This window comes from Orcinus orca, chromosome 11 (assembly GCF_937001465.1).
Source record: "Orcinus orca chromosome 11, mOrcOrc1.1, whole genome shotgun sequence".
Taxonomy (NCBI): domain Eukaryota; kingdom Metazoa; phylum Chordata; class Mammalia; order Artiodactyla; family Delphinidae; genus Orcinus; species Orcinus orca.
In genome coordinates, this window is record NC_064569.1 from 55,042,619 (window position 1) to 55,105,476 (window position 62,858).

Below are 62,858 nucleotides of genomic sequence, written 5' to 3' on the forward strand. Positions count from 1 at the left end.
TTTGATAGTTTGACACAGGAAATAACTATCAAGCAAATGATTTTTTTTTTTTTTTAGTTATAGGAGAAGCATTTTTGATGTCCCACTCAACCTAAAAGTTGTTTTCTTCCTGTCATGGTTAGGGCAGTATGACATGTTGAAGAGAGAGGAAAAAAATTCCTGGGTATTCGCAGGCAGCTGTAGAAATCAGAATTTTCCTTGGAGAATGGTTTCTTACACTCCCGTAATGCTTGAATCGGTTCAATAGCAAATAGGAATGGGAATAGCTAGAGCTATATAAATACAGTTTTTATAAGATACCCTCCCTAAAGTTCCGATGCAGAGTACTCTTAGACTCCATTGTCTATACACGATTTACCAGCCCTGATAACAGAAAGTCACTACACTAGGGTGGATCAATGGGGAAATGGGGTAGGACTGGGCATAAAACATTATGAAACCAAAATGAGCTTCAGCAAATAGTGTTGGACTAAGACAGAGATTTCTCAGTCTAAGATTTCTTAGATTTCTTAATCTAATAATTGAGATTTTTTTCTTAATTATTTTTAGTTGTAGTTTTCACTGGTAACAGTCAAAATGAATATAGGACAGAAGCAGCTTTATTGAGATCTAACTTACATATCATAAAATTCACCTGTTAACAAGTATATATTTCAGTGATTTTGGTAAATTCATGCCGTTGTACAACTGTCACACAATCTAGTTTTAGGACATTTCTATCACCTTCAAAATTTCTGACATTCCCATTTGTAGTTAATCCCCACTCCCATGCCCAGCCCAGGCAATTACTGTTCTGTTTTTCTGTCTCTATAGATTTACCATTTCCAGAAATTTCATATAAATAGGAATATGCAAGATATAACCTTTTGTGTCTTTCTTCCTTCACTTTGCATGATGTTTGTGAGATTCACCTATGTTGTGCATATATTAATGATTTCTTTTTATTGCTGAATAGTATTATATAATACTACATTTTAACCAGTTTAAATAACTAGTTTAACCAGTTTAAATAACCAGTTTTAATAACCAGTTTAAATAACCAGTTTTGAATAATAATTTTATGAACATTTTTAGACAAGTCTTTGTGTGAACATATGTTATTTATTTCTCTTGGGTATATACCCAGGAAAGGAATGGTTGGGTCATATGCTAAATTTATGTTTTACTGTTTTAAGACATTGCCAAAGTATTTGCCAAAGTGAACGCATTGTTTTACATTCTCACCAGTAGTAGGTATGCATTCCAGTTTCCCCACACCTCCTATACTTGATAAAGTCAATCTTTTGGATCACAGTCATTTCAAAGAGTTTATAGTGGTATCTCACTGTGATTTTTAATCAGCATTTCCCAAAACAAGAATGTCAAGGATCTTTTTGTGTGTTTATTAGCCATTCAGATAGCTTCTTGGTGAAATGTCTTTCAAATCTTCTGCCCATTTTTCAGTTAGTTGGTTTGTCTTATTATTTGTCTTATTATTATTATTGAATTGTAAGTGTTCTTTTCTTCTGGATACAAGTTCTTCATCAGATATATGATTTACAAATATTTTCTCAAAATATTTGGCTTGTCTATTCATTCTTTTAATGGCACCTTTTTTTAATGTATTTATGTTCTTTTTTTTATTCATTTATTTTTGGCTGTGTTGGGTCTTTGCTGCTGCATGCGGGCTTTCTCTAGTTGTGGCGAGCGGGGGCTACTCTTTGTTGCGGTGCACAGGCTTCTCATTGCGGTGGCTTCTCTTGTGGAGCACGGGCTGTAGGCACGTGGGCTTCAGTAGTTGCGGCATGTGGGCTCAGTAGTTGTGGCTCATGGGCTCTAGAGCACAGGCTCAGTAGTTGTGGCACATGGGCTTAGTTGCTCCACGGCATGTGGGATCTTCCCGGACCAGGGCTCAAACCCGTGTCCCCTGCATTGGCAGGCGGATTCTTAACCACTGTGCCACCAGGGAAGTCCTAATGACACCTTTTAAATAGCAAAAGTTTTTAATTTTGATGAAGCCCAATTTATCAATTCTTTTCTTTGTGGACTGTGCTTTTGATGTTGCAACCATATTTTTTCTTTTAGTGTTTTTATTTTCTTTGTCCTACTTCTTTTCTTGATATTTGATATTTGTTGCATCTGTATTTATGCCTGAGTTCAGCCAAATAGGTATTTCATAACAAAGTGTTTATCTCATTGCGTTCCTCTTTCTTTCATAAAATTACATGTTAAAAGAGCTCCACTGGGTATTTTTAAAGTAAGGTGAATCTGTTTGACAATTTCAATGAATATTATGATGCCTCAAAAGCCAGATAATAATAGTGATTTTATCCAGGGCTAACTGTGTGCCAGGCACTGTTTTAAGCTCTTTGCTGGTATTAACTCATTTAATCCTAATGCTCTCATGTAGTAAGTACTATTATTATCACCACTCTAGAGAGAAGCAAACAGACACACAGAATACTTAAGCAAGTTGCCCAGGAAGTGGCCGTGCTGGCATTCAAGCTCAGGCAATCCAGCTCCAAAGCCAGCAATCTTAACCACCATGCTGCACTTCTTCTAAGCAATTCCCCCTCCAGAATGACTCCCCATATAAGATCTAAGGAATATGTGGTAGGTGTCTAATACAGTGTCAGCCCAGCCCCTCCTATCTGGAAACTGTCTCATCACCCCACAGGGAGGGTTCCTCTTTCTGTTGTGTGAACTTCTTACTGCACCAATCTCTGCCCCTTCCCCCATGCAACCATTGCTGGTCAAGCCAACTGTGAACAATCAGCTCAGCTGAACATATCATATTCTCACTCTCACTTGAGGCTTAAGATATACTGGAATCAGGAGCCAGGTCAAGTCACTGAGTGCTCTAGGCTAGGACTTCTACCAACTGCCACTGCAGCCCCAGGCCTTTCCCTGGCTCCTCCCTTCCTGAGACCTGGCTGTCCCATAATTCCACGGTTCTCTGAGACACTTCCCTAATTCTTCTAATCATTCCCTTTCTGCTGAAGGTAGCTCAGGTTGGTATCTCCTACTTGCAGCCAACAGATCATCACCACCCCAGGCAGCCGTGACTGAGGCCCACTCCCAGGGTCCCATCGCTATGTGGGTTTCAGGACCCCTACCCAGACCTGCTGGCCTCATGGAGCACTGGTGACACTTGCTTGTCAGGTATGTCTTTCCTGAGATAGTCTTTCTAGGCTTTCCAGGAGACAACGAGTTTATCTGATAAACTAAACTGTGCTAATGAGAGACAGAGAGAGAGAGCTGGAAGAATCTCTGCCTGCTTCTGACTCCCAGGTAGCATGTGTATACTGAAACAGGGGCTTTCTGAAGATAATGGCACTTTTGTTTTCCAAACTGAGTGGCTTTAATAGTGGCCACTGCAGGTCAGAAAAGAGGAGAAGGAATATTTCTGGGCAGTAGGGGCTTTATTGTGCCCTCTGTTTCACCTCCTCTGAGGAGCAGCTTCTCCCTCTTAGCAGAGGGTGGGTTGGTGAGCAAAGAGCCACCATTACAATCGTCCAGGGACAGCAGCAGTCTCCAGAAGGTGATTTCAGAACCTGAGCAGCTCCAAAAGTGACACTAGCGCCAGTGACAGTAACAAGTGGCAAGAAGTTCTGGTTTGGGGAGTGTGGTTTGAGAGAAAGAACACAGCCTGGAGTCAAATCAACCTACTTTCAAATTCCAGTTCACTGCTCACACAGGTAACTTCTGAGCCTGTTTCCTCGTCTTTAAAATGCAGTGATGATAGCGGCAATGTTGAAGGGTTGAGGATTCGTTTACAAAAAGCCTGGCACACTGTCTCCTCTGTATTATTCAGGTTTACCCTTTTCCAAAAGCAGTAACTCCACGGCTTTTTCCACTGTTTCTCCTTCACACACACACACACACACACACACACACACACACACACACACACAATTATTCACAAAGGGATCATAATGCTGAGTGTAAAATTGAGACATTTCACAATTATGGTTCTGTAATTATTCAAGTTAGCAGATGTATATATACTCAGTGGCCAACTTCCTAGGGAGCCATGATCTAGGCTGGGGGAAATTTTCCTGTGGTTGCAACTTGGAGAGTATCTCTTGGATTACACAACAAATGTTACCAGACAACTGAAAAACTATCTCAAGTTTCAGGATACTCAAAAATCAATATTATTTTCCTTGCTACTTATTTTCAGAGAGCTGAGAGAAAGTGGCTGAAAATTTCATTTCCCAAACATAAAGGGGTACTTTTATCGTTACTCCAATACCTTTGTTTTTTCCACTAAACTTGGCAAACTCATTAGAACTTCATGCTATTCATCAGTATCTCTGGATCAGCTATCCTTGTAGCTGATCTAGATACTGAAATCACCCTCCTGGAGTCACATAATTAAGAGATCTAAATCTGGAGTAAATTTCTAAAACACATAAGAAAATCTACCCATCTAATCTTTAAAAGTGAGTTAAATGTAAATAAATGATCATAAAATTATAGTGGCTAACATTGATTGAGTGCTGAATATGTGCAAGGCAATGTACAAAGGATATTAGATAGACTGTTTTATTTAATCCTCACAAGGCTTTTGTTTATTTGTTTTTTGGGGCGCAGACAGATTTGGTTAGGAATTGTTGCTCTCCCTGTCATACATTTAGGTATGTACTCTTCTTATTCCAATTTTTTAGATGAAGCAACTCAAACTCAGGATGTGGAAATAGTGTGGATTCTCACAGCTAATAAGTGATGGAGTCAGAACTTGAACCCAGGCTTTCTCACCCAGAGCCCAGGTTCTTAACCAATTTTTTAAGTTTTGGTAAAATATAGGTAACCTAAAATCTACCAATTTAACCATCTTTACGTGTACAGTTTTGTGGCATAAGTACATTTACGTTATTCTGCAACCATCACCACCATCCATCTCCAGAATATTTTCATCTTCCCAAACTGAAACTCTGTACCCATTATATACTAACTCCCCATTCCCGCCCGCCCCTGACAACCACCATTCTACTTTCTGTCTATGAATTTGACTACTCTAGGGACCTCATATAAGTGGAATCATGCAAATTTGTCTTGTGGTGGCTGGTTTATTTCACTTAGCATAATAATGTCTTCAAGGTTCACCTATGTTGTAGTACTGATCAGAATTTCCTTCCTTTTTAAGGCTGAATAATATTCCATTGTATGTATACACCACATTTTGTTTCTCCATTTATCCATCAGTGGACACTTGGGTTGCTTCTACCTTTTGCCTACTGTGAGCAATGCTGCTCTGAACAAAGTAATCTACTCTCCCTGACATTTCAGTTTTGGGGGGAATATATCCATTAACCAAGACATTTAAAATACTTTCCTTCTCTTTGCTATTGGTCAGTTACTCTTTGCTTTTTGTTTGTTGTTTGTGGATGTCTCCATTTATGAATCAGTTATAAACATGTAATTAGCTAGGGAGACTCTTGTGTTATCTTAAGCTAGTAGCATGAAGAACAGCAGGAGGAGGCTGGGCTAACTCACAGCTGGGGTAGATGTAGGCACATGCAGGCAGACTGGTGAAACAGAACTTTTCAGGCCTATATATCTTAAAAATAATTTCTCTCGCTTGGCTAACATGGTCTTTTGACAAGCTTTTTTAGGCATTAAGGACATGACAAGCCACTGAAGAATTTAGATAGAGACAGTTAGGAGAGGAAAGGGATCCTAGTGAAAAGAAGCTGTGGTTCTGAGGCCTACAGCGAAGCAGGAAGGAAATGTATAAGCACATTAGTGATGTTAAAGTCCGTCTTAAAAAGACAAAAGCATGTAATTTAAAAAGAAAAAAGAAATGGACAAAATCAGATAGAGCAGGAGGGCACTCAGAGACAAATGCCCTTAGAAGGCTGCTTCTGCCACTGTTCAACTTCCATCAGACTTTTACCAATTTTTATCAGAATCCCACTGAGTAATTATTTTCTCAAATATATTCACCTTACAACAAAATAATCTACTCCCCCTTATATAGACTCGGGTAGGACTCTTTTTTTTTTTTTTTAATTTTTATCTTGGTAAAGCATCTACCAGAATTGTCTTTTGGTAGTTTTTCCCCTATTTAAACCATCCTTCATTACTTCATTACTTTATTACTACAGCAGCATGACTGGATGAAGAGACAATGAGTCCCTGGGAAAAAGAGTCCAGGGCTTCAAGTCTGGCCTGGCCCTGTCTCAGACTGACACCGTAGCCCCATATTTTTTACTTAGCCTCTCTCAATCTGTTTCTTAACCTGAAGACGGGGATAAAAAACTCAAAGGATTTTTTAAAGGATCGAGTGAGATAAGTTCTTAGTATGTAGTATATGCACTTCTTATCTGGATTTTGATATGAATGAATAGTTTTCAATCCATCTTCCATATTTTCTTCACATAATGTAAATATGTGAAAGGGAGGTCCTTACTTTCTCAATCTAGCATTTGTAGATAAAGATGTATAATATCAAGGCTATAGGATTTTTGCCACAGATATCCACCAAAAGTGATATCATTTATAGAGAAGCTGAAAGATAAGGAAAGGCACAGCACAAAAGTAGAATACAAATGGTCATCCACTCAGCAAATGGAGGAGGGGCTATTAGAGATTGAAAGAGATTTAAGAGGCATAACAATTAAATATCATGTCTGGACTTTTTTGGATGGCAAACTGAACAAACCAGCAGTAAGGAGCCATCTTTGATATAATCAGGAAATTTTAAATTTAGACTGGTATTATATTTTGTTAAGGAAACTTTTAAAATTTTGTTAGGTATGATAACGGCATTGTGGTTATATTTTTTAAATGTTCGTATCTGTGGGAAATGCATACTAAATTAGTTACAGGATTTTCCTTAAACTATTCCAACTAGAAAAAAAAAGGGAGGGGACAAATGAAACAAGAGTAGCAAAAATTAGGATAATGTTGAAACTGAGAGATGTGTACATAGGGGCTCCTCTATGTGTAACTGAAATTTTCCATTTTAAAAAGCTTTTTTAAAAAATTAAGACCACTTTTAGACAATGGATGGGAAGAAGGGCAAAAGTACATAAACCAATCAGACAATGAATATGGAGAAAAGTGGTCATATTTTAGTGATTTGGGAAGTACAGTTGACCCTCGAACAACATGGGTTTGAGCTGCACGGAGCCACTTATTATGAGGATATTTTTCCAATAGTAAATACTACAGTTCTACACTATCTGAGGTTGGGTGAATCTGCTGATGAGGAACTGGGGATCTGGAGGACCCTCTTCATAAGGAGGTCCAACTACAAATTATACTCAGATTTTCGAATGGGTGGAGGGTCAGTGGCCCTAACCCCCCATATTGTTCAAGGGTCAACTGTAGAATCAACAGGATTTGGTGAAGAATTTGATATGTGGAAAAGGCAGAGGGAAGTGATAGTTCTCTGTTTTAGGGAGCTGGTACCATTTATTGAATAGAGGATTCCTGGAGGAAGAGCATATTTGGAGAGGTCAACCAAGGAAAGCTTTCCAGGAGGCAATTGGCCCTATGCAACTGGAGGTTGGCAAAGAAGTCTGAACTGCAGATATAGATCTAAGAGCCACTGGCATTTAAATGGCATATAAAGCCATGGGAAAGACTAGAAATGCCTAGAAGAAAGTATCCAAGAAGAAAAGGACCCAGAATCAAGCTCTGGGGACTCCGACCCTTAAAAGTCAGGAGGAAGAAGGGATAGCATAAAGAGGGGGAGATGAAAGAGCTAGAGAGAAAGGAACAAAACCCCAAGAATAAGGTGCCATGAAAACTAAGGGAACAGTGTTATAAATGCTGATTAGTAGCAGTTGAAATAGTACTTTTGGAACTGTGTTTTTAGTGTCAATGGATTAAACAGGTTTTTTTTCAACTTCCTTAATAATTAGATAATATTTTAAGGTACCCACACCATAAACTTTATAGCATTGTTTCCATTGCATAAGTATTTTTGAGTTACAAACTACTGACATAAAGAAACTTTAGAACACAACCAATCCTTCACTGAGAACTGTCATAAGCAAAGCAAAAGGAAAGTTTAACAAGCATTTGTTGAACTCTTACCATGTTTGTAAAAAGTTTTATTGTGCCAGAGGATGTAGTAGGAACCAATATTTATAGAGAATCTTTTCATGATGACGTACCTAACATTTACAGAGTGCTTACTTTGTGGTGGGCACTATTCTATTTGTATTGTTAACTCTTTTAATCCTCACAATAATACCATAATGTAGGTTCTACTGTATTCATTTTACAAATGAGAAAACAGGCACCAGAAGTAAATTCCCTAAGATGAATGGAGCCTCCATTTGAATTTGCAATCTGACTCCAGAGCCAATCCACTTAACTGTTACCCTGTATTACTTCCGTTTTTATACCTGGTCCCTTATTATTATTATTTTTTTGCAGTACGCGGGCCTCTCACTGTTGTGGCCTCTCCCGTTGCGGAGCACAGGCTCCGGACACGCAGGCTCAGTGGCCATGGCTCACGGGCCCAGCCACTCCGCGACACGTGGGATCTTCCCGGACCGGGGCACGAACCCATGTCCCCTGCATCGGCAGGCGGACTCTCAACCACTGCGCCACCAGGGAAGCCCCTGGTCCCTTATTTTTAAAAAAATTAAAACCCTACACTTTAGATACTTTTATGTACATTTTTAAAGATTACTAATAAACTCTGAAAGGTTAAATAATGGCCAGAGGTCACAAATCCACTATGATCAGCTTGGAGAATCACACCAAGATTAGCAAGACTCCCCACACTACATTTTATTTATAATATGTGATGCCAGGCAGTATGGTAAATACAAAGAAGTGTAAGATATGCTTTTGGTTCTCAAGGATCTCAGGATAGAGAGAAGACAAAAGCAATTTAAGTAAGGCAATGTCTGATAAGTACCAAATGAGTGGTACAAACAATAATTATTAGGGAGATTTAGAGAAGCAAGAAACCACTAGATCTAGAACAATGACTAAGATTTAGATAAATACAAAAGAGACAGGAAAGATTTTCTGGCTGAAAGAACAGCATTAACAGAGGAATAACAGCACAGCATCGTGCCAAAGGAAGGCAGGCAAACTAAGATATAAATTTCAACTCTGCCCACATATTTATATCTAGCCTTGGTCACTTAGCCTTCCTAAGCTTTAGGCTTCTCATCTGTATAATGGATCATTCAAACCAACCTCCTGAAATTTGGTCATCATTATTGAGGTATGTGATTCATACACAAGACTTGGGAGTGACTGGGAGTAGAAGCCAGGACTATCATAATGATAAGTTCTAAGGGGATGCCTAACTCTTGAGCATCTTTGGCATGATTTTATTAGCTGTTTGATTTGGAGACAGCCCAGATTCTGAAAGTATTTATATGCGGTTTTTGAAGATTTTCTTAATTTAAATTTCTTTTGAAAATTCATGACAGGGGGAATTTCATGAAGCTGGTTCTTCCAGTGGTTTTCTACTTCAACATTCATTTACATGATGGCTCTGGGAATGTCATTTTCATTTGTATGGTTTTTCTCAGCTACAGCTTAAGAAAGGGGGAAATTTTAAGTATAATCTATTCCTTACACCATAGACATTATCAGTGACAAAATTACAGAACTGTTAGAGTTAATGTGGTGTAGGCAGGTTTGGCGGTCAAGACTACAACTGCTGAAAGAGAGTACAGACAGAATTTGAAATATGTCTTGAGACAAATAAGCAGTTATTATAGCTATTACACAGAGTAGAAAACATGCCAAACTGCCTCATTTTTCTTATATATAAGTACATGGTTTCCCCAAAACAGAAATCTTAGAGAAACACAAACTACCCTAGGAGAGTATGAGTCCTGAGTTGTTCTCCTATAATAGCAATGATCTAATATGCTCTTACCTGGTCTCTCACGTGATTAAGTGCTAGAATTTCTAAAATAACTGCATAGCATTTGAAACAATCTTGGACCAAGGAAACAGAACAAAACTAACTTGGGATTTAAGTCATTGTTTTTCCTCTTTTGTATCAACAAGCAGCCCTCTTATCCTTCTCAACCTCCAACCCCAGCTATGCAAGGTGTTGCAAAGAAATAGAACTACATTTATATAATCATATACTATACACACACACACACACACACACATACACTTACACGACAGAGGGAAAAACCAGTAACAATGTGCCTTGAAGGATCAAATTTCAATATTGTTCATTTGTGAATGAAATAACAATAATATTTAGGGTTAATGACTCTCAATGCTACTGATAACCATGCTTAATTGGAAGTTAAACAGCATGACTCTTGTTAATGCAAATAATCATTAACCATTAATTAGGAAAATTGTAAGTGTGAAGGTTTTTTTAAATCTAATTTTGCAGTTGCAATAAGACCTTTACTTATGTGGACTTTTTAAATGAAACTAATGAGATATAAATGGTATTTGAAGTAAAACTTCTAAAGAGGCAAATACATGGAAAATCAGAAATACCATATCAGGTTAAATACAGCAAGAGTTATGGGTGAGCACACTATTAATTCACTTCCCCTAAAGAGGGAAAAACTAATTTTGAGCTTCTTCTAGTCTCAGGGGCTAAGACATGGCTATTTTCTCTACTTTCTCTTACAACAGTTCTGTAAGGCAGAGGTTATATATCCCCACGTTGCAGATGAGAAAACTATGCCTCGACACGATTAAGGAATTTGTGCAAGACTATGCAGCTAATAAGCAGTGGAGCTGAACTCTGACTCTCGTGTTGTCCACTGTTCCACAGTACCTTAGGAACAGAAAATTCAACAATGCCTATTATATGAAAACCACCATACCAAACATGAGAAATATTTATCCTTATCTTATGGACTTTATCTCCTAGTACCAGTAGGACCTGCTACATAATTTGAGGGACCTAGGGCAAAATGAAAATGCAGACCTCTTGTTGAAAAATCATTAAAAATTTCAAGATGGTGCCATCAGAGCATGAAAAGGATCATGGGGACTTTCTAAGCACAGGGCCCTGTCACATGCCCCCGAAGCTGGCCCTGAGTACAAAAGGGCAAACAATGACAGCCTGTTTTTGTTACAGACATGAGCTAGGATAGTTTTCACATGTTTAATGATTTTTTTTTAAAAGAAGATTTGTGAAACATGAAAATTACATGAAATTCAAATTAGTGTCCATAAATAAAGTTTTATTAGAATACAGCCACACTCATTCTTTATGTATCCTATGGTTGTTTTTGCACAACAAAGGATTGAGTAGTTGGACCAAAGACCATCTGGCCCACAAAGCCTTAAATATTTACTATCTGGCTTTACAGAAAAAGTTTGCAAGCCCTTGTTCTAGTAGGAGGGTAGAAAACAAGTGACAAAAAAAGAGAGCAATAGTGTTATGGGGATTCAATAGAGGAGAGCCCACATTAAATTGGAAATATCAGAAAAGGTGCTCTTTCTTGGAGAAAGTAAATGGACCTTGAATAACGGGCAGAGGTGGGAAGGGGCATTCCAGACAGAGGAAATCACCTCTGCACACCAGAGAAGTGGGAAAGCACTATGTCTGGGCAAGATGAGAAGTCTACCTGACCGTAAGGCATTTTTTAAGTGAAAGGGAAAAATAAGATACAAGGATTTTTAACTTCAGTAGGGCAGGGGAGTAAATGAATGCTCTTTGGCAAAGAGAGTGACTTGGTCAGTATGCTTTAAGATAATTCATCTGGCAACAATGTGTAGAATGGATCACAGCAGAAACAGACAGGAGGCCACAGGCAAGGTAGGAAAGTTCACCTGAAGTCCAGGAGTTGAGAAGTAATGCCAACCCAAACAAGTGTGGTCTCAGTAGAAATGAATTGCTATCTAATAGATGTGCCAATTGACTGACGGTTTCAGGAAAGGCAGAAAAAGGAGTATCAGGATTGAAGACTGGGTCATTTAAAAGATGGCGATACAGTTAACAAAAGGAGAAGAAACTGGTTTGGTGACAAAGGTGATGAGTTCAGTTTGCACACATGACCTGTTCAAGTTGCCAGTGGAATATCCTGGTGAAGTTTTCAAGGTGATAGGAACGAGGAGCTCAAACCCATAAGTGAGTTCAGTGCTTAAGAGATGTACAGTCTGGCATTCTCTGCATAGAGATAATAGCTTAATACAAGTGAAACGATTTCCAGTGTAACAGAAGAAAACAAATGTATTTTTAATCTAACTATTTTACATATTCTCTCAAATTCTAAATAATCCTAGCTCCAATCTTCTGAAACTGACTCTTTCTGGGGAAAAAAGAAAATCAATTGCACAAAGGTCAAAGAGTTAAAAAGAGAGAGAGAGAGAAAAGAAAAAACAGTATACCCAGGTAACATTTTCTCCCATGAACTCAGTTTCAGGCTTTCAGACTTCTCAAAGTTTCATGCAATAATTGAAAAGTTAGTAAAGTCAATTTATTTGAAATTCATTCATTCAGAATTTACAATATTTCCTACAGACTGCTCTGACACGTGCCTTTGAAATTCCCATCAAAAAACGGTTTTTCTAAGGAAACAGAAATTACCAAAATATTCAACATATTCAGTTAACCTAAATCTTGAAACACCTAGAAAGCACTTATACAGAAAACTTAGGATAATTATAGTTCATTCTTATCTATTCCTTTAGTTTTCAATTACTAGTATTCTTAAAAGGAGTGAAATTAATCATATTTTTTGCTCATCTTCCAAATTTATAAAAGTTCATAAAAATTTATTTCAAGAATGCCTGATACGGCTTCCCTGGTGGCACAGTGGTTGAGAGTCCACCTGCCGATGCAGGGGACATGGGTTCGTGCCCCGGTCCGGGAAGATCCCACATGCCGCGGAGAGGCTGGGCCCGTGAGCCATGGCCGCTGAGCCTGCGCGTCCGGAGCCTGTGCTCCTCAACGGGAGAGGCCATAACAGTGAGAGGCCCGCGTGCCGCAAAAAAAAAAAAAAGAATGCCTTATAACACAGGGCCCAGTTAAACTCTGAACTAAGCAAAAATTAGCCTTTAATACCCCCCAACCCCTACTTTTCCCTGCATATTTGCCCATCTTTGAATATTTTTGCTCTCTCTTTGAATATTTTTGCCCATCAAAACCCAGTTTTCATAAAAAAGCTACTATCTTGTATAAAGGGTAGTCGTATTTTAGTCTTTTCTCTAATAATGGTAAATTCCACTGTTAAGTTCCCACCCTTTTTGAAACAAGCCATTTGGAACAGAAAGTCCTTTCTGTTGCCCAGTAGTTACATCATAGACCACCTATGGGTAACCCTTTAAAGTACTCTAGTCACGCATTTAAATGTGCGATTTATTTTACTCATATAAATAGTTGATTTAGGTACAAAGTTGTTTGGAATCTTGGATTAGTTAACTGAGTTTGACAGGATAATTTGCAAAGAGTTGTCCTGGGTGAAGACGCTTGACAATTCACGAGAAACCACAAGAATGAAAAAGACTGTGCCCTATTCAAGGCACCCTCACGGGAGCTCTAGATGTGGAAATTGAGCGCTGTTACTTCTCCAGCCACTTTCCCCAGCACAAAGGAGTACGGGAGCACCAAATGTTTGGTGGCGTTGGTGACTGAATTACAGTTTGCATGAAAGGCACCTTTTGAATTCGTACGGTTTTTAAGCTCTTCGCACCGTTGTAACCCGCTAGGATTTGGGAAGCCGAGGGAAGGCCGAAGAGGCAGTAACAGGGAGAGAAAAACACCGCGGGTGAAACGCCACGAAGAGCGCCGCGCGCTCCCGGTTTGCGCTGCGGGGACGCGGAAGGCCCCGCCCCTCGGCTCCCCTCGCCCCTCCCCTAGGCCCCGCCCCTTCCCGGCCGCGCACCCGCGCGCCCCGCCCGCGGGCGGAAGCGAGAGCGAGGTTGAACGCTTGACGTCAAGGCGACACCGCCAAACCTCGCCCAGAGTCAGGCGTGTAAGCCAGCCGGAGCGGCGGCGGCGGCGGCGGTAGCGGCAGGACCGCCGTGGCGCCGGTAGCAGCGACCCGGAGGGAGCGCGAAGCGACGCTGGCTGCGGGGACCCGGTGACAGCGTGAGAGGTTCGCAGAGTGCGTGCGTGGCCGCTGAGGGGAGCGGCGGCGGTGGCCGCGCGGGGCGGGGGCCGGGCGCCGGCAGAGGGGAGCGGGTGGGGTGCGGCGCGGGCCGGGCGGGGCGCGCGCGCGGCGGTCAGGGGGCCGGGGCGGCGGCGACGGCGGCCTCAGAGCGCGGCAGGTGGTGCGAGGGCTCGGGCCCGGCCGGCGAGTGCGCTGCCTCCCTGGCCGGCGGGCATGAGCCGCCGCCGCCGCGGGGGAACAGCGCGCTTTGCGGAAGGGGTCAAATGTCTGAAATATGGCGGAGGAAGTGAGAGCCCGAGGACCCCCCCCACCCCCACCCGCCTGCTCCCTCCTGCCCGCGGCCGCCGCAGCCTCTCCCGCTGCCCGCGGTCCCCCGCCGGCTCCCCGTAAGACTCGTCCCCCCTGCCCCGGAGCCCCCTCGGCGGCCGCCTCTTTTCCTCCCGGGTGTGAGTGGAAGTTAGAACGGAAACCAGAAAGTTATCCTTTGAGGAGACCCAGCTTCCCCCAGTCCCGAGCTGGGGCGAGGAGCGTTCGGGGGAAACCACTCCCCGGCGTCCTGCGGGCTCGAGCCTGACAGGGAAAAAGTTTGCCTGAAACGGGGCTGGTTTGCTCCATTTGTTGCGGGAAGTGGCAGGAGGAAGGCAGCGGAGGGAGCCCCACCTAGTCTGGCAGCGGCCACCGCGTAGAGAAAAACTGTTAAAGGGGCCTTTCCCTTCGTCAGCAAGAGGAAATCTCTCTCTCTTACAGAGAGAGAGAAAATCCAGGAAGTTTGTCTTCTCTTTTTCGCCATCTCGATGTGTGTAATCCTAACGTTGACTGTCAGCGCCGTGAATCTTATTTAAAACTACCCCCAGTGAATCGGGCCATCCGAATATTTCTTGTGGAAAAAAGAAAAAAACCTGATGGCTTTTGGAGAAAAGATCATCCTTGCTGAGTTTAAGCAGACGATTTTCTTCCCCTTCTCCTGATCCCCCACCCCCTTTTATTAGTTCAGAACAACATTTTTGCCCTGCAGCTCTTGTGTGAACATAAGCAGTTCTGTGTTACAGTAACGGGAAATCACATTTTTAACGGGGTAGAAAGTTGACGCTAAATGAAAATTGTGATTTTAATATTTTAAAATTAATTCAACCTGATTGGATTTTTGTTTTGCTAGTAGCACAGCATCTAATATATAAATATCTAAAATATAATTTATCATGCTTATAAAACTTAAAGCTTCCAACTCGTAAATTCATTTTTTAACCCTCTTTTTTGTAATTAGAATGCTATTTGGACTTGTTCAACAAAACCTTAGCTTAGCAAGAAGTAACATAAAAAGGGTAGACGTTCATTTAACTTAAGGCTGGTATTACTCCTAAAAGCTGACCCTTGAATTGTGTTTGAGTCATATGGAGTCATGGGACTTTTTAAGGGCCGGAAAGGGCTATTTAGATCATCCAGTCGCACCCTCTGATTTTACGGAGGAGGAAACTGAGGCCTGGAAAAGATAAGATAACTAGTCAGTGGTCCTGCTGACTTGTAGGACAGTAACGTACCATAATAGAGAACCTGGAGGGAAATATATGACATTTTTATAGTGAATTACATTTTACAGAGAATGGTCGTCCCATCATACCCCAAAAAAGGTGAGTACGTTAGTCAAACAGTGTAGAATCATTTGGGTAGTTTCATTACCAGGTTTTAAGAGAGGAAGTTGATATCAGAATGGTGAATTAACTTTAAGGACACAGAGCCCTGAATGATAGTCTTATTTGAGCCCATCCATGCTTTTGATCTCTGCACTACGGGAAAGTAGTTTCACTTGCATTTTCTTTTTGTCATTCATAATAAATTGTGAAGCTCCCTTATCTGAAGAAGCCGGAAAGTAAGTCTTTGAAACACGTGTATCCAGTTTGGTTTTAATGTGCCAAGTATGGGAATACAACTGAAGAACCCAATAATAAACTGGCTTAATTTTAAACTTTGGTATGGGTTCATGAAAATGATTGCTCTTTCTGCCCCTTCCCACCCTCCCCCACCCTATGAAAGTCATCTCTCTTCCTTTCTATGACAAGCGTCACTTCCTACCTCCTGTTATCATTATATGTGTTTTTTCTTATCCCACTAAATTATAGACTCCATGGACAGGATGTGTTCTTTGCACAGAGACAATACCAGTTTGTTTAATATAAACACCATGAGGGTAGGGACTTGGTCCATTTTATTTTCTACTGTATCTTAGTTACTAGAACCTTGCCTGTGCACATAGTAAGTGTTTAGCACTTAGATTTAGGGATTAACTGTAATAAACATTTAAAGAGATGATATTTGAAGAGAACTTTGTCTTCCTTCAAAAAGAAACATTTCCACATTGGTTTTGGAACCATTTTAAGTTTACAAATTGATTTCGATTTTATCCTCAAAACAGTCCTTTACTGTGGAATTTCAGTATTTTCTCTTAGCTGTGTAAAGGGAAAGTGAGCCCCCATGGTAAGGAACCACCATGTAAGGAGGGTCTAGCGAGTTGTGATAGGGAATTCATCATAAAAAACTTTGATCCATGTACAGTAGGATCTTACAGGTGTATCTTCCAATATAATTCAAGATTGGTAGAAGACCTATGCAGAGATTGATAACATAGTAACTAATTATACATGTTGTTTTAAATATAAAGTCTAAGATTTGAATGAGAAACTGTCCATGTTCAGTTTTCTTTGACTTCTGTTGTAGGTATTTGATCAATATTTATTAAGGCAGTGAAATTAAATAGGGAAACTGGATCTCATACAAATAGGATTTGACTGATTTTGCAAAGGTGTCGTTTATTTTTCTTCCAAAAGTGTAAGTAGGGAGTTTTATTATTGAATATCAAGGTCTTACTGGTATGCATGCGTCGTCATTTTCCCAAAGGCTCAAAATAATGTGTTTCTGTGTTATGTATTGGTAAAGAAGGGGTGGGTATTGATCTGTAGTGTTTAGATTTGACTGGCAGCAGGAATAGTTTAGTATTTATGAACTGAATATTCAAAAGCTGTCTTTTGTATTATGGCAGTAATGTCACATGTTCAGTCTATAGAAAATCTTGATGAAGATTGATCTTAAACTCTGTAAGACCATATAGGGTTGTGACTAAATTTATGCCTTGATTTTTCTTCCCCCTCCTATAATTTTTGAGACCCTTAGAGTCAGAGATTAGGCTGAAGTTTTTACAGTTACCCTTTTCAAATTGGATTTCTTTTAGAAAAAGTTAAGAAACATATTTTGGCTGATGCAATGATTCATTGTTAACACTGGATAGATTTTTCAGCAAGCAGGAGGTCTGTACTGTGGCTTACCCTTGTGCTGAAAGCCTGATGTTTTTCAGTGTTAAGATATTTTGCAATAGTACTTAAAGGTACTAATTACCATTTGAGAACTTAAGTCTTTTCATTTATTAGTCCTTTGGAAATGTTATGAACACGATGGAAGCATTAGGTGCAAGGAATAGGATGAATTTATCTATTTGCAGTAAAGACTGGCTTGCTGTATAATCTCTTGTACTTTGTTTGAACCTAGTTGATCACTGGATTCTAAGACCAATCCCTTTAGTCATAGAATTTGTATTTTAGAGAAGAAAGACTATCAGGAACTTTTGTGCTGCCTTCAAAAAATTAAAATCACTTCTTAAAATACACCACTAACAAAAAGAAATACCACTTCTCCATACTTCCTAACACTGGTGTGTTTATTCCCAATGTTAGTCAAATTAAGGCTACAACAGCAACTGATTATTATTTCAGTAGCGATTTATGAAGAATTTTTCTTTGCATCAATAGTGGATCAAAATTTGTAAACAGTTTCCAAGGAACCTTAAAACTTATAAAAGAAAGAAATGAATATTTGGGGAATTCCCTGGTGGTCCAGTGGTTAGGACTCCACACTTTCACCACAGAGGGCCGAGGGTTCAATCCCTGGTCAGAGAACTAAGATCCCACAAGCCGCGCGGCGGCCAAAAAATAAAAAATAAAAAATTACAACATAGATTGCAGAATTTCCATTTGGTTTTTACTATACAGAACAATATTCTGGAGTATTACCACACTTAAAATTATATATGAGGTGCTCAGGTACTAGAAATGTGTTCACTTTTAAATTAATCTTAGTCTAACTATACAGAATAATTATCTAACGTTCTGATTTTGAATTTTATATTGGGCTGGTTCCTAACGCTTAACTCTTGTAGTTATGCTGTTTTGTAATTTTGTAGTTGTATGTGTGTGCGTATGTATGTATTTTTATTTATTTCAGTGAGACATTTTAAATTTAAGCTGGATTCTGATCCCATGAGATAACTTGCTAGGTAATCTTTTCCAGTGGTGGGGATAGAATGTTTTTAACTGTTGTACAGGCAGACTAAAGATGTTAAAGGAAGAGAGCATCCATTAAAAGTAGTTATACGTAATTTTGAACACTTTCAGTTATTGACTTCTTGGAATCATCACTTTTGCTACATCATGGAGCTTCTTGCTGAGTTTTTCAGTAGTTGCCTTGAATATTTATTTCAGTAAATATGTACTTTTAATTAAATAGTTTTCTCTCCTCTATTTAAAACTTAGCATTTTGTTAAGTAACTTTATTTTGAAAATATACAGTGAACTAATTGCCCCATTGGTGGATCACCTTTACCTGTTGCTTTCCTCCTCTTTGCCTTGTGGGAAGGGCACAAAGATGAAAGAAAATCTGTTTGTCCATTTAATAACAGTTTTTGGCAAAAGCTTCTAGAAAGGAAATGGAAAATGTTATGCAAAATTCTAATTATCTGAGTTTTCTATAATTTATCCTTCTTATTAGAATATATTTTTCAAGTCACTGTATTCTATAAAAAGGGGGGGGAGTTTCTAAAAGTTCTTAGTTACTGGGAATGAAGACTATAAATATAAGCTCTTTTTGTTTAATTAATAGTTTGTAGGTGTCAAAGTGGTGTGCATATCGCATCCAACTGTTACCTACGTGTTGTTAGATTGCAGTGAGACTACATTATGCTAACATAGTTATAGCTGCTGCTTCTAAGATTTATAAGTTATCATTAAGCTCCTCAGTAACGATAGCAAAACTTGGGAATTCCTCAGGAACTTTGAATTCTGTACTGTACAGATAATAACAAGGGATAGTAATGAGGTATATAAACATGTGCATCTGTTATTCTGCTCTTGAAATTGTTGAACTTGAGATTTTGCACTAAAGTGTTTTGAATACAGAAAAGTATAATGAAGAAAATAAGTATTGCTTGTAATCATACCAGTGCAGTGAGTTTTTAGGCAAAGTTTGTAAGCTTTCCGAACCTCTTTGCTTCCTCAGTGGGAAAGATGACGTATAAAGCTTCTGTTCACCTGTAGCATCGCTAGTGCCAATTGAAGTTGATTAGATTGCTTAATTTTTAAGATTCCTATTAAGGTATGAATGAGAAGTAAGGAAGAATAATTGTGATTGTGACCAAATAAATTGTGTAGCTCAGTGGTTTTTAAAGTATGGTTCAAGGAATCCTGGGGATTGCCTAGACATTTTGAGGGAGTCTACAAGTACAGAACTGTTTACAATAATACCGAGATGTCCTTTGCCTTTTCTCTGTGTTGACATCTATACCAGTGTACAAAAGCAAAGGTGGGTAAAACTTTTGACATCTAAGAACAAATCAGGTGAGAGTACCTCCCTGTATTAGCAGTCATGGTACATATCCTTCAGTGCCATGCACTCACAGTTTAAAAAAAAGTCTAAATGCACTTGATGAAGAAGTAAAAAAAAAATTATCAGATCTCAACTTTGTACATATCATTTTAATGTACTGTGACAAAATAGGAAGTATGCTTAAAACGCTTTTTCTGCTGTCATACTGAAATATGGTTGCTTCTAGGGAAAGCATTTGTGTGATTTTTGAGTTGCAAGCTGAATTAGCCACTTTTTTCATGAACACCATTTTTACTTGAAAGAATGCTTGACAAACTGAAGAAGTTTTTCAGACTTGGGTATTAGACTGACATTTTCTCAAGAAGCGAACCTGGATCTTTAAAAGGAAAAGATTGACAGTATTTACGGGCAATGATAAAGTTCTAGTTTTCAAGGGAAAATTAGAATTTTGGAAGATTTTTCCGATGATATTGGTGATGTTAATGGACATGATTTTTAAAATAATGTATAATGAAATATGTCAATATTTGAAGATCCACATGACTCTGTAAGCCAATATTTCCAAGTCACCAGTGCATGATATTATAAGATCACGCAAGGATAAGAAACAATGGATCATTTTTTTTTTAATTTATTTATTTTTGGCTGCGTTGGGTCTCCGTTGCTGTGCACGGGCTTTCTTTAGTTGCGGCGAGTGGGGGCTCCTGTTCATTGCGGTGCATGAGCTTCCCATTGTGGTGGCTTCTCTCTTGTTGCAGAGCAGAGGCTCTAGTAGGCGCGTGGGCTTCAGTAGTTGTGGCACATGGGCTTAGTGGCTCTGCGGCATGTGGGATCTTCCCGGACCAGGACTCGAACTTGTGTCCCCTGCACTGGCAGGTGGATTCTTAACCACTTCACCACCAGGGAAGCCCCCAAGACCAGTGGGTCTTAATGTGAATGTAGAGTTTATTGATAAGGTTACCCATTCCAATATATTTCAGCCAATTGAGTTTTGGTATAGTATCAAAGGAGAATATCCACATTTATCTGAAAGGCCATTAAAATATTCCCAAATGTCTGGTTATTATTTACTTTTTTGTGTGTATTACTCATTTTTCCATGCTTTGCAGTATATTGAACATATTTTTGTTGGAGGAGTAGAGAAGAATAGGAACCATAGATAAATGTGAGGCAGTGTTTTCATGTGCTTTATCTTAGAATCTCATTAATATATAATCATTTTAAGTTTAATTTCTTCGCAGTTTTTTCCATTGAGCAGTCCATTCAACTTGCTGCGCTGCGCGGCTTGTGGGATCTTAGTTCCCCAACCAGGGATTGAACCCAGGCCCTGGCAGTGAAAGCACCAAGTTCTAACTACTGGACCGCCAGGGAATTCCCCCCATTCAACTTTGGATTGCAGTAGGAGATTAGGTAATTGTTATTTTTTAAGTCAATTTTTGGTTTTAATACTTGTTTTGTACGTCTGATTACTCAACCATAGATAGGTTGCTTATATGTTCAAGTTTTGACATAACCCTAAACAGATTTTTAATAGTTGACTTTCACAATTTTAGGATATGTAGTAGCTTTCATGTAGTAAAGCTATGTACTTTTTCCCACTTCTAGTTTAATCATGTGTCCTTGACCTGAGAATTTGATGTCCTTGACCTGAGAATTTGATGTTGTCTAGATACTTTTCCAAAACAAATGAGAATGTTTTTACCTTCTGGGAGAAAGTTTTTTCTTTTTCATGTTTATTTAAGAATAATTGTAGCAATCCTTGTTAAACAACTCTTTTCATAAAAGTCATGTCTTAGGACCATTCCAAATTTTAAAGGATTTTTAGGACAACCTGCATTTGGTTCAAGTAACAAGTTTCAGGTTATGAAAGAAGTAAGATACATAAGTTGTAGTTTGTAGTTTGTAGTTGTAGTTTGCACCCAGTTTCTTGGAAATTTAGTGCCAGTTATTTCCCTAGGAATAATAAAATGGGTGTGAATAAAGAGAGTATTGAGTCTGAACACCACTGTTTGTAAGAACAGGGTTGGCATCAGAGAAAGAGAAAGATTCGGAGTGGTTTAGGGAAGAAATAAGTGTAAAAAACTAGCTTCAGGATAGCTTCAGGGAATAAGCCCTATAGAATTCCTGCCCCCGTGAGCTAATCCCACAGTAGGGGGCGTTCATTTAATAGGAAGCTTTAGTTCTCCCTATATTAAATAATTAACTGGTCAGCTGTTCTGAATTAGGGCACATACTGAGATCATATTTTATGTCCTGGACATCCAAATTAGTCACAAAGTTGCCACTCACTATTGCTTATATAGTTTAAGTTGCTAGCTGAAAAATGTTTGAAATTCCCTGTATTTTAGGTTTTTTATACTTAAGTTTTTTTTTCCTCCAAGAGCCTTGTCACCTTACTTGATCTTCGTTGAACAAAGAGAATACAGGATTTGCAAGCTTTTAAGGACGGAAGAGCATTTATAAAAGTTTTCTATTGTTTCCATGAAAGTGATGATGGTGATAATATTGAAGAGGTGGAAGGGCAGGAAGTAGAACAGAAAAGAGTGAAGATGGTGATTAAGAGGTTCTCTTTCTAATGAGCAGGGCTGCTGTTACTGCTATTCACTTTAGAGTTCTGGTTGAGCAAAAATGATAAACTCCACTTTGAAAAGCACTTACGGTGCTTTAGTGATTGATACATCTTGTCCACCAGTGGGTCCTATGTAGAGGATAAATTGATATTTTCTATCAGTTAGAGATTATGGTATTAGAGTAGAAGTTTCATAATTATGCAGTGTGAGTTGAGAGTACTTTTGCTCTTTTTACTCCCAACAGGCCCTTATGCACTTTTCTCTGAACCTTCAGGTGCTCGGATTGGACACTTAACTTATTCACTTTTTCTCATAAGTTTTAACTGATTCCATTGAGCATGAGGGCTAAACTGAGAAATGATGTGCTAGTTTTGCTTTTTTGTTTGTTTGTTTGTTTTAGAATATGCTGTATTTATTTTTTGATGTGGACCACTTTTAAAGTCTTTATTGAATTTGTTACAATATTGCTTCTGTTTTATGTTTTGGTTTTTTGGCCCCGAGGCATGTGGGATCTTAGCTCCCCCACCAGGGATCGAATCTGCACCCCCTGCATTAGAGGCAAATTCTTAACCACTGGACCGCTAGGGAAGTCCTGATGTGCTAGTTTTGAGTAGTTTGATTCTACCCTGTTTAAGTAGCATGGTTTAGTAGTGGTAACTTTGACCTGCGTGATCTAGGCTTCAGTTCCCTCTGGCACAGGCCATGAAGCCTAGAACAAGTTAACTCCTCTCTTAGAACTTATCTTTATGTAGACAAAGTTTGATTAACAGTTAAGGTATTTTTGAGCTCTAAAATCCTGTGTTGCTGTGATATCACCCTTGTTAAAGCCGCAGTCATCTTTGCCTGGACTCCTACAGGAACTTTCTAACTTGTTGTCATTCCTCAGTCTTCACCCAGAAGACAAAGTCATCCTTTAAAAATGTAAACCAGATCATGTAATACCCTCCAGTCCCAATTTCCTACCCCAGTGGCTTAAAATAAAAACCAGGTCCAGTTCTTGCTTACTTCACAACTTTATCTTCTTTCCATTGCTCACTAAGCTCCAGCCATACTGGACTTCTTTCTGATCTTGACCCCACCAGCCCTTTACCACCTTTTGAGTTTTTGGTGCTTACAACTGCTTTCTGTCTGTCATGCTCTTTCTTCAGCTGTCCGCAGTTCTGCCTTAGTCTGAACCTTACATCTCAGTTCAGACGTCTCATCTGCAGAGAAGTTTTTCCTGATCACCTTATATAAAGGACTATCCCCTCTTTATTACCTTCACAGTTCTTACCAAATAATTATATTTATTTATTCATCTATCCTCTCTTCCCCTCGAAAATGTTTCAAGAGAGAAGAAACACCATGTCACTTTTCCAACACAGTCTCAAATGGTAATTGGCACACATAGTAAGTGCTCAAATTTGTTTTATTTTAATTGAAAGAATACATGAAGAGTTCAGTGGTTTGTCCTTATTAATTCCCATCATAGGCTACTTCTTACACTAATTTTTTTAAGTGTTACATTTATTTCCAACTATAATCCCTCATTACTTAGGGCATCTGTCTTTTGAGGAGTCGTTCATCTGACTGCCTATAATTGGAGCTGGTTGATCTCAGTTGCTGTATGTTATGATTAAATTGAGTAGTTATGCACAAAAGGTTCTTAGCAAAGACATGAAAGTTTAATCATCATGAAATGTAAATAGTTCAAAATAATAATAATACCCAAATGAGTGATATAGATGAGTGCTTATAGAATAAAAGGAAGAAGTGAAAACCTTTAGGCTTTCGTAGTCCAAGAAGACATTAAAAATGAGGTGGGGGCTTCCCTGGTGGCGCAGTGGTTGAGAGTGTGCCTGCTAATGCAGGGGACACGGGTTCGAGCCCTGGTCTGGGAGGATCCCATATGCCACGGAGCAACTGGGCCTGTGAGCCACAACTACTGAGCCTGCGCGTCTGGAACCTGTGCTCCACAGCAAGAGAGGCCCCAATAGTGAGAGGCCCGCGCACCGTGATGAAGAGTGGCCCCCGCTTGCCACAACTAGAGAAAGCCCTCGCACAGAAACGAAGACCCAGCACAGCCCAAAATAAATTAATTAATTAATTAATTTAAAAAAAAATGAGGTGGGATCTGTACATGATATTAAAAGGGTAGGTAAGTTTTAGACTAACAGTGAATCAGGGTAGACAACAATTTAGAAATTGAAAAGTGCAGAGTATGTTTAAGAGGGTATTTTGCTCTAGTAGATGTTTGTGAAATGGATTATAGGTCTGTAATACCTTACCTATATAACCCTTGGTGCCAGGTATTTTGGAATTCAGAACTTTTTGGAAAGATTTATTTTGCATATTAGTAAGAGTAATCAAACACTTAATATTTCTAAAGTGAAATATGAATAGTTACACTTAATGGGATAAATAAAAACTAAATAGCCGCACATCAGTGCTTGGGTGAAGTTTTGCTGTGAAAAAAATTTATGTTGGGTCAGGTTTTGCCGCTAAATTAAACTTGCAGATTTCAGAGATTTTCTGATTTCAGAATTTCTGTGAGAAGTGGGTCTGAAATAGTTGGAAAGGCTTTACTCTTTATTACTTTGTGTCTTTGGGGAGGACATCAAGGTCTGAAAATGTTAGTTTGAGGCAATTAGCTTAGAAACAGTTTCTGCCAAGGAATTTTTGACACAGACTCAGGGTGGAAGGCACTACTGAGGGTGATGAGTCTTTACAGGTATGGGAGAACCACCTAATTCCTTAGAGTCCGGTTAAATGTTTGGAAGTAGTGGAGATTCATCAGTGTATATAGGTGCCTGGAAAATAGTAAATGTTAAAAAAAAGTGTAATGCTTGAGAGCTCATATTTTAGATGCGATTTCTTCTTTATCAGTTTTTAAAGTCTTAAACCCTGCAGTTTGTGTCCCAATTGATAGATTTGTAAGCATTACATAATACATATAATTGTGAGGTAAGAGCACAAGAGAAGGTTAGAATAGGAATACTGTAGGACTAATGTAATCTGTTTTAACATCCTTGATGGAATCACTTGGTATTGACAAGGAAAGAAGTAAATATCTGAAGATGCTACTTTGAAACTCAGGATTGATTATAAGAAGTGCCTGCTAGCTTTCTGTGTTTTCCCCACTGCTCTCCTTATTCTTGCAACCTAATTAACACCCAGATTCAGTCCTCATTGTCTTTATCCATTCATTTGGTGTATATTAATGTCCAAGAATGAAGACATGTGTGTGCTATTTTTGTATATTGACTTGTATCTTATAGAATTGCCAAGATAGGCATGTTTCAAAACTACTTTATAAAAAATAAAAGTGCTTACTGACCTAATAATTATGCAAGTAAGTGGAATAATGTATGGAAAAGCCAAATGTAAGCATTATTTATGGCTTACAAAGTGTGGCATGCCTTTTATTTTTCTAAGTGGTCTTTATTATACTGGGTACTAAATGCCTCTTTGAATAAACTGAAGAGGCTAGAGTATAAAAGGAAGAACTGTTACATTAGTCTAAAACAACTTTATAAGACAGCTAGCTGCACAAGCCAGTGTGGGCATTAACTAGCATAAACTGCTGCTTAGATTAAGATGTTAAAATTATTAGAGAAAACTATGAGAAGTACCTGTGCTTCCACTGTTTTTTGTTAGTTGGTTAATTTTTCTCCTCTGAACTTGTGGCACATTTACTAGGGGATTTTCCATTAGGAATGTCCTGGTCTTGAAATTTCATTTAGAATGTAATGCAGATTATAAACCCTCAATCTGAAATTATGGCATTCTTATTATGGCTTCAAATGCATTTGGGGGCAGTCATATTAAGCTTTGTCTTAATCTTAGGAAGGTAACAGTAAAATGAAATAAAAAAATTGTAGTCATTTGTTCCTTCTCTCATGAAAGACTAATTCTGTTTATTTCTGAATTCAACCTTGTGTTGAAATAGACTGTAAAATTGTTTAAAAAATGTTCCCCCATCCTTGTGGAGGGTGGTGTATTATAAAATCTGAGTATCTATGTTAAAAGAAATATTTGTGGCATTCTTCCAGTCATAAAAGTGGGTGTGGTTTGTTCTGGAGTCCTTACCCTTAACTTGAATTCTGGTCTGTCTGCTGGTAGTAAAGAGCCTCACTTTGATTTCTTAAAATGCATGAAAGCACATATTTTCCCTAACTAATGGGGATATCTCTGTGGTTGATGTAATCATCTCATTCTGCAACCTATTCAGCAAACATTATTGAGCACCTTCGGTGTAAGTGTTACATTCTGGAATCACAAATTCAGGAGACTTGGAGAAAATGTGGCTTCACTAGGAACAGAGTAAAACATCTGGTTAACCTTCTTAACCCTTTGCAGTGGTGTTGTCCTTTTTTTCTGTGACATGTGGAAGCTAAGATGTTAAGAGTGGATTATTTAAATGACTGAGGATTATTTAAAATACTGATTTCTGGAGACCTGAGGAACACAGAGACCTTCCTTTTCTGTGCTAAATTAGGGGACACTTACTTGGAATCAAAGAAGACTAATAATATGAGCTCTGATAGACCCTGATCTTTCTTTGCTAGGATATAGGTCTTAGGGTCTTAAGGAGGAAGGGAGGTGTTAAGAGTCTTCCAGAGGTGCTTTTTAAAACTTACACACACACACACACACACTCCCACTCCCTACAATAATCACAGAAACCACTGCTCTAATGTCACTTTAATTTCTCCCAGGCTTCTGGGTCTTCAGATTTAAATTTGATCTGACCTTGAGACATCGCCTCCCACCATTCCCATCAGTGATTTTGTTTTGCCACCTCCTCAAATACCCTATGCCTGGCTCCTTAACTTCCTATCATGCCAGGGTGTGGCCCATATGGGCCAGGCTACATCTAATAGAAACATAATATCTGATGAAAAATGTCTTATTATATGGACATACAGATGTGTGTGTTTACATTTATCTTTAGAGAGACTCATCAGTGTCTGAATAGATACAGACCTAAATGAGTCTTGATGTATAACCTTGCTTTATAGAAAATGAAAATGGTAGGTTTTTCAGCCTCTCTTGGTGGCTAGGGTGCAAGTACTTAACATAGGACCAAGACACAAAGGATTTTTCTGAAACAAATCTGAAAGGAAACTTTGCAGAGCCCTAGTGGCATGAATGCTTTAATCTTAAGCTGTTTATTATGTTAACTACTTCCAAAATCAAAGTGAGCAGATTTAATAGATCAGATTTAGCTCCAAATGTAAAAATTTAGTGCTTTACCCAAGATGCCCTTTTCAGTTTTATCTGTAAAGCTTGATGGAGTTTTGGGATATGTTGGGGTCTTACATTAGGTTCCCCTAATAACACTGTTTTTTATCATCCTCACAAATGGCCTTGACAGCTGAATCTGTTGACTAAGTGTATAAGGTGCCTGTTGAATGTTATAAAATAGAGCAACATCAACTATGCCAGAACCAAAATTGTTTTTGATAGACAGTCTTAAGCATTCAGGTGGACCATCCTCAGTGATTCCTTTCAAGGTTTTTGTTGTTGTTGTAGAGGTTTTTGCGTATTATTTTGCAGCTAACTAATTCATCTTTGTAAAACTATCAGACAACATGTTAGCTATGTGAAATATTCTACAGCAGAAATTTTCAAATGTTTTTTAGTTACAGTCCTGTTTCTCCTTTCCCTAAACCATAGTAGACATTGATAATTGAGAACTCTTTCCCTTTGAGTCCAGAATCATTATTAACACTGCACTCCAGGTAGCCATTAATATTTTGAGTTGCTGTTTGAGCTAAAACCCATTTGCCACCAGTGAATTAATGGACCAGATCTATCCTTATCTCTTCCAGGGCATATCAGCAAACTTTCTGTAAAGGGCCGGTTAATAAATATCTTAGGCTTTGTGGACCACGTATTCTCTGTCACAACCACTCAACTCTGCTGTGTTAGTAGGAGTAACCATAGACAGTACGCAGTTGTATGGCTGTGTTCCAACAAAACATTATTTACGAAAAACAGACATGGTGAAGTTTAGCCTGTGGGCTGGAATTAGCCAACCCCTGCTCTAGGGCAAGAAAGTGGTTTTGATTCATTCAACAAATAATTGCCTTCTGTATTCCAGGCACTGTGTTAAGTGTTGGTTATGCAACAATTAACATTATACATAGATCTCTGGCCATGAACTATTTAAGCCTTAACTGAGTATTTTTTATGCTTTAGGCATATCCAAAGGGGCTTTTTGAGGAAAAATATGGCCTGGCCCATACATCTGCCTCATTTGTCAGTACAAGTGAGATCTTAGGCAAATACCCTAAGTGCCATGTTCTGTGGTCGTGGTGTTAACTAAAAGTAATCTCAGTATGCTTTAAATATCAGATGCTGTGGTATCAAAGTGAACATCCTGTTATTAAAAGGGGGAGGCTTAAGATGTGTGGATCTAGTATCTGTACTGCCTGAACATAGTAGGTACTTAGTGTTCATACGGCGTTGTGGGATAAAACTGAAATTACCAGTTGTCTTAACTATCTTCTGCCAGTCCCTTGCAACTTCTTTCCTCTATGCAGCATATTGTTTCTGACCTCTTAATTTTGGTTTTCATTTTGTTACAGGTTTTTCTTGCAAATCAATCCATGCATTTTAAAAGTAGGCCACATATTAATCATATTTAATAAAATGCTTAACTTTTCTAGATGTATTGTCCAGATTTCTGTTAGAACTCCTTTTATTTAAAAAGTAGCTTTAGGGCTTCCCTGGTGGCGCAGTGGTTGAGAATCTGCCTGCTAATGCAGGGGACATGGGTTTGAGCCCTGGTCTGGGAGGATCCCACATGCCGCAGAGCAACTAGGCCCGTGAGCCACAACTACTGAGCCTGCGCGTCTGGAGCCTGTGCTCCGCAACAAGAGAGGCCACGATAGTGAGAGGCCCGCGCACCGCAATGAAGAGTGGCCCCCACTGGAGAAAGCCCTCGCACAGAAACGAAGACCCAACACAGCAAAAATAAATAAATAAAATTAATTTTTTAAAAAAAAAGTAGCTTTAGTTTTTCTCAATATTGGTATGTTTTTCTTCAAAATATCCAGTACTGTTGATTACAAAATGAGTCAAATCTCTTGACTAATACTCAGAGATCTTCATTCTCTTAACTGTAGACTCTCTTGCTATTTTTTTTTCCTGTCCCTTTGTACCTTGAGGTCCACTCAGACCGTGCTTTCTACTGTAGTCTAATCATATTCCTACATTTTGCTGCCGACCTTTTTCTGAATTTCCATAGTATTTTTGTTTTTCTCATGATATTTTCCATGATTTTTGTCTCACCTTTCTTACAAAATTGTAAGCTTCTTGAGAGCAAGTATGTTTCGTTCATCTTTGTAACCCTTGTGATCACTTGCACTTAATGCACATTCAGATACTAATTCTATGAAAGCTATACTTTTCTAATTAAGGGACAGTGTTCCTTCATGACAGATTCCTTGAATTTTTATCCAAATGAGAAAAGTCGTGTCAAAATACATTGTAAATTGTAAAGGCCATACAAATATTGTTTGTTACCATACACACTCAAACTTTGCTCTTATACTAAGTGATGTACACAGTTTGGTTTTTAGTGTCCATGTTTTATTTCAGAGAAGAGTATGATCACATTGTGAAAAAAAAATAAGCTTGTTGTACATTTGCAAGATTTTTTTTTTTATTGATTGCCGGGAAGATGTTTTTATTTATTTATTTGGTTGTGCTGGGTCTTAGTTGTGGCAGGCAGGCTCCTTAGTTGTGGCAGGCGGGTTCCTTAGGTGTGGCATGCGAGCTCTTAGTTGCGGCATGCATGTGGGATCTAGTTCCGTGGCCAGGGATCGAACCCTGGGTCCCCCCGCACTGGGAGCGTGGAGTCTTAACTCCTGCGCCACCAGGGAAGTCCCTGCAAGATGTTTTCTAAGCCTTCACAGTTCCACATCTTTAAAATTATGAAACATGAGAGGAAGCAAATTCCTATCAATATGTATTCCACAAAAGACGACCAGCCACCTTGTTTTTCTCAGGACTGAGGATTTCTTGGGACATAAGACTGAGTGCTAAAATCAGGACTATTGGTCACCCTGATTTCACTTTGATGTGGCTATCTTTTTTGCTTATCACTGTGTTAGCACAGTTTAATAAATTCCTGGTAACTAGACAGTTGGCTTAGTGGGAGAGGGGTGTTGGGACACTTGGGCTTTTATTTCTTAAGTTTCTGAGTATTATTTATTTTGGATAGATGTTCTTTAATATTCAAATGAAAATACAGAAGTGCATTTGATTAATTATTTAGGAATATATTTGTGTATGACATCATGGTGTCCTTATCAGAAGGTGGTGCTACTAAATTTCTTAACTAAAAATTGTATCATCTGTCGGATGATTAATGCTTTATTTAAATGTACTTTATTAGATATAGCAAAGTCCTAGGCAGCTTGAAATTTTCCTCTTAAAGCGGTTTAAGCTTTGATCACAGATTAACAGAGACGGTGTTTGTAAGGAAACATCTAGGGTAGTGTGTGCCTAGTCATTCCTGTGCTGCAGTTAGCTTTTGTATGTGTTCATGTTATGTAAATCAGAGAACACCATGGCTGAGATCTCTCTAATAGCAGGTATATAACTTAAAGTGGCTACTAAAAATCCTTACAAATTTGGTCAGCAGTTGAGCCATTGTGGGACATAAACTATTCTGAGACATGCACTGTGCCTGGTAGTATTGATGGAAAGGAGCCATTAAAAATATTGTTACTTATACCAAAAAGATGTCCTTAATTTGATTAATCTATTGGCTAAAATAGGCTCTTCTGGGATGGTGTGCTTGGTTGTTATCCTTTCATTATTTTTCTTGTTTTAAGAATGTGAATAGAGTCCTTTTGTTATTTTAGCTTTTTATGGTTCTTTTTGCCACCTTGTGAGACTTGCCAGCTTATATCATGGACATTGTTGTAGAAAAATTACTTGAGCCTTTAAAGCAAGTGTATCCAACATTATATTCCTGTATAGAAATGTAAAGGTCAGATTTGGGTGATGAAAAGACTTGAGAAGACAAGAAAATGGGAACATTTAGATTAAAGTCAAAAAAGAATGGTGTCCTTTTCACAAGAGAAGGAGGAAATCTGCATTTCTTTGCTTGTAGTAGTTTTTGTTGATTTTTAATAGATACATTTTATTTTTAGACTAGACCTTAAAAGAATGTTGAGTAAACACTAGCAATGGTGTCACCATAGCCGTAGTATCTATTTATTCCTAGAGAAATCAGAAATAGGATGTAAGGTGCTTACTTCTGCCCTGTTTACATAAGGCTTAAGATAAAGAGGAAAAGGACGAAGGACCAAGTCCAAAGACACAGTCTAGGCAAGTGATTTTTATATGTTATGGTTTATTGTACATACAATACAAGCTAGTCACTGAGTATTTTACACTGAGAAGCTCATTAAGCCTAGAAAGATTTTTGGTTTTGTACAGTGCTAATTTTTTCTGTTCATATTCCTTTTTCTCATAAACTGGCAAAAGACTCCATCAAAGATAAAGGCTTACAACTAAAATTATAAAACCTTGAATTGAGATTTGTAATCATCTAAATAAATTGTATATTTCAAATTAATACACCAGAAATATTGAGTGAAACAAATTACACATGGTACATTTATAATCTTCCTAAACAAATCAGTGTCCGTTCTGTACCTGAAGCCTTTTGAACACAGGCATCGAGCATCTTCTTTCTAATGGCTTTGAGAATAAAAGATGCTACTGCCATGTCCATACTGTTGTCAGTTTTTCCTCCATTGTCTTTGAGACCTATTCCAAAAGATAAAAGATACCTACTAAACCAAGTGTGTTCCTCTTAGGCTCCCTATCTGTTTTAATGGTGTCACTATCCATCTTTTTGATCATGCTGCATCTCATCTTCCTTTCCTCACCCAGTGTTGTCTGTCCTCATGTTCTCTTGAGTCTGACTTAGAAATTTCTCAAATATCCTTTCTCTTTATTCCTTCTGCCACTACACTGACTTAGGTCACCATCTCTTACCTGCATTAAACTCCTACTGAATTCCCAGAGTTCAGGAAACTAATACTCTGCTTCTGTATTCTTTCTAAAACACAGATATGTTCATATCATTTCCCAACTTGCAAACTTTGTTTCTGTTTCTTATAGAATGCAGGTCAAGGCTCCCCTTCCTCTTGTACCTAACCCCCTTCCCCATGCACTCATGATGTAATGAATTCTCTCATGCTAGTCCTTTTTCCTGGAATGCCCTTATCTCTCAGTGAACCTCCCTATTCCCTTAAAATATCCACTGGTCTGGCTTAAATATCCACTTAGTGAAACCTTGCCTGATATATCCTTACAGTCAGACAGTTCTCTTCTCTGCACCCATAGCATTTTGTTCTGTAAAATTGACTTGATTGCGAGCTAACACAGTACAAACACTATAAACATTTTAAAGTTCCATACTTACAAAGCATCTTCTGGGATGTAAAAGCCACCGAAATATAGCTGTCATATTTGTTTTTTCTCAGATTTCTGGAATGCCCTACCTCTTTGTCTTCACAGTTAAAACTAACATCTCTAATCTGTTCATGGACATTCAAGTGTATAATAAATTAACGTTTTCCCTTCATATTTGCATCCTGTATCCCCCTTTTTTCCACATGAGAAATGAGAGTTCTTATGAGGTAATGGAGTGGAGAGAATGGAATTGATTTCAGAAACATCAGGGTAGAATGGATCAGACTTGGTAATGGGGTGGAGAAGAGAGACAAATGACAACTCCTTAGGGTATACAATTTTCTGTAGTATACTATAGTATGCTTTTGAAGTCTTATAGGTGCTTCAAGTTTTAAGCACTGTAGACAGCTAGATAGGATAAAAAAATTTTCAAGTACCATTTACTGACTGCTTATTTTGTGTTAAGCATTTTGCATGGAATAATTTATTTTATTTGAAATTTTTTTAATTTTAAGAAGTACTGTTTTTTCCCATTTTCAGATGAGGAAATGAGGCACAGAGAGGTTAAAATATCATGACCAAGGTCACTTAGCTAATATGTGTTAGAACTGGCATTCTAATCCAGGAAATCAGATCTAAAGTCTATGCTTTTTTTTTTTAATTAATTAATTTATTTTTGGCTGTGTTGGATCTTTGTTGCTGCGTGCTGGCTTTCTCTAGTTGCAGCGAGCGGGGGCTACTCTTCGTTGCACTGCGCAGGCTTCTCATTGTGGTGGCTTCTCGTTGCGGAGCATGGGCTCTAGACGTACGGGCTTCAGTAGTTGTGGCATGAGGGCTCAGTAGTTGTGGCACACGGGCTTAGTTGCTCCGCAGCATGTGGGATCTTCCCAGACCAGGGCTCGAACCCGTGTCCCCTGCGTTGGCAGGCGGACTCTTAACCACTGCGCCACCAGGGAAGCCCTGTGCTCTTAACTGTTGTTATATTTTCCTATTTTACCATTTGTTTGTTTGTTTTTTCAATTTAAAATACAGTTAACTAAGGCCTCCGTGTGAGTGAGTATGTGTGTGTGTGTATCAGATTCTAAGATATATAGCAAATAATAAAGTTAATGTCCATACTTGGGTTACCTAAATTCAGTTCAGAAGACACAGCAGATTTTGAGTTATGTATGCCTATAGAATTTACAGCTAGATCTGACAGAGGAAAAAAACTGACAGGTTAATTTTTAGGACATGTCCAAGGACCTGGGGAGCAGGGGAGAGGAATCTGTCAGATCCCTCCAAATCCAACCTGTTTGGAGGGATCTGATAGAAACTAATATGGTGATCTTGAGCCCCCATTATTTCTTCTTGCCTGATTTTGAAACATTTTTGGGATCTCTGTTTTTTTTGTCACTTAACTACGTTGCTCATGTATTGTTGACTGAGAAATCTATTAAGATTTCTTTATATGGTTTTTCTGCAGTTGTTAGATTAGTGATAAATTTTTATGCTGTAGTTAATATATTCTCTCAGAGATGTGATCAAGTACTGAACTTCGAAAGGTAACTACAGTGAAAAGTCCAGTAATAAAACTGGAAACATGACTTTAAATTGCATGTCATAGTATATGTTAGAATAAGCTTCATTTACTGGCAACATTAGTCCATGAAAAGGGTAAAGGAAGAATTTTGTTCCTCTGTGAGGTGTTATAAATATGATCAGAATAGAGAAAATGCTGTAAAACAGTTTGACAGTCTACAAATTCTATGCTCGACTAGATTTAGAAATCTAGTTCACAGAGAAGACCTTTCTTGGCAGAATTTAAGTTAGTAAGATTGGAAACATTTTTAAAAGAGGGTGTGAGGTAATGTTTGGACCTCTTAATTTTTCCTCTAAAAAATAATTTTTTAATCTGCTCAGTTTTGAACACTGTCATTGTGTCCAAAAGATTAGTCCAGTTTCTTTTAATGTTTGAATTAGTTAATTTTATTTAGGAGTGAGAAGAGAGCACAGTAATCCTCTTTAGCTGCTAAAATACTACTTCGGGAGTTGGAGGCGGAAAGGAGAAATCAAGTATCATCTCCCCAGAAAGTGCTTAGTGGGAGTAGTGTCGCTTGACTTCAGGAACCAGTAGTTAAGTGTTTTTACTTAGCCCTTTATTTATAATTTAAGATCACAGAATTTCAAACTGGGGGGGATGAAAGGGGGGAGGTCGTAGCTGAACAACTTGAGGATAGGAAAATTGCTAGTTACCAATGTTTTGGAAGAATTTTAATTTGACTGTAGCTATTTGGAGAATTTTAATGGAAAGGAACTATGAAATGTCGCTGATCACTTTTTAAGTATTGTTTCTTATTATAACCTATTTTTTACATTTATTAATGAGACTGATTTAAAGAATAAGTCAGATTAAAAATAATAATAAATAAGTCAGATTATGGGGTTGAGAGTAGGTGTCTCTGGAACCCAGAAGTTGTTGGTTTTAATACTATTTGTGCTGTAGAGCTTTTTTTTTTTTTTTTTTTTTTTTATTCCTGGCTGCTTTGGGTCTTCGTTGCTGTGTGCAGGCTCTCCCTAGCTGCAGTGAGTGGGGGCCACTCTTTCATTGCGGTGCGCAGGCCTCTCATCGCCGTGGCCTCTCCTGTTGCGGAGCACGGGCTCTAGGCACCAGGCTTCAGCAGCTGCGGCACACAAGCTCCAGAGCGCAGGCTCAGTAGTTGTGGCGCACAGGATCAGCTGCTCCGCCGCATGTGGGATCCTCCCGGACCAGGACTCAAACCCGTGTCCCCCCCGCACTGGCAGGCAGACTCCCAACCACTGCACCACCAGGGAAGCCCAGAGCATTTTCTTTTCTACTGAAATTACAATTCCTACAGGGCAAATATAAGAAACTAATATTAAAAAAAAAATTTTTTTAAGATATATGCCCAAAGCATCTCAAACGTTCTTTCTTCTCCTCCCCTCCCCCCCCCTTTTCCTTTTCTTTCTTTTCTTTCTTTATTTTTTTGGCCACGCTGCGTGGCATGCTGGATCTTTGTTCCCCAACCAGGGATCACACCCATGCCCCCTGCAGTGGAAGTGCGGAGTCTTAACCACTGGAACTCCAGGGAAGTCCCCTCATTTTTTTTTTTTAAGTCTTCTCTTTTTTATTATTTTTATTTATTTATTTATTTTATTATTTTTGGCTGCATTGGGTCTTCGTTGCTGCACTCAGTCTTCCTCTAGTTGTGGCTAGCGGGGGCTACTCTTTGTTGCAGAGCGCGGGCTTCTCATTGCAGTGGCTTCACTTGTTGTGGAGCACCGGCTTTAGGCGCACAGGCTTTGGTACTGGCTCAGTAGTTGTGTCTCGCGGGCTCTGGAGTGCAGGCTCAGCAGTGGTGGCGCACGGGCTTAGTTGCTCCGCGGCATGTGAGAATCTTCCTGGACTAGGACTTGAACCCGTGTCCCCTGCATTAGCAAGCGGATTCTTAACCACTTTGCCACCAGGGAAGTCCCCCTCATTTTTTTTCAATGTCAAGAATTCCATTGGAATTCATGACATCTGTCAATAACTGATGAACTTAAATGGCAATTTACCTAAAAAAGTAACTTGTTAGTGGTCTTTTAAAAATCTAAGTATTTCTTTCCTTTGCTGGAAATGAATTATTAGTCTTTAGATAGTCATTCTTTTATTCAACAAACATTTCTAGATCAAATAGGGAACACCAAAATAAATAAATAATGGCTACTCTGCATCTAATTGATAATGTTAATGACTAACACTTAAGGCTTTTATAGATAATATATATTCTTATTTAATCTGCCCATCAACTCTGTGAAATTGGTATTATCATTGTCCATATTTTACACATAAAAACACAAGCCTAGAAATAAGTGACAGGTCACTTGTAAATTGCATAGGTGGCCAGTTCTAGGTCTTCTTATTTCTAGAATCCATGTTTTACCACCCTGGGCTGCAAAGGTAGTATAAGTTTTACTTTTATGGTATAAGGAAAAACTAAGTTTGGTCCTCAAACTTAGCCAGATGGCTTCTTTATTTATTGATAATGAATTAGCCACACTTGGTTAAGGAATGTCTCTAAAAATATCAGTTGATTATTTGTTTTGCTTAAAATATAGGATTGCTTTGTGTTATTGAAACATAGGTCCATCATTTAAAAACAAAGAATCAGTGTATTTGCTTTTCAAGATAATCTTGATTTCAAGCATTTTCAAGGTAACCTTGTGGATACAAATTTTGTTACTGGATTAATATAACCAAAGTTTCCTTAATTCCTTTGGTTTGATGGTGTATTATATTTTATCCTGGATAGGATTAAAGCAGTCTTTAATTAGAATCTATTATTCAATGTTTTATGGGTCAGCCTGGTGACATTTGGTCCCCACTCCACATTTTTTGCATATTTTATATATAGACTTCTCCTTTACAACCACTTTTTACTTCTTTTTATATTTTACTTCCCAATCTTAATCCCCATAATCAATCTGTATAATCCCCTCTACAACCAATCTCTTCATTTGGGGTGATAGTTGAAGAGAAGTATATTTCCTGAGGGAGAATCTCATGCCCATGCCCTAATCTTAAATTACTTTGAAAGAAGCCTTAACTGCACAAAGCATCTTGGACTAGCATGCCAGAAGGAAGAAGAAAATGTAGAAGGCGTTTGCATCTTGCCTTGGTTGAATGCCCAGTAGTTGTTGACAGATTTTCCCATAGGACAGCCTATGAATAGGGAGATTGTCCTTATTGTTTCCAGTCTTTTATTTAGTTTTATCTATATTATATTTGAAAGATGATAATTCTAAAATGTCTATATAATATTAACCCTCCATTATGAAGTTAGGAAAAGAATATTTACATTATCATTAAATTTTATTACAAACATAGAATTTTACAATTGACCCTTGAACAACACGAGGGTTAGGTGGACCAATACACGTGCAGTCGAAAATTCAAGTATAACTTTACAGTCAGCCCTGAGCATCCAAGGAGTCAACCAACCTCCAATTGTGTAGTACGTATTTATTTTTAAAAATTCATGTATAAGTGGATCCCACATGGTTCAAACCCATGTTGTTCGAGGGTCAACTGTGTATCGTTTTTTATATTAAGAAGAGGGAATATAACATTAGGATACTTTAAAAATTATATCTGAATTATAATTCTTCAAAACTTGATGTAACAGTACATTTTGGAATTGAAAGGGACCTTAGAGTTCATCCAGTCCAGAAGTAAAAAACTGGTGTCCAGATCTCCGTAACTCAAATAGATTTGTTGGTTTTCACAATATTCACAGTTTTTAGAATTTGAAAGATTTTAGCTGTATAAGCATTCGCTCTGTTTGGCTGTAATCCACACCATTCCCTAATATTAACACGTTGCTGCTTGAGGCATTTGCATGCCTACCGGGCTGAGTAAGGCATCTCTGCTCAATACTTCACTTTCCCTTATTTCCTCATTTTACAGACAAAGGAACCTGGAAATTGAGAATAAATTTATTTATCTCAAATTATTTAACTTCTAAAATAGAGCCAAGCCTCTTAAATCACAAGATAATGTTGCTTTCTACAGCTTTTTTCCTCCTCTTAGAAGACAAGATAGTGTATGATTAAATCCTAAAGTATTTGGTGCAGCCTGTCAGAAAGAGGAACGATCAATGTGGGCTGAGATAGTGCGAGGAATACTTCAAAGATGTTTCCTGGACACTACCCTCCTAAGAACTGCATCCTGAGTATTCATGAGTCAGGAGCATTCTCTTCTATCCTGATCTATGTTACTCTTTCTACACAATGGGGGGAATCATGAATATCCTCCTGTCCAGAGCTGGCAAAGGAAATCACCGAGGGGCATTTTGTACATGTTGAATAACGGTACCTCCTAAGACCAGCTAATGTTTAGATTCCTCCAGAAATCCCATTTATACCCCTATTAGCAAAGGAAGAAGGGGCATAGAAGCCATGAGCTCTCTCGTGGATCCTAGACAAATCTCTGTGACTCTCCCCAATCCACATTTAACTTCAGCCACAAATTAGTTGGAACATTATCCCACCAAAAATATTAAAGTTACTGAACAGAACAAAGCCTAATGGTAGAGTGTTTTGTTAAAAATAGGATTTAATATCAATTTGTTGAAATGACTGGGTACTGAGCTATAATCTCTCCATTCCCACACTATCTCCCTTAACTTGTTTTATATGTTTTTCTCCATAGTGCTTGTCAGATTGACATATTTTATATTGATTTTATTTGTTCCCCCACCCCACCCCGGGGCAGTAAATTATTGGGGCAGTGTCTTTTATTCACTGCTTTATTCCCTTTGCCTGGAACAGAGCCTAACATACAGAAGGGACTCACATATGAATGTTGAATATTGAATGCTATAATACAGTAATCTTGATTAGAAGGTGTCATGTCTTAGGTTTTCTTTTTTAATCATCAGGTTCTAGCACAATTCTTGGTTCACTGTAGGTCTTCAGTAAATGTCAACATGAAGTAAATAGCCAAGAGGTTTTTTTAGTACATCTGTTTATCATTTTGTAATGCTTTTTAAAATTCCCCCGATGATATTTAGATTTACTCTTATAGTTCTTAATTGGGGACAGTAATATCTGAACTTGGGTGTGCCCTAGGTCTTGTTAAGGAAAAATATGCAATACAGAATGGTAGATAATTGAATCAGTTGTTTGCTTTTTGATATGTACTTTTATATAGTGAATACATTTAGACTAAAACTTTACTGATTTTTATTTTCTTTGACTCATAAATGTCTTCAGAATTTTCTGCTCAGAATCGTTATAGCATCCATTATTGTTTTGTATTTTTGTAAAAATGCCAATCATTTCTGATTGATGAAATATTATCTTAAATAAATTTACTGAACTTTATGTAGAATATGATTGTGTCTTCTTTCCTGAACTTTCATTTCAAGCAATTACAAAGCCGACACTGAAACTTGACTTGAGAAGGAACCATAGGGGTTTTATTTTCTTGTCATTACATATCTTTGCTATGATTTTCTCTGAGACTAGAATTAAACACTTGCTTAAACTGATAAAAAGAACCAATGAAAGCAAAGATAAGTCTCTAATGTATCACTTACTTCGATTGATCCAGGAGTTGGTTGTAGTCCTACAAATTTTAGGGGATCTATATAAGTAACTAAAATTAGGAATCTTTAAATGCAAATGACATATAATACCGAAAATTACCCCCTAAATTTTTTATTCATAGATAAGTAGCAGAAATATTTATACATTTGAAAAATTAGTGTAGAAAATACTTCCAGTTGTAACCATAGTGGAATTTTCCGTGTTTTGATAGTTCTTTACAAATTTAATTGATTTTCTTCATCTGGAATGTTAGATTGTTGGAGAAGCTGTGTGAATCATGCTTCATATTTATAACTGGATAAATGTCTACTTGTATATATGCACTTTCTCGCTGATGAAGAAGTATAAATGAGAAATGGCACTCCTGATAAATTCATTTTGCACGTATTCTATGTTCTTGCCTGTTTAGCCACCCCCCAAAAAATGGGCATCTGAGTTTCCCTCATTAACTAATGAGTTAATATAATTGGTGAATTCATAGATTAAAGCTTGATTCAAATAATTATGGAATTTCAGATTAATATATAAACAGGTTATTGTTAATTTATAATTCATTACAGATAACTTCCAAACTGCATTCAGATTTTTTGGATAAATGCCATTACGTACAAGAAATGCCATAAAAGAGAGCATATATAAACCAACAAAATCAAATCCCATCACCTACAATGGAAATCAAACTAGAATGTTTTACAGTTGACCAATAGCACCATAATTCTTGGCAAAATGTTTAGCCGAGATATCCGCCATTGCTGACATCTTCATCTAACACTTTTTGATGGTGTTGCCTGCCGTTAACTTGAAGGTTGTTAAAGTCTCTTTCAGTGTCAGTTTTTCTGTTGATTATAAAATAGTTTTAATTGTTCTTCCCATCTCTTTAAATGGCAATCCACTGCAATAATACATAATAGTCAGAACTCTAAATTTTTTTTACTGAAGTATAACAATGTTATATTAGTTTCAAGTGATTCAACGTTTATATGCATTATGAAAGTTATGATCACCATGATGTCTAGTTACCATCTGTCAGTAATTTCTAATATACTTCTAATAATTTCTAAGATACTTTGTATCTTTGTGTGTGTCTTAATCCTTATTTCCTACTTATGTACAAGAAGGCACAACAGATCAGCAGGCTTCTCAGAATACAATCCAAGTACTTAGAACTTAAATACTTTGCTACCCTATTTATCTTTTCTTTCCAGATTTTTTAGCATGATAATTAATAAAAAAGACAAATACAGCTTATATAAGAGAGGAAAATGTTTAAAATGTCAATATTTACATTGTATAGAGTATTTTTCTATAAAGCACTTAAAATAATAAGTTTAATTTTGTAATGTTTAATAGTTAACTCTTAGCCCTTTTTGAGAAGAGGCATACTAGTTATTAAGGTTTAAAAATAGAATTGAAAGAATTTTAATTGGTTCTTTTAAGCTTGTCTTTTCTTTAAACATACATCACAATCAGCATGTTATTTATCTGAAAAATTCCCTTTTTTGCCAACATGAATATTTTATAATTATAATTCATTGTGAGTTGAGTGACAGGCTAAACTTGGCATTTTTGATTTTCTAATGGCCACTTTTTTTTCCTGGTTTTATTGAGATAAAGTTGACGTATAAGCGCTGTATAAGCTTAAGGTGTGCAGCATAATGAACTGACTTAGATACATCATGAAATGATTACCACAATAAGTTAATGAACATCCATCATCTCGTATAGATACAAAATTAAAGAAATAGAAAATAATATTTTCCTTGTAATGAGAACTCCTAAGATTTATTACTCTATTAGGAACTTTTGTGTAATATAAGCAGTGTTAATTATATTTATCATGTTATACATTACATCCCTTTTATGCACTTATAACTGGAAGTTTATACCTTTTGACTGCCTTCATCCAATCCCCCCCCCTTTTTTTAACTGCCAGTAGTTACCAATATATATATATTTTTTTTTCTTGCGATACACGGGCCTCTCACTGCTGTGGCCTCCTGTTGCGGAGCACAGGCTCCGGACGCGCAGGCTCAGCGGCCATGGCTCACGGGCCCAGCCGCTCTGCGGCATGTGGGATCTGCCCGGACCGGGTCATGAACCCATGTCCCCTGCATCGGCAGGCGGACTCTCAACCACTGTGCCACCAGGGAAGCCCCATTGTAATGTTTTTTAAAGACTTACAGGAGAGTTATTTCCCAGTCTTTCTCCCTAAACTACATTTTTAAATGATTAAAAATACTGACATATAATTAGCTTTTTGTATTGACAAGGGAGTTTGCTATAAGGTACATTCCAGTTTCAGAGATGTTAAAATGTATTCTAAAAGTGCCTCTTAGAAAACCATAATTCAAAAAGAGTCATGTACCAAAATGTTCATTGCAGCTCTGTTTACAATAGCCAGGAGATGGAAGCAATCTAAGTGTCCATCATCGGATGAATGGATAAAGAAGATGTGGCACATATATACAATGAAATATTACTCAGCCATAAAAAGAAACGAATTTGAGTTATTTGTAGTGAGGTGGATGGACCTAGAGTCTGTCATACAGAGTGGAGTAAGTCAGAAAGAGAAAAACAAATACCATATGCTAACACATATATATGGAATCTAAGGAGAAGAAAAAACAAAGGTCATGAAGAACCTAGGGGTAAGATGGCAATAAAGACACAGGCCTACTAGAGAATGGACTTGAGGATATGGGGAGGGGGAAGGGTAAGCTGTGACAAAGTGAGAGAGTGGCATGGACATATATACACTACCAAACGTAAAACAGATAGCTAGTGGGAAGCAGCCACATAGCACAGGGAGATCAGCTCGGTGCTTTGTGACCACCTAGAGGGGTGGGATAGGGAGGGTGGGAGGGAGGGAGACCCAAGAGGGAAGAGATATGGGAACATATGTATATGTATAACTGATTCACTTTGTTGTAAAGCAGAAACTAACACACCATTGTAAAGTAATTATACTCCAATAAAGATGTTTAAAATAAATAAATAAAAGTGCCTCTTAGATGATGCTTAAATAGTAAGTATAGCTAAAGAATTATAATATAGTTCAGTTGATTTTAACATGTTCCGAACTGGTTGTAGTGACAGGAGGACTAAATTAAGGAAAGAAACCCACATATGATTAGAAAATAGTTTTAGGCTATGCATTGTATAAAATAGTTCTGGCTATACATTGTACCTCTTTGCCTAACTAGAAGAAACTTTCTAAATTAGACAGAAGCTGGATAGCAGCCCTCCTCCTGCATTCTTAATGTTTTATTAAGCTAGTAGGTAAAAGGGTAGAGCAGTGATTCTCAACTGAGGGAACATCAGTTCTCCTACACTGTATTGAGCAGTAGCCCAGACCATTGCTGTTATAATTATTTTTAAAGCTATCTTTTATTGATCATTACTATGTGTAAGTACTCTTGAGGGAAATCACTACATTTCATTCTTTAATTAGTTGAGCACATACTATATGTCAGTCACTGTTTGAGGTTCGGGGATATTATAAAACAGACAAAAATTGTTGTTTTTGTGGAGTTTATGCTCTTGTGTATCCATCTCACAACCTTACCATGTAGGCATTACTGTCTCCATTTTCCCTGTAAGGAAAGGGAAGCTCTGAAAGGTTTCATGACTTGCCAAGGTTATACAGAACGAGGATTTAAAACTTAGGTGCTGTGAACCACTATGCTATGCTGTCAAAATTGTCCCTCTTTTGGAGTTCAGTGAAAGAGAACAGTTGTTCTCAATGTCTCAAACAGCAGTTATCACAAATCCCTTTGAAATTCTGTTATAACTCTACCCATCTTAAAATTGTGCATGAAATTTTTAAAACAGAAGTAATGGTCATTGCCAGTCAATCAGAGTTGGCATTCATAATGAAATCCACATTTTATCCCAGGCTTAGAATATGTGAACAGTTTTTCAAAGCTGGTGTAGTAGAAGGCACAGATTTGAAAAACAGGTATTAGCTCAAATCTTGGCTTTCATACTGCTAGACTTTTTTTTTTTTTAAGGAAAATAATATCCGTAGCATTGGTATTTATTAGGATTTAAATAAAAATATTTTGGTCGTTTGTCTATATTAGGAAATACTGGCCAAAAAAATTAATGAAAGAGAATGACTGTTCATTTGTGGTTGTTACTTACCAGTGTTCCTTGTTAGAAAGCTGCTTATTGGTAAGTTAGATGTGTTTTGTCACTATGTTTTTAAATTTGAAAGTCTATTGATGACTTTCATATTTCCTACTTCAAAATTTGAAATGTTCTCAATTTCCTGTGATCTTAGAGATCTGCAGTAAAAATTCTTGGTTGAGTTACTAAAATTAAAACAAATTGATAAGCATTATTTATAATATCCACAAGCTGGAAACAAACCAAATGTCCATGAGCGGGTGAATGGATAAAGAAAATGTTATCTATATCCATACAGTGGATCTGCTTTTTATCAATAATAAAGAGATAGAAGGAACACAAATTACTAATAGAAGCAATAATATGGATGAACCTGACTCATTCTAGCAACAAGTAATACTCATTTATGGGTAAATGAAGCAACTGGGAAGTAGGACCCCAGGCATCACATTAAGAAATGCAGTTCACATAAATGTTTACTTTTTTTAGTCAGTATGTACAAGTTTCCTCACCCATAGGCCCCCATTTCTTAGAAAACAAAGACCTTTTGGTTTAATTTTTCTTTTTAGCTTGTTTACTTTGTGAGGATCTCTGAAAATGCTCAACTATTGTAGATTTTCTGATTTTCCATTTTCAGTTTCCTATTCAGGTCTGAGCCCATTTACAGAAAGAAGGGACATGTCTCCCTTTAAAATTTCCTGGAGTCAATTTTTATTTTGTTTCCTATCATGTAGTGTTCATTTTGTCTACAATACTAAATGTTGACCAATCTAGCCCTGAAATAGTGTATTTCCTAAATAGGTTCTTGTTCTCTCAAGGCCAATTTTTTTTTTTTTTTTAACAGGCTGGGCTGTTTGAATCTGGTCTTGACTATCATGCTGCTTTTAACCTTTTTCCTCTATGATGAAATTAAGTAATTAGTAAGTAAGTTGGGATCCTGCAACAAATTTCTGTCAGTCTACCTGAGATTTAGAAAAATCTTTAAGCAAACTCCCAACTAAATTCTAGACCAGTCTTTAAATTCAGTTTCTATAGCTCTGACTTCCACTTCAGCAATTTAAAGAGGCGGTTGTTTAGTATAATTTTTCCTTTGCTGAGAAACCCCCAAGAAAGGTAGTTCATTTCAGAGGTATGGGTAAGGAGCAGATGGAATAGAAGGGTATTGTGGATAGTATAAAGAGACAATGATTCAGGGAGGGTAGGTTTCCAAAGGTTTGAGCAGGGGAGTAAAGAGAGACAATCTTAGTCATTTTATTTTGAGGCTTCAGAATACCAATTAGAGAAGTTGATTATTGAATGTTATTTTTGTCTCATAATTTTTCTATATTTATAATTCCTCTTAAAGTATTAATTTTGACATTTTAAAAGTTGGCTGTGGGCTTCCCTGGTGGCGCAGTGGTTGTGAGTCCGCCTGCTGATGCAGGGGACGCGGGTTCGTGCCCCGGTCTGGGAGGATCCCACATGCTGCGGAGCAGCTGGGCCTGTGAGCCGTGGCCGCTGGGCCTGTGCGTCTGGAGCCTGTGCTCCGCAACGGGAGAGGCCGCAACAGTGAGAGGCCCGCGTACCGCAAAAAAAAAAAAAAAAAAAGTTGGCCGTAAGTCCTGTTGTTATGTTGCAGTTGTCAAAGTCACCATTTTTGTAATTTACCAGTGTAAGTGCAAGAGTTGAGATTATATTGGAAGTTGATAAAAGACACAGAAGTTTTTCCTAGAAGAGGTATGGCCTTGGCAAATAAGAAAGAGATCACTAGAGTCAAGAAAACGGTGTTGGGGTAATTAAGTGGGAAGAGGCACATTGGGAACTGTCTGGGTAATGGAAGTGTTTTAAATCTTTTTTTAATATAAATTTTCAAATATTTATTTATTTTGCTGTGTCGGGTCTTAGTTGCGGCACACGGGATCTTTCGTTACGGCGTGCAGGCTTCTCTCTAGTTGTGGCGTGCAGTCTCAGTAGTTGCGGTGCGCAGGCTCAGCTGCCCCATGGCATGTGGGATCTTAGTTCCTCGACCAGGGATGGAACCCGCATCCGCTGCATTGGAAGGCAGATTCTTAACTGCTGGACCACCAGGGAAGTCCCTGGAAGTGTTTTAAATCTGAATGAGGGCTGTGTTTGTGGTTGTGAGGGTATTGGCATATGCCCAAACTCATTTAATTGTATGCTTAAGATCTGCTTGTTTTACTGGATGTAAATTATTCCTAGATAAAAATGACTTAAGAGTGCTTTAAATTTTTTTTCCATTGGGGCTTTTTTTTTTTTTTTTTTTTTGGCTGTCAGGTCTTCGTTGAGGCACATGGGATCTTTGTTGCCGTGCACAGGCTTCTCTCTAGTTGTGGCGCATGGGCTCCAGAGGGTGGGCTCCAGAGCATGTGGGCTTAGCTTCCCCAGGGCATGTGGGATCTTAGTACCCCAACCAGGGATCGAACCCGCATCCCCTGCATTGGAAGGCAGATTCTTAACCACTGGACCACCAGGGAAGTCCCCATTGAGGCATTTTATTTGCATGTTTGTATTACATCCCTAGAAAAAGAATCCCAGGATTTTCTCTCCTGTGTTTTTATCTTGCTTCTTCATGGTCCGTGATGCCATCTGAAGTTGTCAGCTCAGTGAAACCAAACTGATAGGACAGGAGCAGGTTTTTCTGCCATTTTTCTAGATCTTTGATTTGCACATCAAATCTAGGGACTGATCACTTCACACTTGTTTGACCTGCCTGTGAGGTTCACAACAGTTTTCCCAGCCCTGTGATCATTGATTTCAAATTTGCTAATGTAACCATGCTTCATTATCACAGAAACTGGATGATGACTTGGGAGCATGGCCTAATAAGAACCTGGCACTTGCCTCTCCTTTCAGCATTATTGATGCTCTTGAGAGCATCAGCTAGGACTTTCGTGTGCACCATTATATCAGCACAGAAAGATGGCAGAAAGAGTTTAAAATTTTTTTTAACAAATGTGTCCTTACAAACAGATTCTCAGGTTCCCTGATCAAGCAGAAGTTAGGAAGGTGCCACATAATAAACCCCATGGTTATTGACCTTGTAATGCTGTCATGAAAGTTTAAGTGACCCGAGGTGATGTTTGGCCCATCACTCAACTTTGCCTGAATTGGTCACTGATGTTACTCATCTTTAACCTTTAGTGCTTGGGGCCAGTTTGAATTGCATTGGAGGCTCTCAGGCCTGTGTCCATCCATTCCACACGGAGCACTCCCTTATTCAATGAATGGAAACAAGACAGTACAGGACAAAACAAAACATGTGAGACAAAATTTTGAGCAAGTAGATGAACAAAAGCAAAGCAAGTAGCTGAAGAATTATAAACTAATGGCAAAAATATTTATCAAATAGGACACTCCAAGCCAAAGCCAAAAGGCCTAATTGCCTTATACAAAAACCTACTTGGTACAAATCCTAGGGTAACAAAGTTAGCAATGTGAGCTCAAGCACTGATTGGAGCACCCGTCATTGTTGAGATTGACTCATCTGATAGGAAAATCAAAGAACAAACAAGTTGGACACAGGCAGCCCATTCAGTACACTTGTTTGTCTAAGGGCATCATTTGGAGTGATGCCAAATGAGGGTCTTAGGTTGACTGTCCCAAAGAACGAGAGACACCATTCAATATATAAACAGAAAACACAAAGCTGAAATTATTGATTACTTAAGGAAAAGTTATCCTGGTCTGATACTGCCTCCCCTGAGCAGAGCAGATTGCTAGTCTTATAGGGTTTTTAGGGAATTTCAGAGTCCAAAGATTCACAGACTTTCAAAGGCAGGAGTGAGTTAATGTCAACAAGTAAAAAGCAGTGTTACTCAGGTGAGGCAATTGCTGATTGGTTGGCGTTTTGCTGCGTGTTCACTGAAGTGAGTCTTTTTTTCTTTTTTTTTTTTTAAGTTAATGATAAACAATGACAAAGAAGGCATCAAAAAGTGACACAGCCCAGCTACCTAAAGGATAAAAGATGCAGGGAGATGAGTCTAATTTTATTTGTGTTAAAGTTAGTTGGTTTGCTCTTTGGGATGTTTAGGAAATTCTTGTCCCCAAAGTTACCATATTCCCTCTAGATGGGTTCAGAAACAAAAATTTATTTGAAGGCATCTTTCATGAAAATCCTAAGTTTATTTTTAAATATTTCTCAAATATTAATGTAGGTCCATGGGGTTGGCTAATGTGTGCATGGAACTGAATAGAATTATCACCTAAGTAATCCTGTTTTTTTTTCTTTGCCTCTCACTGTTGTGGCCTCTCTCGTCGTGGAGCACAGGCTCTGGATGCGCAGGCTCAGCAGCCATGGCTCACGGGCCCAGCCGCTCTGCGGCATGTGGGATCTTCCCGGACCAGGGCACGAACCCGTGTCCCCTGCATTGGCAGGCGGACTCTCAACCACTGCGCCATCAGAGAAGCCCTATAATTTTTTTTTTTTTTTTGACATTGGGCTCTTTAATCAATTTGAAACTTAGGGTTTTTTTTGTTTTTTGTGGTTTTTTTTGCAGTACGCGGGCCTCTCACTGTTGTGGCCTCTCCCGTCGTGGAGCACAGGCTCTGGATGCGCAGGCTCAGTAGTTGTGGCTCACAGGCCCAGCCGCTCCACGGCATGTGGGATCTTCCCGGACCTGGGCACGAGCCCGTGTCCCCTGCATCAGCAGGCGGACTCTCAACCACTGCGCCACCAGGGAAGCCCAGTAATCCTATTTTTAAATGATTTTTTACATTAAAAGAAATAAACCTGACTGGAGTTATATGTTTACAAAGAAAGATTTATTTGTCCCAAATTAAATGCAGACTACCATGTGGAATATTCTTAAAGCTGAAAGGTGATTCAACTTTTATTTCATATCCTTTTTCCTAAAATCATATCTGGTAAGAACCATGCAGTTCACAAAGTTATGGAGACAGTGTTCTGGAACTGGAAAAAAGTCTATGGAAATAATGAGTTCAGTAAGTTTAGAAATGTAGGAACTAGTAAGTGAGAAAGTCAGCAGCCGAATTCTTTGGTGGTTTTTATATTTGCTTCCCTGACCCCCCCACCCCCCCATTAAGGAATGGAGAAAACACAGGAAATAATCCATGTATTTAAAGGTGGGAATGAAGGAGAAATTTTTGAAAAGAAGTCCTTGGAATTAGACATGGCGTCCTGAGAAGAAATAAAGAGATGGCATATAGAGATAGGTAAAACAAATGCTATCTTCTAAGAGTGTGGACTGGAAGGAAAGAACGTATAAAGAGATTTAACACAAAGAAATATTATGCCAAAGTGAGTCCATTCTTAACTGACTGACTTTCAGAAATAAAGGGCTATCAATAATAGGCTGGTTTGCAGAAGCATATTCACTGAAGCAAATGGTTTTTGGTTGGTTAAATGTGTTTAAACCAGTCCTGGTATTGTGTTACTATGACTAAAGAACTGTCATTTCTTGATTAAGAAGGTTTAAAACCTATTCTGGTGGCTACTTTTGTACCATGGCCACTGGCCAATTATTTTTCTCTAGGAATGTGGGAGCTTTGTGTTCTCATGTTGTTCCCCACCCTGAAACTTTCGGGATCTCTCTTTCTTTCTCCTTAGTGTACTGAAATTTTCTAATGATGAGCCTTGGTATGGATTGTTGCTTTTCAGTTTTATTTTGTTTTGATTTCCACCATTTCAGCATACTGAACACTCAGTAGACTTTTTCAGTCTGGGCTTTCGTGTTCTTGAGATCTTCTGATTCCTGACCATTTCAGTTTCCTTGTGCCACCCCATCTGTCCCTCAACCCCACACCCCACACCCACTTCAGGAATATATATTTGGTCTGCTTTCTCTGCTAACTCACTTACCGTTTATGTATCTCAGACCAGCAAGTTTTTTCTATAAATGCCACATAGTAAATATTTTAGGCTTTGTGAACCAGACAGCCTCTGTTATAATGACTTAGCTCTGCCATTACAAGATAGCAGCCATTGACAATACACAAATGAATGGGTGTGGCTGTATTTCAGTAAAACTTTATGTACAAAAACAGGTAGTCAGTTGGATTTGTCTGCAGACCCCTCCCCTATCGTGTTCATCTTTACCAGAATGTTAGCTCAGTTGAGGTCAGGAATTTTTTTGTTGTTCATTGGGTATATCCTTGTACTTAGTAGGCACTCAACTACTTGTGATTCAGGGTTGCAGATGGTTCAGTAAAGGGGGATAACATGTCTATTATTGCCATCTTATAGCTAACAGAATGCCCCTTAATGTTGTTTTTCAGCCTTCCTCCCTTTTTTTCTTGATGGAGTAAATATTTTATTGTAATTGAATTTAGGATAGGGCTAAAAGTCACGTCTATAATTCTGCAGTTTCTTTCCTCCTCTGATGTTTTGTAAAGGGCACCACCAGCAGCATCCTTTAGTAAGTCTGTTTATGAAATGCTCCATATTAATATGGTATAGTAGTCATTTTAAATAAATGCTTGAATGTCTTGTTTATATAAGAAGGACATGAATACAAAGATAGTACTTAAGAATTCTTTTTGTTTTTTTTTTCTTTAATAAGGTACTAGATTTTACAAATTTGCACCATGCGTGAGTATAAGCTAGTCGTTCTTGGCTCTGGAGGAGTTGGAAAATCTGCTCTGGTAAGACATTCTCACTGTACCCAAGCTATTTACTCCAAGACGTGTTCTTTTTCTGTTGAGTTTTAGGTTTTGCTTATTTGTCTTTATTTATTTGTTAAGGTGAAATCTCGTAATGATTTTAGAAGTAATATAATATTTTTCTTGTAATTTAGTCAACTTTTAGTTGTATCTGGGTAGATCATATTCTCTCTGAAACATGGGTTCCAGACTAGAATACAGTTTGGACTAAGCACAGAAGGGAAAGAACACATAAAGAGATTTAACACAAAGAAGTATTATGCCAAAGTGAGTCCGTTCTTTAACTGACTGACTTTCAGCGCATATAAATGGGTGTCTGCATTTCAGAGCCAGACAGGAATAAATTTTGGTCCATCTCATTGTGAGTTGGCTTACAATACAAATTTTGTTAAAAAATTAAATACACCTTATATAAAAAACTTTTTCAAAGATTACCTTTGACTGTCCCACCATGTTTTCTGTATCAAGAAATAGTAAAGCAAGAAAGAAGACACAACTTGACAGTGGTGGGTGGGGAAGGAGAGAAACTTAGGGGAAATAACTTGATGCACAGTTCAGAGTTTAGCAAAGCCCCACAGTAAGATAGGTTGACCATCTTACTTTGCCACTTAAACACCTAGCACAGAATTTGACATGCTTGGATCAAACTGAGAAGTGTGTACAATGGAGCATGAACTGCTTTTTCATTTGTAAATATATCCAAAGTAATGGGGAGGTGTTGTGAGTGTGCACATATGTGTGTACACAAGATAATTAGCCACTTTCTAACTAAAATTCAAATTTAAGCCCTTAGGACTGAAACAGGAGCCATTTAATGATTTTTCAATATATGATCTCTAAATTTAGACTTAACCAATAAGGAGCTTGGTGGTTATTAACTTTTTTTAAAAAAGCTTTCTAAAGTAATTTTCCCACCACATGCGTATGTTCAAATATAGTTGCGGTTATGTTTTTTTAATCAATGGTATAACTAGCTATATGAAGTCAATACTTTAAAATGTGCAGAATTGAATATGTTCTTTTGGGGGGAGTATAATGGTATGTTAATTTTTTTCAGACTGTACAATTTGTTCAAGGAATTTTTGTTGAAAAATATGATCCTACGATAGAAGATTCTTATAGAAAGGTATGTTAACTTTAGAAGGCCTTTTGCTTTTGACTTTACTATAAATATAAATTCTTGTTTTAGCTTAATAATTATTAAATGTTGTTTACAAAGTAGGACGAAGAAGCAGAGTTAATTTATAAAATTAGCGGGGAAAGATCACACCTGATTATTTCCTGGCATTGTGTGTTTACCAGCTTGAGAATCTCAAACAGTCACTCTTGTTCTCTGTCTTATCTCTCTCTCTCAAAGAATTTTAAGTTTATACTGACCACAAAATTGTAATTTGACACACTAACCTTAGAGCTGGGCCATGCATTTCAAGTGGTAGCTCCATGTTTCTCTCCCCTTTCTGCCCCCCAAAGACTGAATACTCTCAGGCTCCCTTCTTTTTAATATAAAGATATAAGTACAAAAGTCTCCCTAACCTTCCTACTTACAACTCCTTGAGAAAGTTCCACTGCTCATAATAGTAGAAAGGTTTATTTCTGTCCATATGTTCACTTGTACAACATGTGACAATAAAACTATAAATGCGCAGAGATTTTTTATTTAGCAGGGAGAGAGTTATCCCCCCACCTTGATATAGTGGCCAGCCTGGCCCCTGCTGCTGTGCAGACATTGTGTTTCTGTTCCTCCCTCTGTGTCCACAGTCTACCAAAACAAACTGGAAACCCCTTTCTGCACCCCAGCAGTGAGGCAATATTACTCTTCTTTCCACGTATATAACTTTGTTCCCTAGGAAATGTTAGGTAAAAAGGGTAGCAGGGATATATAATTTATTTGATAGCTCTCCTCTGCTTCCTTGCTCCCAGAAATTTTGTTGTTCCAATATGGTGAAGGGGATGTGGTTATCTAGAGAAATGAAGATATATCTAAAGTATGGGAGAATTGAGATGGACAGTTACTTCTGGTATTATTGGAACTATTACTGGTTTTAAAATAATTTTTTGAGCTATTTTGAAATCGTTTCCTCTCCAGGTTTAAGTGCTGAGTGATTCATATTGAGGTTGGATCTTGTGTATCTTGTATCAATAGATATCCTTGTGTTAAATTCAGAACACATGGTTTTTGCACCTAATGCAATTTGGGGGTCAGTAGACCTGTTTTCTAGCTATTTTTTTCTCCTGTTTTGTTAAAGTGAGTATTGCTTGAAATTAGTTGTGAAGTTGCTATAATCTGTGTCTCTGTTTTAAATATCATATTAGCTGTTGGGTATATTAAAGTAGTCTTGTATACGTTTAAAAAAATGAATATCTATTTTAATTTTTCCCCAAGCAAGTTGAAGTAGATGCACAACAGTGTATGCTTGAAATCTTGGATACTGCAGGAACGGTATGTAAAACAGAGTACCAAAGTATATGCACAGCTTGTGCAGTATTGACCTTTAGATGCTAGTATTCTGTAGACAAACATTAGTTAAGCTTATTTAAAAGTACTGCTTGCATTAAATCTTAAAGCTGTTTTCCTTATCCTCTTGAATTCTTTTCTTGTGTGTGTGCTTTGCCATTGCAGTGGGTCATTTATTGAAGAAATAAGTAGAAATTTTGTATGAAAGTTTTCATAGTCCCACTAGTACTTTTAAAACAAGTTAAACTGTATTACCATTTATTAAATAATGTGGAAAATAATATTAGAGTGTACATTTATTCCTCAGTGGCTGTATGAAGTATTTTGAATGCTATCTTTCCTCCTTCAATATATTTACAGACCAACTAGATTTGTTGGTATCTGAAGGTGAAGGGAAAATTTATTCTGGATATGTGGTATTCATTCAACTAATGTTTGAGTACCTGATATGTGCTGTGTATTGTATTCTTACACTCAAAGGCTTACAGTTTAGTGAAGGAGGAAAAGTGTGGGAAAATGGCAAGATACAGGTAACGTGCTGGTGGCCCCCATAGAACTAGAGCATTGTGAGCTAGCTGTGGGTAACGTGGTGATTTGATTTGGGTGCCTTACACATTATGATATATTAAAAAGCTGCCTTTAGCATTTGGACACAGGACATTTCTGTTCCACTTGAGTATATTTACTGCACATAAATCTGCTCTGGTGTATTATTTTTAAGTAAAACACTTATTTCTTGAAATACTGATTTTTTCAAATAGCCACAGGCTGTAATTTTAAGAGATGTTACATAACACTACTGCATTCTTCTTTGAGCTCTAATTATCAACTTCGAAAATTGTCAAATTATCTGTCAAAACATTTTTTTAACATTTTTTTTAATGATTCTTTCTTTCTACTGTAGGAACAATTTACAGCAATGAGGGATTTGTACATGAAAAACGGACAAGGCTTTGCATTAGTTTATTCCATCACAGCACAGTCCACATTTAATGATTTACAAGATCTGAGAGAACAGATTCTTCGAGTTAAAGACACTGATGATGTAAGCTGGCTTCGTAATAAATAAATATATTTTGTTTCAAACCCTTATTATAGTGATATCCAACTTAAAGGTTTGAATTTAAATCCAGTTTAAAGTTAATGTATTTGGGGGGCTTCGTTTGTTTTTCAAAAGCTTTTCCTTGATGGGGAAAAACATATCTTTAACACTATATATAATGTAAAAAGTGAGAAATACCCTCCTCTCCCCTGTGTAAAATAAACTTTATACCCTTCCTGTTTTAAAATCATGCATTTGGTGAAGAAGGAGAAGTGTTGGTGGCAAATATTACTAATAGACCATATGATGTTCTGGCCACATTTCTGGCAGATTTAAGAGCCTTTTTAACATGAATCAAAACAACATATGAACAGATCTCAAGCAACTATGACAGAAGGAGCATAATGATAATAATAATTTTTAAAGAAAGGCAACAGATACATTCGATTCTAATGTAAATTTACATGCCCCTTCAGAGTACACCATAATGGAGTTTAATCCCTTTAGGAAACTTCAAATGGATTATTTTAATTCTTCACACTATATATAAATTCATCTTGCATCGAATTGATCTTGTATCAGAATCACCTGTAAAGCTGGTTAGATTGCCAGGCCCCACTCTCAGAGTTTCTGATTCAGTAGGTCTGGGATAGGGCTTAAGAATTTGTATTTCTAACAGATTTCCAAATGGTGTTGATGCTGCTGGTCTGGGCACTTCACTTTTAAGAACCACTGTACTATGTATAGTTTAATTATAGCAAATATTTCGAGAGCTTGAGGGCACCTATGGGAAATGCTGCCATTTCCTGGACTTCTAAAGCAGGAGAACTTTGGGGGACCCTGACATACTTACAGCAACCTCGGTAAAGCTGTTTGTTTACCAGTGTCTCTGGTAACTACTATGGTTTTCTGTCAGTTGCATGAAACAGGTATTTATTAATATAATACTATATATCTGTTCCTTAAAAAGCCAAAATTCTTAAATTTTTTTTTTAATTTTTTTTTATTTTTATTTTTGGCTGTGTTGGGTCTTCGTTTCTGTGCGAGGGCTTTCTCTACTTGCGGCGAGCTGGGGCCACTCTTCATCGCGGTGCGTGGGCCTTTCACTGTCGCGGCCTCTCTTGTTGCGGGGCACAGGCTCCAGACACGCAGGCTCAGTAGTTGTGTAAAAAGCCAAAATTCTTGATTTTCTAGTTTGGATTTTTTCCGAAACTTCTTTAGAAAGACAATCTCTAAATGATTAATAGGAGTTTTGCAGCATAAGTAGTATTTTTCCCTGTAGTGTCCTTCTAAAATTACAAACATCACATGTATCCAAACACGTGATTAATATGGTCTAGATTTTTAGTAAATTAAGATGATTTTACTTTTTGGCTTTTTAATATACACTGTATGACAAGCTAAAAGTTCTGCTTTGGGGGCTTTCCAGATTTCTCCTTTTTGTGTTATGAAATTGGGAATGAGTATTTAATAAATACATGTTAGAAAACCAGAAAATTTTAAATTGATTTATGTCCCTTGGAGAAACATTTTAAAATTTTGGAATATATTGGCTTTTTATGGTATACCCTTTTGCACTTCCTTTTAAAAAGGTTTTGTGTTTTGCTTACTATAATTAGTTAAAAGTCCACTGTGAGGGACTTCCCTGGTGGTCCATCAGTTAAGACTCTGAGCTTCCACTGCAGGGGGCACGGGTTCAATCCCTGGTTGGGGAACTAAGATCCCGCGTGCTATGCGGTATGGCCGAAATAAAATAAAAGTCCATTGTGTTATAATTTTAAGGGTTTTTCACCCTCTTTTATAAGTAGATCATAGCTTGTTTTCTAAAAAAATTTCATGTGAAAAGTTCTTAAATTAACATTGTCAAGGCTTTCATATTTAACTGTAAATTTTATTACACGTTATTAACTTAGCATTTTTTCTGGCATAGTATAAAAAGTAATCCTTAGAAATATTTTAATTTGAATTTTGATTTGAATTTATATTGCATATTTGTTTACTTGTTTTTACCCTTTTTAGGTTCCAATGATTCTGGTTGGTAATAAGTGTGACTTGGAAGATGAAAGAGTTGTAGGAAAGGAACAAGGTCAAAATTTAGCAAGACAATGGAACAACTGTGCATTCTTAGAATCCTCTGCAAAATCAAAAATAAATGTTAATGAGGTATGGTGAAATAGAACTCATGATTTGGAATTTAGCATTCAAAATTAATGGAAAATAATGAGTCTATATTAACACAACCCCAGGTTAATTTGTACTCAGGGTGCTTTGTTGATCATATAGGCAGAAGTCTTGTGTTAAGTAAATGCATGTTAATAAGCAATAATGCTCTTTGAGCCTCTTTATTAAATACTGGTACAGTGGAATTTACCATAAAATGAAGGAAAACTGGACAGAAAATAATAGGGGTGGGGAAGACAGATTAAGTCTTCAGGTATATGAAGGCAAGGACAAATTCAAAAAGGCATGAACGGTTGTTGCCTTGAAGGGACTTAAAATAATGTTGTAGGATAAGGATACATAGAGTTGAAGAAGAGTACATAATTGTTCTCTTTGGATGGTGGTAAATGTTCTGTCTGAACTAAGATCCCTGCAGCTCCTTCAACTCCGTATTTATTTTAAGGAGAACGATTTTTAGCCCTCCCAAAAAATAAACAGAAAAGAACTTGGCGATTATAAGAATACCTGGCTTTACTCTCATTCCTTAACTGAACAGAATATTTGCTTTCTGGGGAAAAGTTCATGGAAAGTTCAATTTTTTCATTTTACTCTTTCACTTTTAGTTCTTTGGGGGCTTTTTTTCCCTGTAAATTTTTTTAAAAATTTAATGTGTTTGCAGATCTTTTATGACCTAGTGCGGCAAATTAACAGAAAAACTCCAGTGCCTGGGAAGGCCCGCAAAAAGTCGTCATGTCAGCTGCTTTAATATACTAAATGCATTGTAGCTCTGAGCCAGGTATGTTGATTTATCTTTTCCTCTGTTTTGTTTGTTTGTTTCCTCTAATTTTTAACCTCAACTTTATTAAGGGTTAAGAAAGTAAATATAGGATTTTTTTTCCTAAAAGAGAAATGGTTACTTCCCTTTTAAGATACGAGTTAATATGATATCCTAGTAATTAAAGTAATTATTTCATTTATATATCATCATCAGAAGTAAGGTATTCCACATAAGTGAGAATTCTAGATGAGTTTATCCAGTATATACTCATGCCTCAGTGGGTCACTGGTTTGTGTTGACAATACAGTGGTGATGAAAACCAGTCTTCTCTGCTTTCTTCTTTGTTGCCTTAAGCTAACTAAGGTCTAGTTGGAGAATTAGACAAACAATTGCAAAATATGATAAATGCTATTGCAGAATAAGTCCAGCATGGTACTGATAATAAAAAACCCCTTATATATTATGTGCCAGGCAGTCTTAAGTACTGCCTATATATGTTAATTGCACTCTCACAACAATCCTGTGAGGCAGAATTATTATAATTCCCATATTACAGATGAGTGAACTGAGGCACAGAAAGATTGTTACTTGTTCAAGCCCTGCAATTAGTGAATAGCCTAGTCAGAATTGAATCTAGTGATCTGAGTACATCGCTCAGAATTTGAACTGTGATCTGTCTCCCAAGTCCATAATTAGTCACTATTACGGGTGCTATTGGAGCATTTAACTGGGGCACCAGACCAGTCAGATGTGAACTGTGGATTCAGGGAAAGTCTGTCAGAGTGAGATACATCTAAGTCGAAATCTGATGGATAAGTAGAAATTGTGTAGGGGATGAAGAGTTCCCAGGAAGAGAGAACCACAAATACAACCCTGAGATGAGACAGCAAAGGAAAACTGAGCATACAACACTGTAACATAGTTTTTGAAAACAGTCATATTAAATGAGTTAATACTTGTAAAGCAGTTAGTTCAGTGTCTGGCACATGGTGAACCCTTACCTATTAGCTGTTGTTTGCCAGGTATTGTTAAACCATATCTTACTGTACTCTTATCCTTGGGAACTTTGAATGTTTGTAGCTCTGCTGCTTCCTGTGTTAAATGGCCCTATACTACCATAGAACTCTGATTCTGTATCTCTCTAGAGTTTTTGTCCCTACTCTCCATTTAAGGCTTTCTGTTTAGAGATACAACCTCTCATGTTCTATATCCTCTCATTTCCAACCACATGCCCATTCTTAGCAGCACACATGTGCCTGAGCTCACACACTCCCATCTGTCCTTTCCAATTTGCTACATTCAACCTGCTAAGATTTAGGAAACTTAGAAAACTCATTCAGACTCCAAACGAGGGCTTAAAGTTCAAAGCATTTGTGGAAATTATTTCATCAGCTACATCTATATTAACAACGTTTCTGAAGCTTGCAACAAATCTGATTCCCAGAAAACCAGTTAAAAAAAAAAAAAGAAACATTTTTTTAGCCCAGGCATGTGTGCAGAAAATCATCCAAAGTTAAATAAATAAATGACAGACCCGTGAGTTCTGATTTTACCTTCTTTACATCACTCAAATTTTTTTAAGTTTAATTTGGTATGATTTTAGTGTAATAACAGCCTTTTCTGACATCTATCTTAGAGTTGGTAGAATCTGTTTATGTAGAATTAAAAAGTATATAGCTGTCAACTGTAGAGAGCCTTCGTGAAATAAATTCTATCTTGTTCACTTCTCTGCACCAGCTTTTTAGCCACTCTTATTGGAAGAGTAGGGAAGAAAAGTCTTGATTTTCTAATACTAGAAAGCCTGGTTAGATGTGCATTCTGTATTCCTCATGTAATTCTAGGGTTGTAAACACTTATAGATCAGCCATTTTGTTAATATTGGTGTCTGTTTTATAATCCTAATTCTAGTAAAGGTGACCTAATGTACAATTTTAATGTGGTGGTTTTTTTTTTTTCCTTGCTTTTAATCTTTGGAAGGTAATACAAAGAAATTTGCATTAAGGTACACTCAACTTACATTTGACTGACTTTCAAGATGAAGTCATTCCAAAAAAGATGAAAATGTCTACCTATGCTTTGCCATGAATCGTGGTACCTGGTCATAATGTAATGACGAGGATAAGAACCTGTATTATATTTATTTCTGACACTTTAGCACTGTTGTCTTAATATGTCCTTTGGATCTTTAGTGTGCTGTTTACACCCCATGTTTTCAATTAATTTAATTTTCTCATTTTGACAGGTCTGAAGAACTGTTGCCCAATTCAACAGTGCCAGCATTCCAACTTTGTTAAACCTACCAACATCTTAAATGGACTTTCTGTGGTGGTACCCTTTAAGAGGCGGATGAAAGCTACTACATCAGTTTGCACATTCTAATCACTTTCCAGTATCACAAGAGAGATTTTTACTTATATAATAGTCCTAGAGTATGCAGCTGGTAAAACCAGAGGCTACAATCCAGTATTACTGCTAAGAGACATTTTTCATCCACCAATGTTGTACATGTATGAAAATGGTGTACTGTATACTTTAACACGCCCTATACTTTGTATTGGAGAGTACAATAATGTAAATCCTAAAAGCACCACTATTTTAGCATAATAAAAGAAAGTCCAAAGAGCTCCTATATAGACTACTCCAGATAACTTCGCTTCTTTGATACTTGTAGCTTATTGTAATTTTTTTTAAGAAATTCAAGGTCATTATCATTGTATTGTACAAATAAGCGCTTTGATTAACACAGCTATATAGTTTTTTTAATTTTTAAAAACCTGTGGAGACAGTGATCTTGTCTTTAAAATATGATAGTCCTTTCAGTATGTCTTAGATTAAAGACGTTGCCTTTAATATCTGTTGGGAAGGAAATGTCCAGACTTTTCAAATCTTTTATTATATGTTTCCTTTTTTGTTTACATAGGGAACAATGTTTATAGTTGTGTGTACAGTGGGGGTCTACAACAAGAAGTGTATATTTTCAAACAATTTTTTAATGATTTAACAATTTTTGTAAATCATTTTCAGGCTTCTGCAGCTGTAGATTCTCACTGTGAATCCCCTGCTTGCTCATGCATAAGTGTATTTGCAATACCAAATATACAGGTTTAGTATTTTTGCCTGTTAGTGATTGTTTCACATGTGTAACGTTTTGGTTGAGATGTTAAATGGTGGACGAGTACTGTGGATGTGAATGTGGGAAGTAATTTTAATCATGTGTAATTGGTCACAAGGCCTAATTTGCAGTAACTATTGCTGTTTTATTTAACAATGCCTTGTTGCTTTGTATGCATTAACGTTTGGGTGTAAAGATTGTGTGTCTATCCAACAGGGAGCCACAGTATTTAAATTGACCAACCTAATGTTACAACTACTTTTGAGGTGGCCAAATGTAAACTAAAAGCCTTAATTAAAGTGGTGCAATTTTGTATAACTTAGCATCAGTAGTTCAATAAATTTGGATTGCCATGCAAGGGCTTGCATTATAATTACTTGCCACTTGAATGTGTTTTGTGTAATGTTTAACAGTGCTAGTAAATAAATATGGGTTTAACTTCTTTTTAAATGGAATGGGTGCATTTTGCATAGCGTGGTTTCATAATTTAACATTTGGGCAGACTCATTAATTACAGAAATGATGAGAGAAAGAAGTCAGATATTGTTCTTAGTATTGTTTGAATATCCACATAACCATCTTTTGAATTTTTCCTTTGGAAAGAATTTTGTAAATCAAGCAATATTACTTATGAACGTATGCTTTCTGGGCAGTGTTCAGTAGCTCTTTGAGGTATAGGAGGAAGAATTGAAAATACTTTGGCAGGTGTTACACTTAGATTATTTTTAAAACAATAGGGCGCAGTTGTACTTGTGGTCATAAAAATCTTTCAATGAAGTGGACTCAAGTACTATTTTCTTTTTATATAATGAGTGTTTGTCTTAGATGTGCTGTAATTCAGTTCTTTTTTGAAATCTGTAAATGAATCTTAACTCAAACTTTATCAAAATATTTTCCAGCCACTGAGCATTAGCAGTTAACTAGTGATACCATCTAATTTAGGGATGTCTGCTAATCCCCTAAATACTTGATATTTGAATGGGACATTTAAAAGCTTTCATTTTAAAAAAGAAAAATGTCTTATTCCTTACATATTTCACTCACAGAGTTCCATATATTAAAAGGTTCCATGTTATCTAAAGAAAAAAATGTTCTCTGAGAAACCCCACTTAACTAAGAGACTTGTTTTGGCAGAACTGGTTTTATTTAAAGTCACTGGGAGAAAATTAAATCCGCCAGAGGTGGAATTATGGAGCCCTAAAATCACTTCAATTTATTATGTCCTGTTGTTACATCCATTTGGCCCTCTTTGAGGGCACCACCGTTAATTCAGTTACTTTCATAAATGTTTGTTACCTACCAGCTATGTGCCAGGCTGCGTTCTAGGCTCTTAAAAACAGATAAATATCCAACAGATAAATTTAGTAATTTCTTGTCAGCCATTTATTCTGGGTCTGAGGATAGAGCAGCATCCAAGATCAACTTAGGACCCGGCCCCCTAGGATTGATACTTTACTTTGGGGTTTCTCAGCCTCAGCACTGTAGATGCTGTATGCTAGATGATGAGTTGTTGGGGGCTTTCCTGTACATTATAGGGTTTTTAGCAGCATCTCTGGACTCTACCCACTAGATGTCAGTAATACCACCCCCGCCCCCAAGTTGAGACAAGCAGAATTGTCTCCACACATTGTCAAGTGTCCTCCAAGTTAGATTCAGGGAAAGGGGAGAGGGGTGTTGAAGGGCAGAATTGCCCCAGTTGAGAACTGTTGATCTGGTGGGAAACAACACATTAATTACAGATGAGTGTTAGGGGTACAAAGCAGACAGTTTAGGGCTTCCCTGGTGGCACAGTGGTTAAGAGTCCACCTGCCGACGCAGGGGACCCGGGTTTGTGCCCCTGTCTGGGAAGATCCCACATGCCGCAGAGCGGCTGGGCCCATGAGCCATAGCCGCTGAGCCTGCGCGTCCAGAGCCTGTGCTCCACAATGGGAGAGGCCACAACAGTGAGAGGCCCGCGTACCACAAAAAAAAAAAAGACAGTTTACTATAGTGAATAAGGATGGGCTCCAGAACCAGATTTCCTAGGTTTCTAATCCCAGCTCTGCCACCTCCTAGCTTGTGACCCTGGTTAGTTTCCTCAGTTGCTTTACCTGTAAAATGGGAATGATAGTAGCATCTACTTCACAGGAGTTAAAGAGAGTGAAGTACATGGCCAGTGTCATCCTCCAGGTCAATATTTTTGTTGCTTTTTATTTTGTATTTTGCTAACAGAAATGGGGCTGTGGTTTTGGCAAAAAACACCATTGTCTCCCATACAAAATAATAACTGCAGCTTAGGAATGCAAATCATATGTAGATTGACTTTTCTGGTACTTAAATGGACAAAAATATTAAAATAATTAAGTCAGAAAACTAATGAGTCCCTTTTTATGTCCCCAAGGATACTTGGAGAAAAGCAAATTTTTGGAGAAAAACAGTGGTATTTCACGTAATTTTTCTAAAAAGTGTAAAAACCTTGTTTTAACTTGCATGTTGATTCAATTCTTTTCCTTAAATATATAATCTTTACCACACGTGGATATTATGAGTAGGAAGTTTTAAAACCTCTGCTTATGAGAATAACTTTGCTTTGCTTTTTTTTAAATCGTCTCTAGATGTGGGGCAGATAGCTTAGAATCAAAACTCATTACTGCAACATTTTTTCTTCTGGTTTGTCTGTCTGTGTCTTCATTGAATTTAATCCCCATCTATTCTGCCACTCTTTAAATCATGGAAATGTAGAGTTACAGTATTTTATAATTAATACTCCTACAGCCTTATCTTAGAAATAATCATAGTGTTTGCAGTCTTTTTTTTTTAATTTTAATGTTATTTTTTGGCTGCATTGGG

The 62,858-nt window shown here is 37.7% G+C and overlaps 1 protein-coding gene and 1 pseudogene across 2 annotated transcripts; one reads left to right on the plus strand and one right to left on the minus strand.

The window, feature by feature from the left end:
* Nucleotides 1-13,831: 13,831 nt before the first annotated feature.
* Nucleotides 13,832-60,484, plus strand: RAP1B (RAP1B, member of RAS oncogene family). Of its 2 annotated transcripts, XM_033409598.2 has the most exons (9): nucleotides 13,845-13,991; nucleotides 20,894-21,062; nucleotides 50,383-50,464; nucleotides 51,540-51,608; nucleotides 52,866-52,922; nucleotides 53,842-53,982; nucleotides 55,999-56,142; nucleotides 56,819-56,935; nucleotides 59,160-60,484. In XM_033409598.2, exons 3-8 carry the CDS (start codon nucleotides 50,408-50,410, stop codon nucleotides 56,903-56,905), a joined length of 555 nt encoding a protein of 184 aa, XP_033265489.1. In that variant the 5' UTR covers nucleotides 13,845-13,991; nucleotides 20,894-21,062; nucleotides 50,383-50,407; the 3' UTR covers nucleotides 56,906-56,935; nucleotides 59,160-60,484. The 2 variants fall into 2 exon arrangements, with proteins under 2 accessions (XP_012392919.1, XP_033265489.1); XM_012537465.3 differs by lacking the exon at nucleotides 20,894-21,062 and having other exon boundaries at nucleotides 13,832-13,991.
* On the minus strand, nucleotides 46,382-46,766 carry LOC101285228 (40S ribosomal protein S15a-like; annotated as a pseudogene).
* Nucleotides 60,485-62,858: the final 2,374 nt, after the last annotated feature.

Bases quoted from the DNA above. Each gene is read 5' to 3' on its own strand.
- RAP1B (XM_012537465.3), top strand. From the start codon at position 50,408: ATGCGTGAGTATAAGCTAGTCGTTCTTGGCTCTGGAGGAGTTGGAAAA. The intron at 51,609-52,865 runs GTATGTTAACTT...TTTTTCCCCAAG, and splicing joins TAGAAGATTCTTATAGAAAG to CAAGTTGAAGTAGATGCACA. The intron at 56,143-56,818 runs GTATGGTGAAAT...ATGTGTTTGCAG, and splicing joins CAAAAATAAATGTTAATGAG to ATCTTTTATGACCTAGTGCG.